At 36.4% G+C, this 72,089-nt stretch overlaps 3 protein-coding genes across 6 annotated transcripts in view; all 3 read left to right on the forward strand.

Moving 5' to 3' along the window:
* Positions 1-236: 236 nt before the first annotated feature.
* LOC100375863 (ATP-binding cassette sub-family C member 9-like) lies at positions 237-13,267 on the forward strand. Of its 2 annotated transcripts, XM_085496782.1 has the most exons (30): positions 237-855; positions 1,471-1,707; positions 2,695-2,889; positions 3,022-3,174; positions 3,335-3,490; positions 3,720-3,854; positions 3,998-4,160; positions 4,309-4,349; positions 4,465-4,731; positions 4,817-5,008; positions 5,415-5,493; positions 5,701-5,806; positions 6,017-6,115; positions 6,249-6,414; positions 6,535-6,672; positions 6,754-6,958; positions 7,157-7,365; positions 7,855-8,094; positions 8,865-9,022; positions 9,334-9,426; positions 9,954-10,056; positions 10,665-10,778; positions 10,886-10,997; positions 11,297-11,427; positions 11,802-11,880; positions 11,963-12,071; positions 12,322-12,425; positions 12,537-12,670; positions 12,768-12,830; positions 12,951-13,267. In XM_085496782.1, exons 1-30 carry the CDS (start codon positions 268-270, stop codon positions 13,092-13,094), a joined length of 4,713 nt encoding a protein of 1,570 aa, XP_085352908.1. In that variant the 5' UTR covers positions 237-267; the 3' UTR covers positions 13,095-13,267. The 2 variants fall into 2 exon arrangements, with proteins under 2 accessions (XP_085352908.1, XP_085352909.1); XM_085496783.1 differs by lacking the exons at positions 11,802-11,880; positions 12,322-12,425; positions 12,537-12,670; positions 12,768-12,830; positions 12,951-13,267 and having other exon boundaries at positions 11,963-12,048.
* Positions 13,268-14,474: 1,207 nt separating this feature from the next.
* LOC102805606 (ATP-binding cassette sub-family C member 9-like) lies at positions 14,475-28,983 on the forward strand. The gene is made up of 30 exons (XM_085497298.1): positions 14,475-15,074; positions 15,517-15,753; positions 15,858-16,052; positions 16,211-16,363; positions 16,615-16,770; positions 16,957-17,091; positions 17,213-17,375; positions 18,036-18,076; positions 18,226-18,504; positions 18,680-18,847; positions 19,217-19,295; positions 20,674-20,779; positions 21,110-21,211; positions 21,359-21,524; positions 21,628-21,765; positions 22,230-22,446; positions 22,572-22,780; positions 23,080-23,319; positions 23,409-23,566; positions 23,674-23,766; positions 23,891-23,993; positions 24,505-24,618; positions 25,077-25,188; positions 25,610-25,740; positions 25,970-26,048; positions 26,688-26,796; positions 27,099-27,202; positions 27,468-27,601; positions 28,006-28,068; positions 28,783-28,983. Exons 1-30 carry the CDS (start codon positions 14,475-14,477, stop codon positions 28,918-28,920), a joined length of 4,722 nt encoding a protein of 1,573 aa, XP_085353424.1. The 3' UTR covers positions 28,921-28,983.
* A 15,298-nt stretch (positions 28,984-44,281) lies between these two features.
* LOC102800650 (helicase ARIP4-like) overlaps positions 44,282-72,089 on the forward strand; it is a 30,978-nt gene continuing 3,170 nt past the window's right edge. Inside the window, exons 1-19 of one of the 3 annotated variants that reach the window (XM_085496781.1) lie at positions 44,282-44,568; positions 49,509-50,065; positions 52,102-52,355; positions 56,260-56,457; positions 56,696-56,919; positions 57,570-57,936; positions 59,217-59,384; positions 61,939-62,053; positions 62,408-62,570; positions 63,755-63,997; positions 64,725-64,982; positions 65,328-65,446; positions 66,675-66,793; positions 67,415-67,514; positions 67,720-67,925; positions 68,564-68,739; positions 68,964-69,169; positions 69,772-69,950; positions 70,573-72,089. The exon at positions 70,573-72,089 is cut by the window's right edge and continues 3,170 nt beyond it. In XM_085496781.1, the coding sequence (XP_085352907.1) occupies positions 49,566-50,065; positions 52,102-52,355; positions 56,260-56,457; positions 56,696-56,919; positions 57,570-57,936; positions 59,217-59,384; positions 61,939-62,053; positions 62,408-62,570; positions 63,755-63,997; positions 64,725-64,982; positions 65,328-65,446; positions 66,675-66,793; positions 67,415-67,514; positions 67,720-67,925; positions 68,564-68,739; positions 68,964-69,169; positions 69,772-69,950; positions 70,573-71,912 (4,935 nt within the window). In that variant the 5' untranslated portion in view covers positions 44,282-44,568; positions 49,509-49,565 and the 3' untranslated portion in view covers positions 71,913-72,089. Of the gene's footprint in view, positions 44,569-45,776; positions 45,906-49,508; positions 50,066-52,101; positions 52,356-56,259; positions 56,458-56,695; positions 56,920-57,569; positions 57,937-59,216; positions 59,385-61,938; positions 62,054-62,407; positions 62,571-63,754; positions 63,998-64,724; positions 64,983-65,327; positions 65,447-66,674; positions 66,794-67,414; positions 67,515-67,719; positions 67,926-68,563; positions 68,740-68,963; positions 69,170-69,771; positions 69,951-70,572 lie in introns of those variants that run through there. The other 2 variants (XM_085496779.1, XM_085496780.1) reach the window with 2 other exon arrangements.

The raw sequence follows: 72,089 nt of genomic DNA on the forward strand, positions 1-72,089 counted from the left end.
ACTGTTTGGATAATAAAAAGCAAAAAAAAAATCACTCCCAAGTGCCCACGAACCTGCATCATGCCGGATAAATAAGGCGCCCTCTGTAGTCAGAAAGCATCATAATTTAGGTCAAGGACACTGTAAAAAAAAGCAGGTGAACCTACCATGACCCCTGTTATAATACGTTCTCTGTTAACAAGTACTTCATATGTCAAAGTTGAAAGGTAGATCCTTAGCTAGCTGTGTAAGCTGAGTACTTAATTTGGGGAGGCGTTGTTTTTAACTATGGTCGAAAACAGTTCCTTTATTCTCCCGTGGTTTTGTGGTGCGGAATATTCTGAAACATTGGGACATGTACGTAACCATTGCTACGTTCACTTCATAAACTCGTGTGTACATTTGACTTCCGGTGTATTCTTTACATTTTTTCTGGTAATCCTTGGACGTTTTACAAGTCTGCGGCTGTACTACTCACGGGCGTTGATTCCATACCCAGGTCACACGGTAAAATGGTTATTGGTGGCGATTCTTTTTATAATTCTACTCTTTGCCGTCGGTGAGGGGATCCTAACGGACATTACCAGACATGACACGAGGCAACCACAGCTCTATATACCTCAGATACTGGCATGTATAAGTACCATTCTCAGCTTAGTGTATTATCATCATATGGAATACTGGAATCAACCACGATTAGCTTGGCTATTATTGACTTACTGGATATTCACCATAGTTGGAGAAAGTATCCACCTTGTTAGACTCACTCACGACTTGGAATTTGATGTCACAATATTACGACTTGACATGTCGATTATAATCTTAGTTATACACTGTTGTTGTGCCTGTGTTGAAATAAATCTAATCAGATCAAAGGTAAGTTGAATGTGTGTTTCAGATTGTAATCAACACAGTTGTGGTCAGCAACTTGTAAACCCGACCACGCATATGTATGCTGATCATAGGCAGGCCATTTACAACACAATAAAATATATATAGCAAGACAAAAACGTTTTAGAAATGTAAGATTTATAAATCATCTGCTTTTCCCGACACTGGCTGAACTGTGGTTAATTTACAATCTACTCAACTTCGAATATTTATACGTAGAATGCGGTATGCGATGGGTCGTTATACCCCATATACCTTCAGTGTACAATCCTATCATGTTTATTAGCACGATTTCTACTTTTATAGCAGGGGCGGCGGCACGAAATAATGCATAAGGTGCGACCATACTAGGGGGTGCGGTGGCGTGTTCCCCGAAAAAATGATGAAATCTAAACCCCTGAAACGCTATTTCCTGCATTTTGAGGGGCAAATTTTGCAGACATGTATAGCGGTGGTTTTTAGTGAAAAATACACAAAATATTTCAGCTTGATTTCACCCCACCCCCAATATTTTTAAGGTTAAGAGGAGCGCGTGCCGCCGCTGAATTAGCTGTTTTTTTAGTACATAATTTTACCTCAGTAAACATGTTTTATTATCAGATTTTCGGTTGGAGATACAAAGAAAAACCCTACCCACGCGACTTGAAGAAGAAGAATTTGTATTTTATCTACCCTTACACCAACATAATATCTCGAATGATATACTGGTCTTTGACTTGGATACTTCTTCTGGGATACAAGCAAACGATTGAGTTGTCCGATTTAGGATGCTTACCTGAAAACAGTACATGCAAAATCATACACAGCGATTTTGCAACTGGATATGAGAAAGAAAAAGTAAGTTTTATATATATATAGTTTTAAATATACAGTGAAATAGTTATCTCTCAAAAGCCCATTATGTTTATATGCGAATAATCGGCGCGGTAGGTAACTACACAATTTTGCAAGTCAGCATAAATCTGCTCACCAAATCAGGTATGAAATCGCTGTAAATGGTGAGGAAATTTTCCTTTGAAACAGATAAGGGTCCATGCTTTGAACTAAATGGGAATGGATAGAAAATATTACAGCTACTTTTCAATATTTTGGTAATTTTTAAACTAAAATACATATACTGATATATAGAAAAAATAAAATGTGAACAAAATTGCTAGATACAGGTGTGCGTGAAACGACCCCTCTACCCAGGGGGAGGGGCAATACATAGAACTTGCCTAATGGGGACGTGACCCTGAAATGGGTCTTGTTTTATTGGATTTTAGTTATAAGTATCGGTCTTATTTCTGGTCAAGATTGATATAAATATCGGTAATATTTTTCCGATTTCGTATACTTATGGATCCGTATATGAGCGAATATCTCCACCTCAGATCCCGACCTCAGATCCATGTACCCGGAAAATAAACCCGGAAATTAAACAAAGCAATCAACATTTAAACGGAGATTTACCACAATGCAACTGCTGTGCTCCTATTGGAAATGCTCTTCTAATAGAGCAAATACGGTAACTGTTTTATTTGGAATAAACAGTGATGACAGAAATGGTACTTTGGAATAAATATGGGTATAGATTTTGCCACTATCCAGGTATAAAAAATGGTCACACTTTTGAGCATTCAGGGGCACCTCCTTACCCAGCTATATATCAACTGCCACCCGGGCCCCTCTAATTGTGCTCATCGCTTATCAGACGTCGTAATCAGACACATTTCAGGCGTGACTGCTATAATAGAAAATACCGTTTTGAACCAAAGAACAACACACAATGTAAAGATCGACGATTGCACGTTAACATTTGAATTTGTACTTGATGCTCAACAGGAAAGGGCTTCCAGACTAAAAAGAGCTGCTCCTTCTCTGTGGCGAACTTACGCCCGTGTGTATGGTAGAACGTCAGTAACTGCAACAACGATTAGGACAATAGGCGACACATTCGGTATTATTTCACCTGTTGCAGTGGGGGGCGTGGTTAAATATGCTACAAACTTGTATGACGGCGTAGAACCAGACCCAATCGTAAGTATATGTTATAATGCATTAACCGATTCTAAATTAATAATCACTCAGAAGTGATGAGAATATCAGTGGATCTAAAGTTTTGTAGATGTGTAGACTTGTTGACGCCATATGTTTCTCGTACTTTTACAGACAACATCATACATAACAGTGAGCGAGTTTTTTAGCAATGGATTTGTGCTTATTGGTGTGATCTTTATAGCAGTCGTGCTACGAGGGTTGCTTATACATCACGCCTTCAATATGTGCATCTTACAGTCTATACATATCAGAACAGCATTACAGGTATGTATCCATTTGAAACAAGTTTGAATTTGGTGCAGATTTTCTTTCCATGTTAGATTTGAACATTAGCTGAATTGAATTTATTACCGTTTCATACTGCTATTTTATGATATGAATTCCTGGGATGTGCGACTTATCGTTTCTTATAATCTCTTATTAGAGTTATACCTACGAGAAGACGTTACATCTAACATCATGGGCCCTGTCCATCGGTGAGAAGGTTGTTGGACAGATTATAAATCACATGTCTGTGGATGCAATGGCATTACAGTGGCTTAGTATGTACCAACTATACATCTGGACAATCCCTTATCAGGTTTGGCGATATGTATTTGTTTTAACACTTGGGGGCATGCTGGTTATATCACAAATGTTCCGGCGTGATGTGCACTAACCCGATGTGTACTAACACGAAATGTATCAATACATACAGCCTTGACAGTGCATTTGTGAATTTCATGATATGTGTGTCTCTATTGTTGAAACACGTGTATTTACATTACCGGCTAATTGATTAAACATAAAATATCCACATTCAATTCCAGTTGGTTGTAATTCTGACATTATTATATTTTGAAATGGGCATATCCGCTCTTATTGGCGCTTCTTTATTCCTGGTTGCCGCACCACTACAGTATAAAATTGCTAATATTGTGTCTAGCATACAGCGAACAGTACTGGTAAGTTCGTGTAAAATACTAATTTTTAGTTTTCGCATGTTCGAATTCATTTACATTGATTCCATCAAAATTCGATCCAAATATGCTCGGAGAACACGGTATTACGCAATTGATGAAGTAAAACACGTCGATTTTTTTTTCAGAAATATTCCGACCAACGTTTGAAGAAATCTAATGAGTTATTACAAGGTATTAAGTTATTGAAACTCTACGGATGGGAAGAATTATTTTCCTCTGCTATTGAGACTGTACGTATTAACGAAGTCGGTCATATGTTGAAATCTGGTGTTTTCATGATTTGTACTTGTAAGTATTCGACGCATAGGACGTTAATCAAACAAGATTCACCAGTTTATTAGTTGATCGAATACCCGGACAACGTAATGCAATGTACAAACATGGGCAATTTTCTGTTATAATATTTGTTTAGTTATTGTCAGTATTTGTATTTCAGCATTCTTGTCACAAGCAACGCCTGTTCTTGTCACATTTATAGTAAGTTGAAATATGATTTTTTTTCTTAAGATACAATCTGTCGTGTGTGGACTCGTATGCAAAGTTGTATTTTTATTTCACTAAAACCTTGCCATATTTGAATTTCATTCCATAGTCCTTTGCTGTGTACTCTTATATTAATGAATCACCTTTAACACCTGAGTTGGCATTCTCTTCATTGGCTCTCTTCAATCAGCTAATCATCCCACTTCTAATGCTCCCAAACATTGTTGGTTACTTAGTGCCCGCAATTGCGAGTACAAGAAGACTAGAACACTTTTTCAATGCACCTGAAATGGAAGATTGTGCCAATGGTCGTCCACCCACCTGTAGAGGATTTGCAGGAGACTCCAACGACGAGATAGGAGATAACAATGATCATGTAAGTAAAAAAGGCAGTCATGTTCTTCTTGACAAACGGTTTGATACAAAATGCATACTGTAATCACACTATATTTGTTTCAAAGGGTAACAGTTACACGCAGATTTCAAGAAACGTTATCACATATAAACATAGTACAGAACGAATTGAAAATTTTGAAAAGGATACTGAAAGATTATTAATCAAACATGATTGTTTATATGGCACATTTAATGACAGTTCATCTGACCCGATCTCGACAATACCCACTGATCTTCTTGAGAATATTGACGTACAGGTGAGTGAATTCAAGACAATGTGCGTTTTATGGCGTAATTTGTGTGTATCTATAGTGTTGGAGTTGGACTAAATGTACAACTATTGTCTGATGACTCATGCTTGAAACGACCAATCAATTTCCATTTCATGGCAATACATTTAATGTACTATTGGAGACATTTATGTGTTTTGATTTATTTGTCGCTAAAATAAATGAATTTAAATTGAGTAAATGCAATCGTAAAACCAGATTACGTCTGTTCACATAGCTAGAGTATCATAAGTCTAGATTCTCAACGCCAAATTCATGAAATGATAGCAATACACTTAAGAAAAAATAGACTGACATATCGTCCGCCTATATTTTCCTTAAGTGTGTTGCTAGCAATCTACATTTGTGTTTTAAAATAATACCTCTTTACTAGATTGTAGGCGGTAACTTTTCATGGGACACAGATTCAGATGTACCTCTGTTGCGTGATATAAACCTACGAATACCCACAGGTGAGGTTTTAGTGAATTATCAGACGAATCTTGAATATTTTAGTTAATCACTATATATTTCACTACCATGGGTAGATTGTATTGGCAAGTTCAATCGTATACAACTAAATGAATATCTAACATCATGCGAGTACATACTGGCGACTGGTTCTTTCACATTGCACGTATATCGTGGATAAGCATTGCCATTTGTTTCCTTATTACAAGGTTCTTTAACAATGATAATTGGCATGGTAGGCAGTGGCAAGACAACCTTGATATCTGCGCTACTCACAGAAATGAAAACAATAGCTGGATCCGTTCAGTTCAAAAGGTAACATGGTGTTCTCTTTAGTGTTATACTGTTCTCAGGCTTGCATGCTTCCCTTTCTCCGCCATGGTCTTGTGTCAATATATGTCATTATTTGTGTACCATATATTAATTGGATTCAACTATCATTTGTGAGTTATTTCTATATAGATTTTTTTGTAAATCCTTTATCTATTATTATTATTAATGCTGCTACCATTACTATTATTTCAGAGAAAGAAGTCAACTGTCATACTGTCCCCAAAAGGCGTGGCTGCAGAATGCTTCTCTTCGTGATAATATTCTATTTGGTTGTGATTTCAACACCCAAAGGTAAGTAATATAAATCAAATTGCGGAACGATATCATCTCACCCACTAGAATGGTGAGACGTAAGCGAGACTTTTGAATTAAGCATAATTCATTTTTCTTTTAAATTTATATAATAGTGCCTGTTTCTTTTAAGGTACAAAACTATCCTAGATGTCTGCGCACTCCAACCAGATATAGATATGTTGCCAGCTGGTGATCAGACAGAGATTGGAGAGAAAGGTATAAATCTCAGTGGAGGACAGAAACAGCGAGTCAGTGTCGCAAGAGCCTTGTATAGCCACACAGATATAATCTTATTGGTATGAATGACACATATCCACCATGAACTATACTTTTTATTTGTTTATGATACTATTAAATATTTAATAAGTTGTCAATATGATTGAATTTCCGATTATTTATATTTGTGTTTCTGACAGGATGATCCCTTGTCAGCCTTAGATGTCCACGTCGGCTGTCATCTAATGGAACAAGGGATCCTCGGCTTTCTGAAAAAAGAGAACAGAACTGTCATTCTTGTGACGCACCAAATACAGTATTTAAAACACGCAGATCAGGTAATGTACATTCGTGATATATTAGAACTACATTTTTGCCTGAAATTGAGATTTATTTCTAACTTAGTGTGTGCATTTTAGGTAATTGTTATGGATGGGTGTATGATATCTAAATCAGGTGACTTCAAAGACGTCCGAGAACAAGAACCAGAATGGGAACGAATGCTGGCAATGATTAGCGATTCTGAGAAGGAGAGATCTTCAGATGATGAATATTCTATCGATGAAAGAAAAATGATAAGGCAAAAGATTTATGAAAACGCAATAGAAGAGAACGCAAAGCATGGTGTGATATGTATAGATTGAATATTTATAGATTTGAATTTAACATACATCTTCGCGTCTTTTTATTATTATTATTCAAATGGTTGATTTGTAAGTAATGTTATATTGTAATGATAATTATACTGGTAATTCATTGTTTGATACTTAGTATTAATATCATTTTAACCTCATTTGACCCTTGTTTTTATACATCCTGCAGATGAACGTGGAATATTGATTGAAGAGGAAGAACGTGAGACTGGTTCAATATCTTGGAGGGTATATTTAGCATATGCCAGGGCTGTTAGATACCCACTCGTTTTGTTAACACTGTGTATTGCTCTCGCACAAGGTACTGCGCTTATCTTGAATAACTTTTGGCTAGCAGAGTGGTCAGAAGCGGGTAAAAATATCAATAACAAAACACAGGTAATATTACTTTACCAATTATTCACGTCCTGGTTAAAGTCGTATATGTTAACGTGCATAGGATTTAGAAAGTGCTTTTGCCGACTCGGCATGCTCCATGTGTGACTTGATTGCAATATTGTACCCGAATGTCAGTAAACTACGGTAAGCAGTACGATTTTATCAAAAGAGTGTCGCTTTATTACTTGAATGCTGCAATGCTGTTTTTGTGGTTCTGCAGTCTGTAATCACGCACCTCATCTGACTATAGCGGATCGGAAGCAAATGTGGCATTTTACTACTATATTATGATAACCAATGACTAATATATAGTCATGGTGTATGTATGCCAACATTAAGTAACTGAAATCGTGATAAACAGCAACTGCAATGATTTATATATTCTTATTGCAAGAAGCAACTTTCATACAATATGCATGTTCTGATAAAAAAAATGAGTAGTTCAGTGTTCTGTCCTAAACTGTTGGTACGTTTCATTCTGTAATCCAGGATGAACTAGACGACGAGCTGCAATACTACATCCGGGGATATGCTATATTTTCATTTACATATATAGGATTGGCACTTTTAGCGACGTCTTGTCTTGTCATATTTTCATTGCTTGGAGCCAAGCGATTACACATAAAGCTGCTTCGAACTATTGTCCATGCTCCAATGAGATTCTTCGATACAACACCAGTTGGACGAATACTTAATCGGTTTTCTGATGACACAAATATAATAGATCAGGTAATTCAGAATAACTATTCCTAATTTGTATCATATCACCTGCAGAGGCATTTCCTGTTATTAATAATCTTAATTTACTAGTATGTTTTAGTTTTATGTCATTGTTATTGAAAATTGGTTGTTCTTGTTGTTGTTATTATTATTATATGGCACTATCATATTATACCATTGATATATAGTCTGTGGTATACCAACAAATAAATAATACATTCAGTTGGTATTTTCGGGACATTGTGATTTGTGTTGAAATACTTTGTACCTACCATATATTGCATTTATTATGGTAACGAAAATAGAAAGGAACTATTAAAATTACATGTGCTGGTCCACTGATAACCATTCTTGAAAACAGTGGATATAATTAATAAATTAAACTTGGACCACCCGGTATTATTGTATCATAGAGCGGGTGGTGTCCCGATTAAATACTATCTGAAATTAACATGTTGTCCTACTGCCTACAATACTACTTATGTAAATTGCGTATCTGTGGTTCTATAAATAATATAAGACTATTACGTGTTAATTGTTGTAGCATGCACAGGCAAGTATAAATATTTCATCATACAACAACCTAATTTTGTTATGTTTAAAATGTGGTTATTCTCTGGAGACGAGATAGCATATATACCTGTGTCTCAGTCAATAAAATCTCTTTCAGACCATGCATGGTTTTATTGTGACTTATTTATGAAACCAGTTTAATGTAATGTATCATACTTTCGAACAAACAAATAATCTATTTCCTTTAATTGTATTCATTGTTATAGAGATTGTGGGTTACAATATATGGAATGGTGATCAGCGCGTTATTTTGCTTGTCTGCTATTATCGTCAACGCTGTTGTTACTCCAATATTCCTTGCTTTCGTGACGCCATTAATAGTTGTATATTTTCTAATACAATGGTACTACATCACAACTGCGAGGTATGTATTACCTACAGTTTGTCTGTATGTGTTGATATACTGGCCACAGACATCGTAGTTATGTCAATGGTAGACTAGACAAGCCATTTTATGACAGTTAGTTGTAGCTCTTATGTGATTAGATTCTAGCTTCGTTTGTCGTGATATGAACGTATATTGTTGTGTATACTTAATTTACGAGTTGCAATACGATGCCTTAAATGTTAAATGAATATTCTTCAAGTATTTTTTTCTTCAGTGTAGTAATTGATCTTTTAGAACACGGAAATATGACTATTCAGTACATTTTGTTTTGTATTTATTATTTGAAGACAACTACAACGGATTATGAGCATAACAAGATCACCTGTGTATGCACATTTCTCAGAAACAATAGGAGGTCTGTCCACGATACGTGCATACAGGTAATTATTGACATTTTTTGCTGGGATTCGTCCAATATACAAGTCACTACTACAAGTTAGAATGTCAGTAATGAAACACCAAGTTAAAATTTGTGTGTCGCACATTTGATTTGTATGGTGCAACGTTTCGGGGTTCCAAACAACCCAACCAATGAAACTGGAACTGCAGTTATTAGTAGTCGATCATTCTTTATGTTGAAGATTGGCTTAGTTGAATTTGATGCGATACTGTGTGTCATCGGGTATTATATATGCTAGTGTCTGGGAAGCATGTTTATACACTGCGTGTTTACTAGTAATTGTATAAAACCATTAACGCTTGGTAATACAGTAACTAACTGTTATATTTCTGTAATATTTCGTATTACGAGCAGGAAGTCGCAAACTTACGTTCTTAATCAAATGACCTTAATGGCTTGACTTACTGGTATTGAATATATGTAGTAGGTCGTAAATACCTCCAGGTGTTTTTGTTGTTGTTATCATAAACTAAGTAGCTTTTCATAAAATCTCTCGTTATAAAATAGACATGAACAACGTTTCCGAAGGCGATTATTGGAAAGAATAGATGTCAATAATATAGCACAGGTATACCTGGCGACAACTGGGCGATGGATGAGTGTTAGATTGGTAAGAATGATGATAACTTTGAATGGAACCACTTGTTCGTTATTTTTTTATTGATGGGTGTAATGTTTTTGAAATAACTTGAATCCAGTTTCTGGTAAATATATTTTCGAGATATGATTAGGTTGAAAGGCGTAAATCTCCCAATCACGTGAGTTAGATTTGTGTGTAAACGACAATGTTAAACACGACACCGCGTGACGAATGGGACACTTACACATGCAGTATTTTTGGCCTTCGTGTTCCCGCATGCGCGCTCACTCAAAGGACGGTGGCCGTCGAGCCTGGTCCTGTTAGTTATAGGACTCATAACGACGTGTACAACGCATGTAAAATACGAAGCTTGTTTACATGAAAATCGAACACGCGGAAGTGAAGATGACCCACTGAAACCTTGTACATACAGTGCGATGTACTGGCGGATCCAGTAATTTGATAAGGCGAGGTACGGGCCGAGCAATTCGCATGCCATGCAAAACATTACCATGTTTGAAACGTGTTCAGTGAATTATGTGATATAAATATGTTGGTTGTGACGTGTACACGGCATCAAATATTCAATGGTAAATAGGATATTTGATGCTGTGTACACGTTTGATAATTATTCACAGGAACTTATTGGTGCAATCATTATTTTCATATCGGGCTTGTCTGGACTACTATCCAGTGTATTGTTTGGTCTTGAAGCAAGTTTGGTAGGATTATCGCTTACATATGCCCTAACAGTAAGTGGTACTAAGCCATGGCTATATAATCTACCATTTGAAATCGATTTTGAGATTTTGTTTGCGTGAAATGTGTTTAGTTGAAATTCCAATTTATATATCTTCAGATATCAGGTCATCTTACATACTTAGTGCGCATGTCAGCAGATTGTGAAATGCAGATGAATTCAGTTGAACGTGTTGAGCATTATACAAAGATAGAACCTGAACTGTATCAAGGTAATTCACATTGAATAGATGATGTGCCATATACTCATTCTACTCACTCACTCAAACAAACAAAACATTAATGGTTGCTCCCTGACAACATTCAGTAGAGGCTACACATGTAATCGGTTCATGAAATCTGACCTCCCCATTGATTGTATTAACATTAACACATTTTCAATGACTATCAACAGTGACTAGTTTTTATTGTTGCAAATATAGAATAGTGTCAAAATAGTCAAGATCTGTGAATATCAATGACACTTGTTTGTCATCAGGTACATGTAATGTTTCCCTTCATTCGTTTAAAGGAATATTCAACCCTCCGCGTGATTGGCCAGAGACTGGCACAGTAAAGCTGCAAAATATGTCTGTGCGTTATGCTGATGGCTTACCTCCTGTATTAGAGGACGTAAACATCCATTTCAAAGCTGGTCAAAAGGTAGATTGATTTTCATTATTTAATTCCTATGGAATACATTTGTACCTTGAAATGATAATGCGTCTTGATTGCATGTGTGCATACCCTTACATGTACATATGTGTTGTGTTACTGATACAAACTGGTGATAGGTACGGATCTCGATTAAATACAACTATTCATACCCAGTCGTCGTGTACAAGATATAATTTAGGTTTTTATGACCTTATAATATAATAATGTATATCAATGATGGATGCTGATGTTTATGTGTACATGCAGATATGTACCATATTCTATGGCGCAATAAAGATGACATTTTATGGTAGTTTAAAATCTATGTTAAATCGCATAAGATTTCATTAATTGTAAACGTTTATTGTCATGTGTTGTAGATCGGCATTTGTGGACGTACAGGAAGTGGTAAATCATCTCTGGCATTATCAATATTTAGAATAATTGACACCTTCCAAGGTAGATTACTTCTTCGATATTTATTTAACACTTGTCAATTTGCGTACTACACGTGTATTACGTACTGCTGTGTTATTTTCAGGACGAATAGTAATTGATGGCGTTGATATATCAACCGTACCATTGTTGACACTTCGTAATCGACTAGCAATTATTCCACAAGATCCAGTGTTATTCCAAGGAACAATTAGGTAATATATGTAATTTTACACAACGTTTATTACATGCACATCGCGTTGGATATATTTTTAAACGTTTTATTTAGTTAATTATAAAGTGTTATATTGTATACATCATTGGTTATACATACTTCATCATGTACTTTGCCAAGCAAACTTAATTGTAGTCAAAATGTGAAAAATAGATGTTTCTGCAAAAATGTGATATATTTCGTTTCACTCGACTAATTCATATTTGTTTTACTATTATGTTGAAACAAAGATTTAATTTGGATCCAGTTTGTAAAAGAACTGATGAAGAATTATGGGAAGCCCTGGGAATTGCTCAGTTGAAGGGAGTTGTGTCAGAGTTGGACATGCAGTTGGGTAAGTCTATGAGACATGTAGTATCATTGTCTCAGAACACAAATACATTGTAATACATGTGAAACATTTGTACGTCTGCTGAATTAGCTCCATGTGCTCTCATGCTTACAGACTCGAACGTTTCTGAAGATGGAGAAAACTTCAGTGTTGGACAGAGACAGCTGATATGCCTTGCCAGAGCATTCTTGAGAAAGGCTCACATCCTTGTTATGGATGAAGCAACAGCGTCGATAGATTTGAAAACGGTTCGTGAGATTTTTGCATTAACACTAATAGTATGCATTTGTTTTTCGTTGTCCTTGATGCTATTATCATTAACTGATGTATTTACATGTTTCCTAGGATGATATCTTGAAGAATGTAGTGGCCACTGCTTTTGCGGATAGAACCGTTCTCACAATAGCTGTAAGTTCACTCTATATGTTTATATTTGTTCATTCTGTATATAATGCTTGCCACAAGCTAACTTCATTTTTATCAAATAGACGTGATTAAACAGTAGTGTCCTGTTTTTTTCGTCTTCAGCATCGTATATCTACAATTCTTGACTCTGACGTTGTACTTGTGTTGAGTGATGGCAAGGTTATAGAATATGATACACCACAGAATCTACTCAAGAAAGAAGATAGTATGTTTGCCTCATTGGTGAAAGGGTCATCTGATCATTAACGTAGTTGTACTACGTGTTTAAACCGCATGTTTTTCGTATTTCGTGAGCAATACCATGTTGGACATTTAATCCTGTCATTTGTAAAATGTAACAAGTGTTCGAATTTACACAAATATTCATTATATTTACACATTAAATTAAATTGTACACAATTAAAATATATACAAAAGTAGAGGCATGCAAAGCATTGTTTTTTGCTGGGACTGGGGAATTCCACATTGTTGGAACTGTGGTTATATGCATTGCAATATATATTATACAAATTTATAATCAATTTGGGAACCCGAGTAAGGTGTTTCGAGAACTTGGTGATATCTTCATACCTTCTTTTACAAAAACACTAAGTTTGTTTACAGTATTTACAAGAATTGGGTTTTTAGAGTAGCCGATCAGTGACAGACAGTGTCACAGATGGTGATTACTTGCAGTGATACACGCTATGGTGTTATTGGCCATAAGCAGCTGACCCGGAAGTTCTATCGTTGAGAGTTAAAACAAGTGTGGTCTATGCTATCTAGTAGTTGTAACTAGATTATTATTTGTTGATTATGTTAACCTTGTTTCGGCCAACGTCCCCGGCACCCTGCTGTCCCATGATGCTACCTGTCCACAGCTCTTACAACATAAATATAAGCGATATTTCCGTTCAAACCTACCCTAATATACGTGTCCATTAATCTTGCTACGCGTATAAATAATTTTACGATAAGTCAAGCAATTTTAATTTGTTTTTTGTTTGTGCATTTTTCAATTAACGCAGTTACATAAACCTCATAGAAGACTGTGGAATATCAACTTAGAGATATGGATACATTTCGTTTACTGGCTTGTGAATGGCTGACTAAAATATTCCCAGTCTACATTGAAGTCAGGAAGTCCATGTTACCAATTCGACGTTCCTGGTTACGGTGTAGATCTTTGAGTTTTGCACAAACAATATAGTTTTGGTGATCACCAGTAAGGACATGCCACAATTTAACATAACTAGCTTCGCTGTACTCTAGAAACGCACAGTCGTATTAGCGTTATAAAAATCGTGATTGCTATTCTGTGTGACACTGACATTCGTCGTGAGTAGAAAATGTTACAGTTGTTCGACGTGTACACAAATTGGAGATCATCCTTAAAGAGTGCACGGACAAACTTCAAAGAAAAGCAGCTAGCCATTTTAGATCAATCATAACGTCTGCGCATGCGTAGAATATGATATGACGACGTCTGCAGAATATTGAACGCCAAATAAGCAAATCTGATCACCTTGAAGGGTTATTATAGGTTATAATAATATATTATATTTGTTTAGGTTAAAGTCCATATAAATATATGGCGTTTTAGATAAAGAGTGCCCTTTTCACCTTGGAGGCAATTACCCGTGCTATATGATCGCTAATGGAGGTGGAGTTATGAAGGTTTTCTGTGGTGTGAATGTTTTAGAATACGACCATGATGACGCGTACAGTTTACGAGATGAATGTATGTTACATTTATTTAAAACATGCACACATGGATTGTTCGCGATTCTCGCTCTGTCGGTGCTCGTCATCCTTGGGGTGTTCACCGATTTACGCCAGTACTCATCAAAGGCGTTGTTGCCATATGCGGGCCATGTCTTCAGATGGGTGTGTGTAACATGTATATGCATCATATGTGCCTTTGCAGTGGGAGAAGGTGTTTTGATGGACACCACCAGGTACGATGTAACACAACCACACCTGTACCTCCCATCTGCAACAGCTTTAGTGTCAGGTGTGGTTTCCTTAATATTTAACCATCACATGGAATACTGGAACCGACCAACTCTGTCCTGGTTATCATTAGTGTACTGGGCCTTATCTGTGATCTGTGAAATACTCGAGGTTGTCGGCCTATCACACCGCTACGATGTTGGTTTCAATATATTGAGATATGATACCTCATTGGTTAACGCTTTGCTTTATATGTGTTGCCTCGCTGTTGAACTCAATCTCATCAGGTCAAAGGTGAGTCTGAGTTGATACAAGTCCAATGCTACATGTGTGGGTAAACAGAAATGATAAGTAAAAATTGTGGCAAACCGATAACGATACGATTGTAACTACACTATAATAATTGATTGTAGCGTGTCATTACTTATAAACAAGCGTCTACCCACGAGCCTTTGCGTTTTTTTTTTGCGTGTGTTATCGTCGGTTGGGACTCAATTCCCGCGTGTGCGCAGATGACGACCCCCGCTTTAATACTTGCAAATCGACATTTGTAGACTAAGCACGTGTGTCCTTCGAGGCATTAGGGGTGTTGATGAATTTGACATACTCTATGACTAATTAAAAAAATATTACATAATTTCCGGAGTATTTTGACTAAGTCTCTCAATTTTCAGTAACTTGTATTTATAACGTAGGAGTCCGCCATTACAGCAATGAAAATATTCATTTTTCTTAGGTCCTTGGATTGTGGTACAATGAAGATGCTTATCCTAATAACCTAAGGAAAAAGAGGATGTTCTACGTAAACAACTACAATAACCTCCTATCACGCATGATGTTTTGGTCTTTAAACTGGGTGTTTTCACTTGGCAGTAAAAAGCCGTTGGAAATCGACGATTTGGGTTGTCTGCCAGACGAATTCGAGTCTGAATTTCTGCATCAAAAGTTCCAAAAAGCATATACCGCAGAACAGGCAAGTTGCAAAGCACGCCTACATTTCGCTGTATCTCACACATAACGTACTGTCCCACGAAATCAATATTCGGGCATGTTCTCTGTTTTGGTTTGCTTTTACAGAAACGATCGGCCAGTAACAACAATGCGGCTCCCTCACTCTGGAGAACCTACTTCAGGGCTTATGGAATGGAAACTTTGAAATTTACAATGTTGAAGTGCGTTGCCGAATCATTGGCCTTTATACCACCAGTTACCGTAGGTGGCGTTGTGCTCTACGCCTCCGATTGGTATTACGGAAACAACCCACATACATACGTAAGTTGTGGAAATATTGTCAATTGAATATTAAACATAAACTATGTACTGATACAGGTAAATGATAGCACATTAAGGTTGTTTCAATAATGGGCAGCGTTATATGTTGATATATGTAATGTTGAGAATATAAGAATGTCCCACTTGATACCTTGCAGACGACGCACTATGTGACAGTAAACGAATTTTTCAGCAATGGGTTTGTCTTGATGGCAGTAATATTGGTGGCATTGGTATTGAAAGGTCTCATAGTACATTGGTCTTATAATATCAGCATTCTAATGTCTCTCTGGATAAGAACGAGCTTGCAGGTAAATATACGTCATTATGCATACAACCAATCATTGCGTCGTTACTAGATAATTTCTTTCTTTTGATCGTTATCTAAGATTAATGTTGTTTACTTTGTGATAATTCAATCATTAAATTAGTATGATGTTTACTTGTTGATATTATGTATGTAGACAGTCGCGTGTAATATATATGTAGTCTAAAAAATATAATTTCTGCCTTTCCGTTCACTGCATTTTTTACTATCATTGTCTTCATTTGTTACCCACAGACTTCCGTTTATGAGAAATCATTACGTCTATCATCATGGGTTATGTCGAGTGGTGACAGAACTATCGGACAGATAACAAATCACATGGCTGTGGACGCTGTCAACGTGCAGTGGTTTGCTTTCTATCAAATCTTCCTGTACTCAGCACCGTATCAGGTTTGTGTAACATGGGAACACAATTCATATGCAATATATTAGGTTATGTAATTGTGTTACTAAGTTGTATGTATGCGCATTTATGTTGTTGCGCCAGATGGTGGCCGTATGACCGTATTTTCGAGCAATGCTGTATGTTATTCCGGGATATTCATCTTTCGATATTGTTAATCTATGTTTTCCTAGTTAGTTATTTGTCTAATACTACTCTACCGAGAATTGGGTGTAGCTGCATTAGTGGGGTCCTCCGTTTTCCTCATAGCGACGCCACTTCAATATGCTATCGCCGCCAAGATGTCTAAAATACAAACAGTTGTATTGGTAAGTAAATTTATTTATTCCACACCGTTCAATATCTGAATACTGTTTTAGGCTTAGTAGTCATTCCTCTAATGCATGATAATATTCTATTACGTTTCATTTTATTGTTAAATCTCTCAAGAAATATTCCGACCAACGCTTACGGAAATCTAATGAGTTATTGCAAGGAATCAAGTTACTGAAACTCTACGGATGGGAAGAATTGTTTTCATCTGCTATTGAGACTGTGCGTACAAGTGAAGTCAGCCAAATGTTGAAATATGGCGTCTTCATGATTTTCACGTGTAGGTATTAATAATAATACAATAAATAAATTCAGAGAAGTTAAAACCTGGAACCTTACGTTCTACCTATATTCATGTAAAGCATGTTTATGTGCATTTCATAATTTGCATAATGTCACATTATTTACAAATTCGTTCGTCACATGGCATGTTACGGTGACTATCACGCTTGATTTCACTTCTTTGTGAACTGTAGTTTAATTATAGTGTCCGGAGTATTACTTGTTGGTTCCATACATCAACATACAATTGGATTATTGTGTTATGCGGATTTCCTTCTTTATTCAATTTTTGAACATTGATTCGAATCCCAAAGTTTGTTAAATAGTGTTTCCATCAAGTTCAAAATGAAGCAAGTATTTTTCGTTGGTGAAAATCTGCGTTTCAGTGAAAGCCTAATCAAGGGTGATCAAGTAGTACATTCAATCCTTAGTACATTTAGTCTTGTATACGAAAATATGACTGACAGCTGAAGAGGAAAAACGCCTAATTTCACCTCTGACTACAATATGTATATCCTTGTTATGAACGAACGTCCAGGGTGTTTCAAAAAAAATCAGATGGAATTATTTCTCTATTATTCTAGCTTTTGTCATTTTTCATTGATTGTATTGCTTTATTGAATGTGTAATTTAACATATTGTTATCTTTATTTTGCAGCAATCCAAGCGCAAGCTCTCCCAGTTCTCATCACATTCATTGTGAGTATGTTTTCAAAAGTTAAAACGGTGTATGTTTGTTATTCGTGGATTTAAAAGATAATATTTAAGAGATAATATTTTTTTATGTTCAGATGTAATTACATAAACACAAATATTAATGCATGTATTGCGTAATTTATTTATTTCAGTCACTTGTTGTTTACTCGTCACTTAGTCCTACTCCATTGACGCCAGACATCGCGTTTTCCTCACTTGCTCTCTTTAATCTGCTGGTTATACCGATGAATGTATTGCCCACGACAATCCTCTATCTGGTAGCAGCCATAGCGAGCACAAAAAGACTCCGGATATTCTTGACTGCTCCTGAAATCATGGAAGTAGACAATGGAAGATCCCCAGAAGCAAACACAGATGATGAAGACAGTGCATTTCTAAATAGCACTGCGGCATATAATGAAGAATTTGAGGTAGATTCAGTTTGATAATAGTCACCTAGATAAATATGCTCCATCAGTGTTGTATTCCGATAGCCTTTGGAGATTCAAATTATTGTTGATAATATTAACATCTTCACATCCTCTGTTGTTTATATATACGGCCATAGTGCATACGACTCATTTACAGGCAATTCGTCATTTTCAGAGTACAGAACACAATAGCACTGCAAATGAAATTATCATTCGACGCAGTAATAAACTTCCGGGTGTGGATAAAAGGTTGATCGAAGACCACGAGGGTGTATCTTATGGGACTTTTGGAAAAACGATCACACCATTTACAGTGCCTGTGGTAAATGACATAGCTTTCAAGGTATTCAAGCATTTTTTTGTAAACTTACATGACGGTTTTGCACAAATGCATACTGTAGTATTGCATTGGGTATACGAATAGAGATACACAAAGTGTTAATTGAAGAGATAACCCTAACCATATTGGTTATATATTATACAATCGAATTTTCCGTTCTATAAAAAGGTCCCACGCAATACAACAGCCTATCTTTTGAAAAACAATTATCAAAGCTTGTCTAGTTTACGCCAGATGCATTGGTAATCCTTTATGATTATTAGAATTTAAAATAAGTGATTACATTTATTAACGTACATTTTAGTTTAGTTTATGGAGAACCAACAAATGTACATAATACACAATTTTATTGATACTTGATATTGTTTTAAGATACATGATGGTAATTTTTCTTGGGACATGGATTCTTCGACACCAGTGTTGTGTAACATCAACATAGAAATCCCAACAGGTATGTATTGGACAATAGTTAATAGGAATAACATTTTGCTCATCGCAATATATATGATACCTAGTTCTATGTCAAATACTGAATAGCACATTCCTTGAAGATTTTGTATCCAGATATATGTAACGTTATATAGTTTGATTGAGTTACTGAAACCTACCATCTAATAACTGTTCGCTGACGATACAAAGCTGTTTAAATTCATGAAAAGCCAGACTGTTGACCTCGACATAATAAATGAAGACTTCAACAAGGTTGTGAAATGGTGCAAGGCCAACAAACTTACAATTAATGTGAAAAAAACAAATTATATGATTTTGAAAAAAAAACCGCCATATTAATGTGGAAGGAAAAATAGATATAGATGGTACATGGGTAGAGGGTGCTTCGGTTACAACATATTTAGGTGTAACCATCGACCAATCCCTGACATGGAAATCTCATATTGAGAAAATGAGTAAAATAATCAGTTCAAAAGTGGGTTAATATCACGTAATTATCACGTATTCGACGTATCACGTATTCGACATTATGTTCCAAAATTTATCCTTTTCTTATACAATAGTTTAATAATTCTCCCGCACCTAACTTATTGTATTGAAATTTAGGGACATACTTACCCCACTTTACTTGAACCAATTCTGCGTTTACAAACAAAGCTTGTACGACTTATCACTTTCTCCGATTTATATACGCACTCTGCACCTCTCTTTCGACAGCTTGGCACCCTTGACATTAACAAACTCTGCAAACTTCACACTTGTTTGTTCATATTTGACCTTAAGAATAATCGCTTTGCCCATAATATCAGTCATTATATTGATCAGCATTTCCATCGTTACCCAGCAATAGCCTTTTCCAGCAAAATCTTGCTCTTATCACAGTGAGCATCCTGTCGTCCAAATGATGCATACCACTTACTGCTATTTTGTTTTAACTTGGATATTTAATTTACTCATGTATTTTTCAGATTAAGTACTAACTCATTTATGTCACCATACCACTTTCTTTTCATACTAGTTATTTATTTTAAGTGATACGGCCATGAACTAGACTAGTTCTGCAGAACTATTTTCATGGTCCACACCAGAATTATTCAAATTGTGTACATATTACCTTGTATATTAATTTTCCCCTTTATATATCTCAATTATTGTATACATAATTTTTCTGGTGAAATAAATAAATAAATAAATAAATCAAACCAACAAGGCAAAAGATAAACGTATTGTTTCTTTGCAAGAAATAAGCAGTGAACTATGACAGGATTATTTCACTGGGTATAATGATTGAATAATTCTATGTCATCGCGTTCAAACCATGTTTAAGAAGGTGTTTGGTATAAATGAACACTGTTATTATTGGCATCCACTGTTCTCAGGTTCGTTAACAATGGTTGTTGGTATGGTGGGTAGTGGAAAGTCGTCACTTTTGTATGCGATTTTGGGCGAGATGACAACTGTATCTGGGACTGTGAAGTTTAACAGGTAATCGCACGACTTGATGACATAATAATAATTGTATCCGTAATTATCAACCCATGAAATATTAATAAATGTCAAGTTATTATATTTTCTATATAAAGTTTAATGTTTTCCATTATGTATGTGTTAGATGGGTCGTATTTTGTTATCATATCGATGAAAGAAATGTATTCAATCTGTTTTAAGAGTAACTGTGTTTCTCCGGCTTCAAGGTCAATAATTTATATCTACGAAAATCGCTATGTGATCTACATTCTCTGCAATATCTAGATAGACAGATGTAGAAAGTTATAATTAACACACATGTAATCTACTCAATATGACATATTGCAGATCGTCTGGCAATAGGATTTCCTACTGTCCACAGAGAGCTTGGCTACAAAACGCAACCCTCCGGGACAATATATTATTTGGCGAACAACTTGATATTGAAAGGTAAATATATCCCGGTATATATTACATTTCTATAAGCAAATTAATGTGGTATGTACAGCATTATACATTGAATATGTTCTTTGCAATCGCGGATAATAATATGTATAACAGTCTCATTTGTATTATTCATTGTTATTGTTTGCATAGATATAACAAAGTGTTAGACGTTTGTGCATTAAGACCCGATATCGATATACTACCAGCTGGCGATGTGACTGAAATCGGTGAAAGGGGCATAAACCTGAGCGGGGGACAAAAACAACGAGTCAGTGTAGCCAGAGCATTTTATAGTAAAACAGATATTGTCATATTGGTAGGTAATGCATGTGGTTTGGTAAACGAACTGTTGATTTAATAAATACGAATGGTGATGATTAGAATACCTGTCTTCTCTTAATGAAGTATATTATTTTCAGGACGACCCAATGTCGGCTCTGGATATCCACGTCGGGTCACATCTGATGAGTGAAGGCATACTTAATTTCTTGAAAGAAGAAAAAAGAACAGTCGTTCTTGTCACACATCATCTACATCACTTAAACCATGCAGACATGGTAGGTCGAATAATTACAGGAGTTATTGCACTTTGTTATATTACAAAGACAATGTTTATTAAAACTGTGATCCGAGTTGTACAATATGTTTCATGTAATATTTCAGGTTTTATACATGGTTCACGATGGCACCATTATGCCTGATGCTCTCTCAAACCTCCGTTACAGCTGCAAATCTCCTTGAAATGACCCTATTGGGAAATGGGCAGCGGTAAAAATTCCTTCTAAAACTTCTTGTTTCCATTGCAATCTAATCAGATCTCTTCCAAAATCTAATAGATCGGTCTTTGTCTCACGGACAGTTTCTAAATAAATAATAAATAATATCAACTACTGCCCATTTCGTAGTCTTTATTATATTACAATACATGATAAAGGGCCACTGTTCAAAACGCCTGATTATATTGAATACATACCAAAGATGATGTTTACCATATACAAGGTACTTTGTTCAATCTTTTAAGGTCATTGCTATGGACAACTGCACAATATCCAGACAAGGTAACCTAAAAGAAATACAAGATGGAAATCCACAGTTGTACACAGAATGGCAAAGAACAATAACGCTGATAAGCGAGTCAGAGAATGAGAGCGAAAACGAAGAGAAAGATTCTGAATTGGAACAAAGAAAACTACTGGTACAAATTGACAGGAAAGCAAAAGAGCGTAAAATAGAAGATGGTGGGTTTGCATATCGGTAGTTAAACCGACAAAGTGCTTTATATCTAAACAAATAAATTCACTAAATGAGTACATGATTAATGTGTCAATGTGCTAAACTTGTTGTATTTTACTTTCACTTTAAGGCGACACTGGTACTTTGATTGAAAAAGAAGAACGTGAAACAGGTTCGGTGTCGTGGAGAATATATTTAGCATATATCAAAGCGATAAAATACCCTCTGTTTGTGTTGACTATTGTGATGTACACATTGCAGGGAGTTGCCCTCATTTTAAATAACTTCTGGTTATCCGATTGGTCCGAGTCGGGATCAAATACCGGTAACAAAACCCAGGTAATGAATAGTTTTATAATTTAACTTTTTCGGAATGATGCTATATACTGTAAAACATGTTGAAAAAGCAACATGCAATTTTAGCGAATTGTGGTAAAATGACGTAATAGAGAAATGTTGATTTAGCGAATCTCTCTTGTTAATGTTGATTTCTTTTTTGGCGGCCATTTTGAATTGATAATAAAGTCTTGAATTGACATCTTGAATTAGCGAATCAATTCTCTCGCTAAATTCGCGAAAAAGACATGTTTTACAGTATTCATAAAGTAGTTACGTGGCCGTATGTGTATTGGTTTTAGAACGAACTAGATGCTGAGCTGGACTACTATCTCAAGGGATACGCTGCCTTCTCCTTCACATACTTGGGACTTGCGGCTGCAGCTACAACTTTTCATATTATGTTCGCACTTCTAGGCGCCAAACGTTTGCATATCAAGTTATTACGTAACATCGTACACGCTCCGATGCGGCTCTTCGATACGACTCCCATCGGTAGAATTATGAATCGATTATCCGATGACACACAGACAGTAGATCAGGTAGATCGTTGCTCATTTCATTGATTTTACATTGTTTTTTTTGGTAAATTTATTACAATTAATTAAATTTAAATGTGATTTCCTTTTAGAGAATATGGATAACTTTATATGGGATACTAACGGCAGCGTCCATCTCAGTCTCTACCATTGTTGTCAATACAGTCGTTTCACCAATTTTCCTCGTTGCTGCTGTGCCATTAGTTGTCACGTACGTTCTAATCATGCGACATTTCCTGACTAGCGCCAGGTATGATACCGATAAACATATTGACAAAAAATAATTTCAACACACAGGTCTTTGTCGTGTTATTTCATATTTGTTTTTTGTCTTGTTTTATTTTGTTTTCACAACAGAGAATTACAGCGCCTAGCCAGCATATCACGATCGCCAGTGTTTGCTCACTTCTCTGAAACGCTCGGGGGTATAACAACAATTAGAGCATACAGGTGAGGCTAACTACTCGTTACTTTATAATAACTCACATCATCTGCTTCTAACCTATGTTGATAGGGCAAGGAAAGTTTGTATATTGCGGTTACATTTCAGTTACATGATGTATGTGTCTTCTAGCATTCAGCGACGGTTTTGGAAGCGACTGTGTAGCACTGTGGATAACAACAATGTGGCGCTGTTGTATATGAATACAGCTAATCGATGGGTTGGAACTCGTCTGGTATGCTATTATTTATGTTTTACATTATTCATAATTATCCGAGTTTGTATTATTGTATTCATGTCGCTTTTAATAAAACAAGCCGTCAAGGGGATGGGTGGGCATTAATTATTGTTATGTGTGTTGCACATTAACAGAACATTTTGTAATGAAATGTGCACATTAAAATCACGTCGAATTCTATGAAACGTCACCTCTTGGTATCAACATGCAAATTATATGGAAAATTAGTTGTATTTTACACTTGGTTGATGTTGTTGTTTTGCAGCTATAATTTATGATTATTATTCCCACCTACCTGATAGTTATAATTACTATATAATTATTATTTGAAATGTGTAACACCATTTGACAATAACATGAATATCCGATTCAGCAAGTAATATGGTATATTCTGTTTAAGTAGTTTGTGGTCATATGCTTTTGTCTCATTCGAGTGTTGATCGTCTGATACAAATGTGTGAATAAATGTATCTTAACCCCTAATATATTTGTAACAATGTCTTCACAGGAAAGCATCGGTGCGCTTATTGTATTTGCGGCTGGTTTGTCTGCACTTTTAACATGCATACTTGGAGAACTAGAACCAAGTTTGGTGGGACTGTCGTTGGCATACGCGATTTCTGTGAGTACACTATTTATGTGTTTTTTTTCCTCTTTTTTTCATTAATGTAAGCTGTCCATACAGTCTGTGTATACTTTATTTATAAATGCGTGTACGTGTACAAATCTTCCGCAATCTTCAGACATAATCTGACCGTAATGCTATGACCTTGTGAAGTCGTTAAATTTTAACTGATATATTCAATTATATAGTTTTAAACGTGTAAACCAGCCATAGTCTCGTGGTGCAAATATGAAATATCATTCAAGATTTAATATAATGTCATACAATTGATCATACATGTACATTGTAGATGTAGAATATCATTGTCTGAAAAAAGTGTTCCCCTATCAAGGGTTAACTGGAAAATCTGTATGTTGAATGCAAAAGATTTGCGCATGCTCAGTTGTCTACGTCACTTGTTCTGATATGCTTGCACATCCAGTAACATCCAAGCTAATGTCTCCTACAATTCACAGCTATCTGGACACAGTTCAATGCTGATACGCCTTATGGCGGATTGTGAGATGCAAATGAATGCCGTGGAAAGAATAGAACATTACACACAATTAGAATCGGAACAATATCAAGGTAAAATGTAAATGAGTTGATGACATCTATGTCATCTTAATTATAACGCTGAAGTGTTATTTTTGAGAGATGAATGGTTTTTTGGACCAGTAAAAATCGGAAACAGATGATCTCAGAAGGCGTTGATGTCGCTAGTCTGATGTAAACCATTACATATGTGCCCATTGTTGGCTATATGTCTTCACGTATATATCTTACTCATATATAATATTGTGGCGTATGTATGTGTTATCTGCGTTTATAGGTGTATATACTGATAGTGTAGACCGATCTACTAAACAGTGCCATTGTGATGGTCATCAGAACACGGATGTCTCACAGCTAGATACGCAACCACGACATAATTGAAATCTGTATAGAAACGCACACAGCAAAAAATAAATAAATAAAAGATTAACATATAGTTGTGTTTGTTTGACAGGTGTATGTATCCCACATAGCAATTGGCCAAATAAAGGCGATATCATCTTTGACAATATATCGGTCCAATACGCGGCTGGACTAGATCCCGTTTTAAGTGACGTCAACGTTCACTTCAAATCCGGACAGAAAGTAAGTAATAATGCTGGAATAATAATGTAACCTTCCTTGTCATCTGGTGGGATTACACGTGAATCTGGTGCAGGTAACTCGGCAAAACAAGATACTAACTACTGGTAGTTACTACTTAAAATATATTAGCTTTCCCATCAAAATGTTGTTAAAGATGAAATTGTCACCATGTAAACTTATTAAACTATTAATCGAAAGTTATATCTCCTTTTTATCAATTTATTTTCAGATCGGTATATGTGGTCGTACGGGGAGTGGCAAATCGTCGCTGGCATTATCATTATTCAGGATTGTTGAGATCTGTTGTGGTTCGTGAGCATTTTACTTAAAGTATTGTCTGTGTCGAGATGTCTGTTTGTTTGTAGTTCGTTTCGAAGGTCCGTCATGCTGTGCGTTGAGAGTCTATTGCAGATTGTAACAATGTCACAAGCATAATACTCGTAAATACATTTGGAATTGCGATTTCATTGAACAGTTTCAGATACACTTACGTATGTATGTGCATACGCGCATTGGAAAAACTTGATTTTTTAATATGCCTTACCAAAACCGCTTTTTACGGAGAACAACACATTTTTTATGTTTGTCTCATTTTTGTAATACACTCTTAACTTTATCACAGCCAGTTCCATCTTTTTATCACACATTCACAATATAGTCCTGTTTAAAGTCTACACTTTTCTTCAGCAGATTGGGACAAAAATCGCGAATTTGTTTGAGTAAAAACTGAAAATTGATTCAAATTTTATCAGTTGGCACCAAAATTAGGGTTCATATCCAGGAATATTGAAGAATATAAGAGAACAAATACAGAACAATTTGGGCGAGAAAGTTTCGTTGTGAAATGGTTAATACGGGTACATGTAACTCACCAAACATTCCATCATACGCAGCTAATACTACTTCCATTGTTTGTTTTCATTTTCATCTTTTCTTCGCAATCCTAGGGCGGATTCTGATAGACGGCGTTGATATAATGACATTGCCGTTATTGTCACTTCGTGGAAAGTTGGCGATTATTCCTCAGGACCCTGTGTTATTTCAAGGAACTATACGGTATGTAAATCACGGTGAACATAGAAAATGTGTGAATATACTCTCACAAATACCTTATATATTAGATTCAATGTTATTCGTGAGAATGTGGTCATTTGTAAATCAGAGTGCATGGGAACCCATATATTGTGATAAAGTAAAGCGCCACATCAGTCGTTTAGCGTGTGTTCGAATTTCGTGTATATGTCGCATGATGGGACCCACATGCTATGCGGCGCGATGGCAACGGCGCTTTAGTTGCAATATCGTGATGAGTATATCAATGTTTCGTGGTGATCAGTTTCTATATATTTATTTTTCAGGTTTAATCTTGATCCAGATAAGAAACAAAGTGATGGTGAATTGTGGGAAGCATTGGAGATTGCACAGTTGAAGTCGATTGTTTCAGAGCTTGATAGGAATCTCGGTATGACGTCATTATCATATATTTTTATATTATTTTAGTGTCATAGATGTTTACCGTTTAACATAGATATATATTTTAGGATCTCCGAAATAATTATTTTTAAGATCCCAATTTGTCGAGATACTGCGCTCGGTAGTATTCATGGAAACGTGCAACGGAGGACAACTGTGTTCTTTTGCATATTCTACAATGCTGATACCAAAATATATACCCAGATATGTGTAGTACATATACAATTTAGTATTATTATTTGTTCACATTTAAGACGCACAAATATCCGAAGACGGTGAAAACTTCAGCGTTGGACTAAGACAGTTATTTTGTTTAGCCAGGGCCTTTCTTAAAAAATCTCAAATTCTCGTGATGGATGAAGCTACAGCGTCAATTGACTATCAAACGGTAAGTTTGAGTCCGAGTCCGATGCGTGTATTTGCATATCTGGACTATTGGTTTAATAGGAGGGATTGTGGTCCAATCTGAGTGCAGTGCGACCACCACGTGACCTGAAGCTCGTATCCCTATTGGACTCACAATCGAGATATGTAAATACAATTGTAATTGACATAACTGTAGTATAGATTATGTATTGAGCGTTTTTTTGGTGGAGCAACTCACAATTAATGTCAACATAATAACATCGAATGTTAGGCAACTCTTGATAATCTTTCCGAAATAAACTACAGCTACTGGGACTTGCAACTTGAACAATTAAATGCCTTCGCAAATAGTACATGAACCCTGTGACAACGGCACAGTAATTGTGAAATAGGTTATATAAACAAGTTACGATTGATATTTTTCAGGACAAAATATTGCAAGACGTGATATCTACAGTGTTTGCTGACAGGACCGTCATCACCATTGCTGTGAGTATTTGATACAAATATATCGACTCCGACTAAACCCTTATTTCCCAGAGTGCAATGATAACTCGGTCAGATGACACTATTTACATACTCCATATGTTTGGAACAATAAACTAAATCACAAATCTTATGAATTCCCGTTCAATCGTCGCTATTATGTTGATTGTATAGTTCTTAAAATACCAAACACAACAAATGAACTTTTTGCTAGGCGGGACAATTCTCTGATAATAATAATGGACGCATAATAATACAGTTGTTGATTTAATGATAGATTTATTGTCTCGTATACAAGGACACATGGCCTTGACTCAGCAAGTAACAGCTTCCTAACGCAAATATTGATATCCAGCCACGCGGTATCAGTCACTGTGTCATTCATGTTTTGGCACATGTTTACATACGTCGACGTGTGGTTTATGTGGTCTACGTCCTGTCACGTCGATGACCTGCATCTACCAAAACAATGCCTGATACGAAACTGCGCGAACAAGTTTTGACTTCGTACTAACATTAATTTACTTAGACACTTGTATTCGTTTCGCTGAGAGTAATGCATATACCGGTATTTTCGTATGTCCATATTTATTATGAAATCCCTTCGACTACTGTGTCATTACTATCATCATTTATGATTTAGACATGGCTAGGTATATTTTAATTAATATTGCATTATCCAATTATTGTTAATTAATATGTGATGATTTTTTGCAGCATCGTATATCTACAATTCTCGACTCTGACGTTGTACTTGTGTTGAGTGATGGCAAGGTTATAGAATATGATACACCACAGAATCTACTCAAGAAGGAAGATAGTATGTTTGCCTCATTAGTGAAAGGGAACAAATAGACAAATCAGAGATTAAGAACTTAACACATTAAATTATAAAAATGTTGTGAAAGATATTGACGAGATAAAGTGGGAGAAAAAAAAAGATAAACAAATAATGCCCGAAACTCTACATAATATTCAAAACAAGGAAAAAGAAACCTAAATGTTATCTAAACTTCTTGAACAACGTAGCACGGACCATATAGAACTTTGTAGAAAATGGCACTTTTACTGAGTTTTTGTAATTTTTAACTACAATATTCGATCATATTAAATTCCTATACTCGAATATAATTGTCTGTTTTCTCGATAAGACCCCGAGGGGGTTAATTATGATAGTTGATTACGTAGTTTGCGTTTAAAAATGGGTGATGATTCTGCAGAAACCAACGCAAATCATAATGTACTATAGACTGAGTGTAAGTGTTTTACTCTGAAACACGGCAAAGCTCACGTACTCAAATTTCGTTTCACTAAAAATTCAAAAAAGTAACTTTTATCGAGTCTAGTTGAGTTGTGAGGATTTGCTTCATCAAATTGTCGAATAATTTGCTTTCTGTACTTATACTACTTTTGGTTTCTGCACCAATCACAAGTCCAAAACCGAGCTACCGCTGCACTTTTACGTTGTATCAATGTATTAGCGTAACACTACGTGAACGATAAATGTTACGGGTCCGCCAAATGTATGACATGAGCCCGGGCAGGCACTGGCCTTTCAGTCTGGTAGGGTTGTGTGGCCGGGAAGTAAAACCCTAGACGTTATCATAGACCATTTTCACCTCAAATACCATACCCCATTATAGACCAAATAGTGATTTTGTTGAATCTATACTCATTACCCGGAATAAAAGTACTAAAACTATACTATAACATGGAAATTTAAAAAAACAGACCCCATTCCCGGACCCATCCTAGTCAGGCAAACCTGATATTGGACCTAAAGGCAAGCAAATCTATACCCCATTCTAGACGAAACAGCTAAAAATTACACCCCCCCCCCACACACACACACAAAGGGCGACAGGTCCCCATAATGTGATTTGCATTAAGTGACCCCCGGGGATAAGTGTCGAGCGCAGATAAATACTCTTAGGGTAGCGGTCACTTAAAATTAAAACACACAAGTCAGAATCGAATTTACTACTATTCCGGTTTGAGTGTCCCGTTTACCGCAAGTAAGCAATTAGTGATAAACGATACCCGGCGACCAGTGTGTTTTTGTTTATGTCATTACTAGTAAAAGTATCAACATTGTGAAAGGCGCGCGCCGGCGAGTCAAAACAAAAAAAAAACATTTCTACTCACTGTAAACGTGACAAGACATTGAAATAAACTAGACGGGAACTGGGAACACAACACACTATGATTCAATTATTTCAATTTTTATTTTTCCTGGTAATTGCATGCTCAGTGAATACTAATGATATCTCAATGGCGGAGGCATACAGTGAAGTATATTCACATATCTGTATTATAGATTTGCCTAAATTCATAGACAAAATTTCAGTTCACCAGTGTCCATAACACATGCAGACTTCCAATGCGATGTAAAATTTGGTACAATCATTGCTTTGTGTGACATAACACAGTGTTATCGTGTTAAATTCACATCTGAAAAAGTCCAACGTGATTATAAAAACCGTGGCATTCGGCTGTGCCAATGGTCAACTTCTTACAACAACTTTTAAATTGCATCGGAGCATGTCTCTGTAATATGGGGCCTTTTGTCGAGTTTTCGAAACATTGAACAGGCACTAGTTTAGAAATATGGCGCTATCAAAACCAGCTTGTGATGACGAACTTGAACTCATTATTCATTAATCTTACTATGGTGAGGAGAGATGTAGACCAATCGACGTGAATGCCGTGGACTTGATAGGGATGGGTTGCTGTGGCCTCTAAGCGCGGCTACGACAGGTAATAAGGTACATGGTCGCATGGAATGTATTCGACACTTATCGCAATGTCGATGAACTGTGGATTGATGTTACCAAATTCAGTGTTGCTCACCGTACATCTACGTCTGATGTGACAACAATTCATTTTCGTGTAGTAGATGGAACGTCACCGTTTACAATAAAAATGGAGCCGTCTCATACTAGTAAGAGTGATCAAATGTCTACGCGACGTGGCTGAATGTTTCCTGGAAGTGAAAGTCAATTATTATCGTCGAAATATTCATCTATTGCCAGTCCTTGCAAAAAAATCTAGAGATCAGTACCAGGACTATGGAACGCTACCCAAAGATCAGTACCACGACTATGGAACGCTACCCAAAGATTAGACTGGCGCAGTCGGGGCGATTAATTTGTTAAACAAATTAATCGCCTCGACTGCGCCAGTCTACCCAAAGATCAGTACCAGGAATATGCAACGCTACCCAAAGATCAGTACCAGGACTATGCAACGCTACCCAAAGATCAGTACCAGGACTATGGAACGCTACCCAAAGATCAGTACCAGGACTATGCAACGCTACCCAAAGATCAATACCAGGACTATGGAACGCTACCCAAAGATCAGTGTCAGGACTATGGAACACTACCCAAAGATCAGTACCAGGACTATGGAACGCTACCCAAAGATCAGTACCAGGACTATGCAACGCTACCCAAAGATCAGTACCAGGACTATGCAACGCTACCCAAAGATCAGTACCAGGACTATGGAACGCTACCCAAAGATCAGTACCAGGACTATGGAATGCTACCCAAAGATCAGTACCAGGACTATGGAACGCTACCCAAAGATCAGTACCAGGACTATGCAACGCTACCCAAAGATCAGTACCAGGACTATGCAACGCTACCCAAAGATCAGTACCAGGACTATGGAACGCTACCCAAAGATCAGTACCAGGACTATGCAACGCTACTCAAAGATCAGTACCGGGACTCTGGAACGCTACCCAAAGATCAGTACCAGGACTATGCAACGCTACCCAAAGATTAGACTGGCGCAGTCGGGGCGATTAATTTGTTTTTGTAGTTTAAATAAAATTAAATAAATTGCGAAATGGAGGTGTTAGCGCAAAATCCCTTGTAACTGCGGGGTGATTTCGCGCTAACACCTCCATTTCGCGATTTTTTTTTGATTTTATTTAAACTACAAAAATAAATTAATCGCCCCGACTGCGCATTCGCGCTAACACCTCCATTTCGCGATTTTTTTTTGATTTTATTTAAACTACAAAAACAAATTAATCGCCCCGACTGCGCATTCGCGCTAACACCTCCATTTCGCGATTTTTTTTTATTTAATTTAAACTACAAAAACAAATTAATCGCCTCACTGCGCCAGTCTACCCAAAGATCAGTACCAGGAATATGCAACGCTACCCAAAGATCAGTACCAGGACTATGCAACGCTACCCAAAGATCAGTACCAGGACTATGGAACGCTACCCAAAGATCAGTACCAGGACTATGCAACGCTACCCAAAGATCAGTACCAGGACTATGGAACGCTACCCAAAGATCAGTACCAGGACTATGGAACGCTACCCAAAGATCAGTACCAGGACTATGGAACGCTACCCAAAGATCAGTACCAGGAATATGCAACGCTACCCAAAGATCAGTACCAGGACTATGCAACGCTACCCAAAGATCAGTACCAGGACTATGGAACGCTACCCAAAGATCAGTACCAGGACTATGCAACGCTACCCAAAGATCAATACCAGGACTATGGAACGCTACCCAAAGATCAGTGTCAGGACTATGGAACACTACCCAAAGATCAGTACCAGGACTATGGAACGCTACCCAAAGATCAGTACCAGGACTATGCAACGCTACCCAAAGATCAGTACCAGGACTATGCAACGCTACCCAAAGATCAGTACCAGGACTATGGAACGCTACCCAAAGATCAGTGTCAGGACTATGGAACTCTACCCAAAGATCAGTGTCAGGACTATGGAACGCTACCCAAAGATCAGTACCAGGACTATGCAACGCTACCCAAAGATCAGTACCAGGACTATGCAACGCTACCCAAAGATCAGTACCAGGACTATGGAACGCTACCCAAAGATCAGTACCAGGACTATGCAACGCTACTCAAAGATCAGTACCGGGACTCTGGAACGCTACCCAAAGATCAGTACCAGGACTATGCAACGCTACCCAAAGATTAGACTGGCGCAGTCGGGGCGATTAATTTGTTTTTGTAGTTTAAATAAAATTAAATAAATTGCGAAATGGAGGTGTTAGCGCAAAATCCCTTGTAACTGCGGGGTGATTTCGCGCTAACACCTCCATTTCGCGATTTTTTTTTTATTTTATTTAAACTACAAAAATAAATTAATCGCCCCGACTGCGCATTCGCGCTAACACCTCCATTTCGCGATTTTTTTTTTATTTTATTTAAACTACAAAAACAAATTAATCGCCCCGACTGCGCATTCGCGCTAACACCTCCATTTCGCGATTTTTTTTTATTTAATTTAAACTACAAAAACAAATTAATCGCCTCACTGCGCCAGTCTACCCAAAGATCAGTACCAGGAATATGCAACGCTACCCAAAGATCAGTACCAGGACTATGCAACGCTACCCAAAGATCAGTACCAGGACTATGGAACGCTACCCAAAGATCAGTACCAGGACTATGCAACGCTACCCAAAGATCAGTACCAGGACTATGGAACGCTACCCAAAGATCAGTACCAGGACTATGGAACGCTACCCAAAGATCAGTACCAGGACTATGGAACGCTACCCAAAGATCAGTACCAGGACTATGCAACGCTACCCAAAGATCAGTACCAGGACTATGCAACGCTACCCAAAGATCAGTACCAGGACTATGCAACGCTACCCAAAGATCAGTACCAGGACTATGCAACGCTACCCAAAGATCAGTACCAGGACTATGGAACACTACCCAAAGATCAGTACCAGGACTATGAAACGCTACCCAAAGATCAGTACCAGGACTATGGAACGCTACCCAAAGATCAGTACCAGGACTATGGAACGCTACCCAAAGATCAGTGTCAGGACTATGGAACGCTACCCAAAGATCAGTACCAAGACTATGGAACGCTACCCAAAGATCAGTGTCAGGACTATGGAACTCTACCCAAAGATCAGTGTCAGGACTATGGAACACTACCCAAAGATCAGTACCAGGACTATGGAACGCTACCCAAAGATCAGTGTCATGACTATGGAACGCTATCCAAAGATCAGTACCAGGACTATGCAACGCTACCCAAAGATCAGTACCAGGACTATGGAACGCTACCCAAAGATCAGTGTCAGGACTATGGAACACTACCCAAAGATCAGTACCAGGACTATGGAACGCTACCCAAAGATCAGTACCAAGACTATGGAATGCTACCCAAAGATCAGTACCAGGACTATGCAACGCTACCCAAAGATCAGTACCAGGACTATGCAACGCTACCCAAAGATCAGTACCAGGACTATGGAATGCTACCAAAAGATCAGTACCTGGACTATGGAACGCTACCCAAAGATCAGTACCTGGACTATGGAACGCTACCCAAAGATCAGTACCAGGACTATGGAACGCTACCCAAAGATCAGTACCAGGACTATGCAACGCTACCCAAAGATCAGTACCAGGACTATGGAACGCTACCCAAAGATCAGTACCAGGACTATGCAACGCTACTCAAAGATCAGTACAGGGACTATGGAACGCTACCCAAAGATCAGTACCGGGACTATGCAACGCTACCCAAAGATCAGTACCAGGACTATGCAACGCTACCCAAAGATCAGTACCAGGACTATGCAACGCTACCCAAAGATCAGTACCGGGACTATGGAACGCTACCCAAAGATCAGTACCAGGACTATGCAACGCTACCCAAAGATCAGTACCAGGACTATGCAACGCTACCCAAAGATCAATACCAGGACTATGCAACGCTACCCAAAGATCAGTACCAGGACTATGCAACGCTACCCAAAGATCAGTACGGGGACTATGCAATGCTACCCAAAGATCAGTACCAGGACTATGCAACGCTACCCAAAGATCAGTACCAGGACTATGGAACGCTACCCAAAGATCAGTACCAGGACTATGCAACGCTACCCAAAGATCAGTACCAGGACTATGCAACGCTACCCAAAGATCAGTACCGGGACTATGGAACGCTACCCAAAGATCAGTACCAGGACTATGCAACGCTACCCAAAGACGTAAGACAAAAGTACGTCTACCGATTGTCAAAGGAAATATACATAGATATGAAAACGAAAGAGTTATGATGAATAAAATGAGTACAAGGAAATATATGATAGTCTACAGGAATGTTATTCCTCAGCTCCTGAGAGCGAGGTTATTTGTAGATATGCTGGTGATCGCCTCTGTGTTTCCGGAAGTACTATGGGGGATTGCATGGTGGGAGTGGAAAGTCTTTTGACTCCTCAGCTCCTGAGAGCGAGGTTATTTGTAGATATGTTGGCGATCGCCGCTGTGTCTGCGGGAGTACTATGGGAGCTTGCATGATGGGAATGAAAAGTCTTTTGATCAGTAAAGTAATTTTAAAAAAGTGAAAACTAAAGTGACTGTGAAATAAAGGTGGCTTTTAAATATTAAATATCATGACATTTGGATGTAATAATGAAAGGAAATTGAACTAGTATAAAAAGGCAGTACATGTAGCCGGAACGCAAGGTCAGAATCCGGGGTCAAAATACGTCACAATACATCCATCAAGGCGGTTGCAAAGTGTCAACAACTATGGATGAGGTAAAAGACTTGGAAATACATTAACCATGGTCAATAATCATACACACAAAAATACAATAACACGAAATACAGATATAAAACTAACAACTATAAGGTAAAATTATGTTGATAAACTTTCCTAGACTGTTGGCAATGAATCTTTTATTCCCATAATATGCTCAAACATATCTTCTTTTGGTAATTTTAAAATATTATCATTGTACTATGATAGAGTATTCCAAAAGTTGCTAAGTGCCTTTACAATTTCATCCAGTTTGCAGTCAAAAAGAGCATGCGTTTCATCACCAACAGACTGATCAGAACACAGTGTGCAAAATCTTTGCTCTGAGGGTATTTTTTGGTATCTTAATTTTTCAATTGGTAATATATATATTTAGTTTATATACTGATCGCGTCAATCATAAATTGTCTTATATTGTTTACGTCATTTCTTATTGTTCTGAGTAATCAGATGAGTAATATAAGACGGGAGCGTGTAAAGAGAGCGTGTACATTTCTGAAATGAACATATAACCGATAATAAATAGCAAGCTACTTGGCGCTTGACTCTGATTTCTCAGCTCCTGCGAGCGATGTTATTTGTAGATATGTTGGGAGATTGCATGATGGGAGTGAAAAGTCTTTTGATCAGTAAAAGAATTTTAGAAAAGTGAAAACTAAGTGACTGTGAAATAAAGGTTAGTTTTAAATATTAAATATCATGACATTTGGATGTAATAATGAAAGGAAATTAAACTGGTATGAAAGGGCAGTACATGTAGCCGGAACGCAAGGTCAGAATCCGGGGTCAAAATACGTCACAATACATCCGTCAAGGCGGTTGCAAAGTGTCAACAACTATGGACGAGGTAAAAGACTTCGTTTGCAGTTTTCGTGAATGGCCGGGAAAGAAATTCATGCAAATTCTGTGCTTCAGTAACAGTATTTGTTTCTTCTTTTTTTTTGTGCAATGGAAATTAATACAAGAAATGCTGCCAATAAACATGTCATTCTAGTACGCAAAACAACCCTGGGACGTTTATCTTGAGAAAATGGGAAGACGAAAATCCCCTGGGACAGTCCTTGTGAAACAATAGACATGCTTCGCCAGGGTATCAAGTTTATTTTGATTATTTGAAGATGGAAACTGCTGCTTTATGGAAGTGCAAAGTTCAATGTCATTGGCACAGTAATGACGTTTTTAGAGGGGTGACTCGCTAGAGAGTATTCGCCGTGACTCCAGACTTCTCATTTGGGTTCTGTCACCAAACTGTACGTTTTGACGTCTCGTATGCACTTCTGGGACTTGTAATAATTTTCTGGAAACTGCATAGCAAATCACATATTTTCCTTATTAACTGTTCATAGTTTTTATTTTCAGTTTTATCGTTCATAATTATTTACAGTGATAACATATTTTTCCGATTGCGTGCATGACAGCTTTGCCCACACACAATAAGACAGGATGATATGTACAGATATGTGTGAGTATGTTTCATGGATTAATAGGTCACTCCTTTGCTTCAATTCCAACTACATCTCTGGAAATATCACTTGCTGTTTATCATCCATATTTTGATATCTCACAATTGTGATTGCGTATCTGGAAATTCTAACTACTATTTCGCAGAATTTGACCAGCCTTGCTTTTACCAGTCATTTAAGTCAACTCCCATATTGTCCTTCACAGTGAAGGTTAATGCAGATATATTGTAAATTACACAGAGGTAACACTACAATACATTTCCCTTCACATTCCCATGTATTACATAACAATCTTTGAGCTGAGGCAGTTATGGTTCTACAACCATCACCAGTTCTCTTGTGTAAAATGAAATCATAGGAAATAGTGAACAACAGTTTCAGATAGAGTCACATCTTATTGATTCTAATCCCACTAAGTACATGGTCGATGCAACCGGCAGATGACTTTATAATTTACAATTGCAGACTGACATCGGAATTCTGAATAAATACTACAAAGGGAAACTACCAGCTAACTTAGAAATTGCGTACAAGTCGTTCAAGACCATAATTGGCAATGGAACTCATTTAACTGAAGTAGCCGATGTAGTGGCGTTGACTAAAACATAGAAAAAGTACACCCGTTGAAATGTTAATAGCAAAAAATCCAGCCAAATACAGACTGCAGTCGCCGTCCCCTGCTGGTGTAAATACAGACCAATGAAGTACGTCGATGTCTCCCGATGTTTCCTTGTCGTCGCCACCAGCCATGCAATATTACCCACAATCGATCCTGTACCCATACTACCCCTATCAATATGGATAGAACTCGCCTACACCATTACATCAACCGAGAATGCAAGCTCCTACTAGTACAGCCGTACTACCTCTTTCTACGGATCACCAAGCTCCACCTCCAGAGAAACCACAACCACCACTATCACCACCACCACCACCACGGCCACTATAAATAACACCATACTTGGGTCCAGTTCTTTGTTACCTCTTCTCATGAAGTTATAACGTAATATAACATTTTAAATTATTTATATTGTGTTAAAATGTTGTGCTGTACACATTTTTCATGTACTTTCAAAGTTCATTGTTTCAAAAAGTTAAAAAATGAGTATGGCGAAATATACATGTTTCACATTGTATCAGTGTTACATTATATCAGTCACGTACCCAGTGAGTTGATGTGTCTTTGTTTTGACTCGCTGGCGCGCGGCTTTCTTTGTTGCCCTGATTTTTGATACTTTTGGTGTCTTGTTTATACACGGCTGGGCTCTGTGCGTTGTTTATCACCAAGTGGGTACTTATAGTAAACGGGACACTCAAACCGGAATAGTAGTAACAAATCTGATACATTACCTGTAACGGAAACTTCACTCATACCAAACGATTGGAGAGTTGACGTATTCAGTCTTATTTCCGACTAATCACAAATCCACGGCTTGTGTCGCACGACCTTCAGTATAACGGAAGCCATTCAATGTATCACAGTAGAGTCGTACAAAACCGCCGGCAGAGGGAAATACAGGTTGGATCACTTGCCGGACTTTGGCAGTCATCACAATGACATTCTTATTCTCTTTCGTCTCTGTACCCAAATATTGGCGTTATAACAGATTTCTGTGAATAGCTGAACCGATTGAAAATAATCATTAAGCTGGGCGTAAAATGCAATAATAATGTAATAAAATGTTACACAAACATAAATTCCAACAACAAAAATAGAACTTTTTTTAATTACAATAACGACACCATAGGAGCTTTTATATAGACATGCAGACACAGTTTAATTAGCATACTCAAAGCATGCATGCCACGATGACGAGCGTACCGCGTTGCGAAAGATGTGTTGAAATGGACCTTAAAAGATATATGAAAAGGCCTTAGCTATTTGCTCGCGAATAGCCAACAAAGGCTTCTAAAATTGATATCATTGAAATAAAGACTAGCTATTGGCAATTAAGCCATTTTTGACTATAGTTACGTGACGTTTTTATTAAAAACTATAGATAAACATTAGTCACTGTTACATTCACATTTCGATGTCATGAAAGTATGCGAGTGGGAATAATAATAAGAGTAATTAAACAGGACAGGGGCCGTCAGATTCTAGACACAACAATCGGCCGAAATATCCGCGGGTGTCACCATGTGGGGCAAGCGTAAACACAGGATTAAGAATTGCTACCGATATACCGCCAATGCATATATTAATTTCAACTGATTCGTATGTTTAAAATCAGCATGCCTGAAAAACCATAGTTGCAAATAATAAATCAGTCAAGGACAGTGAGCCCCAGTCTTTCTTGGAAAACGTATAGTCACATTCATATGAATAGTGAAAGAGATATTGTGACTATAGCAATCAGATACAGCATAGACCCTCTTTTAGAGGGTCTATGGATACAGTAATACATAATACATAAGATCTATGACGTTATTCATGAAATAAACGATTTACTTATATGTAAATGACGAACGACTGATATTAAAGAGATAAAGGAGGATTTAGGACTCCCGACTGTTGGTTGTACAGGTGTAATAGTGATTTTTTTATAAGGGGAGAATTTGGGGGATATAAGAGGTTTACCCAAGTACTGTATTTAGTCATAGATCTTAGAAAACAGGGACATGCAACTTCTGTCTAAGACAAAAGAAAATCCAGTTTCCTGTGTGCAACGTGGGTTATAATCCCCTGTATAGATAATCCCATTAATACATATACCTATACATCTGAAACAGTTTTAGTTCTTACCTTTCTACGCTTTTCTATATGTTTGATAAGTTATGCTGTACCAATATTCACATTTGTCAGTGTATAACGAGTGCACTATGCTATATCTGTTCTAAATATGATGAAAAATCTACTTGTTATAATGACACAAATGTTGACAGGTCATTGTTTATGTTTAGGCAGTTTTGTTTTCTTGTAGAGAAAACTTACCATTTTTATTTCCCTTTTCTGTTTTCATAGTGGAATAAAAACTGTTAACTTTGCAATTTTTAGTTTCACTCGTATCAATAGAATGAGCTTGGCTATTCAGTTTTAATCAAATGTAATTTTTCTGATTATATTCTAACCACAAAGTTGGCTCATTTTGTGTAGCTACTCCGTGGCAGCCATGTTTGGCTTATGTAACAGGAGAGGATGTAACAGTGGTGTTGACATAGCTTTATTGTCAGTTTCACTAAGGTATTAAGGTAGAGATGCAGTTTATTTGTGAATTTCAATCAAAAATAGTTTTTTTCGTTTTTTATATAGATTTTTATCTAAAGAACATTCTGTGAAAATTTGACCAATTAATTCTTATTGGAACACCGTTAAAATTGCTGTTTATTTTCTGGTTAAAAATAAAAAACACTCACAGGTGGCAATGTTTATGTCTAATTGCCTAATTTGCATGAGTAACCAAATAACAGGACCTTTGATTGACAATATGCAAATCGAGATTGTACGGGTAATAGTTCATTCAATTCACGCGCATGTGCAATTATTCTCAAATCAGTTCTCGCTCGCTAGCAAACCAAACATTATATTTCCTCAGCGTGTTTTTCCTAATTTTTATCATTACATTATGCGTGGTGTGAAAAGAAAGAGAGGTAGAAAGAAGATTCAGATGATTTCTATGTCGGAAGAGGCAAAAGCTACACTGAAGGCATCAGCCCACCCACAGTCCCTCAACAGTTGAGGGACTGTGGCCCACCGAACGAAAAACAACATCGATGTGAGCGTCCAAACATGGCTTTCCCTGAAGGCATGAATCCGAGTTTCTGATCGACTGAGAGATTTTATTTTTAAATAATTGTTCTCAAAAATAAGCTGAGCATGTGAAGAATAATTTAACATTGTTTACAGTGATAACTGCTCATTGTCGAAACGAAGCTTACCCGTTCACGCTAGTCACAATAAACATCATACTCTTGAATAGGCGTCAATGACGACGGTAAAACTTAGACTCTATTTTAGGCATCAGGAATGATTGAAATGTCCGAAAATGACGCCAAAATACACCTTAAAAGTCCCATTTTATTTTTTTTCTAAATCCCATCCCGAATTTACGGTAGAATCTGGTCCCTCAAATAAGGGATACGTGAGCTTTGATTCTAACCGGATATATTGCACTAGGTCGGGAGATACAAACTTTTGTGTATCTTTTGTCCAATGGGTACCTGTACTTCGATCATTCGCAAGTTTTGCTAGGTGGTGCGAGACAGCTTTGTTTGCAACCGGACGAACTCCGTTTAATTCAATGAAGCAAACAACTGACAATGCTAAAATAAATTGCAGAGGTACGCTAAAAGTAATTGAAAACAACCAAATAATTTCAATGAAAAATAAATCACAGAGAGAGGTAACTTGATACATTACGGCACAGTCCTGGTGTTGAGGGACTGTGATTACGGTAACAACTCTTTTGACGCGCTGACCGCTTCTCCGCGTCTGATGTTTTTTTTCCTTGTCATAATACTTACTGATTGATGATTTTGTTTTGATTTTTGAGTTTTTTAGCCTGCAACTCGGCCACGACCTTTGCTTTTTCCGTGAAAAATAGGTAAATTTACGTCAATTTGACGGACATTCCATTTTTTTAAACTAACGAAGCACACTGTTTAGCACTCCTATTTTTTTCATTTGCCGATTTCTATTCAGAAAAATTCGACCGCTCGAAAATGCACCTTAATTTTGCACTCTTAAAACATGTCAGATTTCCAACACTAATTATTTAAAACCGGTCGAAATTTTAAAACTTTTACGTTAGGAGCTGGAGCTCTCTTCTTGCAGGCGACCGTCGCCGGTAGTGCAACAGCATGTTTTGTACGTACATCCGTGCGCTGATTGTCTGAGACTGTCTTAGAAAATCCCTGAATTAGGCGTTGCCAAAATCGGAAAAAATAAAAAAATGCCTCCTTAAAAAACGAACAGAATTCAAATATTTCTTGCAACAAATATGTTGCATTGGGAAAAATGGGATTGGAAACGATGAACAAAACTTCTGTGCCTTGTGTTTCGATTTTAGTATTACGCGATTATTCATTATTGTGCGTTCGCTTCCTGGAGTTGGTTCTCAATACTACATAAAAATCATCAAGGATAAATAATTTAATATTCCACTTTGTACTCTTCACGGTAAACCATAGGCTCTGAAATACTCGTAGATTTGTTATTGAAAATACATCGAAGAGAAGCCATGATGTTTTGATCGTGATAAAAGGCCACCTTCCTAGGACCGCCCCCTGTTTAATAATTCATGAGATGACGTCATATTTACTGGGCATTGCCACGTGTTTTTACCGACCCCATCAAACACTGGTATGAATGACGTGTTTCTGATTTATAAATTCAAGAGCAGTTGTTCTGGTCCAACGATTTTACATAAAATGTCTATGTCTATACGTTAACTTTCAATTTCAATAGTCTAGAAAGTATGACAAAGCAGTAATTCCCGGTTTAACGCGCAAATATGCAAATTAGTCTTTTTCTCGTCTTCTATTTTTGGTGAGTGGAACAAAAATAAAAAGTCCGCAATTAACATGGATATATAAATTATGCAAAAATAGAAAAGAGTGAACTTTGAGGTCATGCTGTGCGGCTTTGAAAACCGTTAGAGAGATGAGTGGACGCATTTGAATTAGTAGTATACCAAGGTATCCAGTGATGTAATTTTACCCACAAACGGACTTGAAGTTTTTAAGCTAATTTTTTTAAAACCACTTTTGTCCAAAAAAAGCATATTTTTGACCCAAAATCAAAAACGCATTCTGGATATTTAAAATAAAGACAAGTTTTACAAAGTTTGTATAATAATAATTACTCAATTAAAAAGCAAGCCAAATAAACTGCATCACTTTATTGACAGATAGGGCAAACTAGTCGGGAGACCACCAGGACAGCAGCAGTAGAGGATTATAACTAAGAGGGGAGGCAAGGGGGTAGCTGGTACGGTTTTACGGGAAATAAAAAGGGCTTTTCACAATTTACGAAGAAAAAAAGGACGTTTTTACAGTTTACAGTGTTAACAAATGGAACATTGAATGGTCCGAAGAGCCCTCCAACTCAAATTCTCCACCGTTGCTGCGCCGTGTGAAGAGACGCATGCGCATATTACTCTCGTAATGCTCTTCATTCGGTTAGAGGGCCTTTTACGTCTTGACATTCAATTTTGTTGTGAATTCTGTCATCTAGTCGTTTTACAGTTTCTAAAATGTAATTTCCCTGGATTATTCTTTACGATTTTTTTATTTGGATGTGAATTTGTGTACGTACGAGAAAAATGACACATTTTTACAGTGTACGAAAAAAATATTTGATTGATTACGTTGTACGTCTAGCCTGTGATTACAGAATTACGGAATTTATTTTTTCTATTTACGTTGTACGAACAAAAAAATATTGCAATTACGTTGAACGAAAATAACCCTTGCCCCCCCCCCCTCAACTAAGGTTACATGAAAGGGATACCTACAGTAGCTTGTCCCAGTTTTCTAAGGTCTATGATTTAGTGTGTCGATGTTTGGAGCGTTACTGATACCAGTTAATCATTATGAGTGCATTCTGTGTGGGTATTACACGGATATCAAATAGGATGTAAATGTCTGGGAGACGCACTCCTGTTTAAAATGTAAACACTGCTAAAAAAATTGAGATGTGTACTATTTATGTTGCCAAAATGCGAGATTTGACATTTCATTGATGTATACAAGGATATACCAGGGTAAGTATGAGCTCTCGACGTATTACAGGTGAGGTAGCGAACTTGAAGAACATAGTGAATTATGGTCCAACCTACGCATTAGGTAGGGCGATTAATAGCTCAGTAAAACCTGGCGGTGAAGATACGTGTAATTGACATATTTTTTTCAGCCCTCTAGCGGAGTTTCTGTAAGAATTTCAGTTCAGCAGTTATTATTCATGCGTCGTTAAAGTTTGTGTCAGAAGAATTATACGACCCACCCACAGTCCCTCTATAGACTATAGAGGGACTGTAGCCCACCCTAAGTTTTCAATTACCTGTCTCTACTAGTACTAGTCTGACACCACCGGGATCTGGCTCAATAAATCTGAAAACGTGTCGATATATACCACGGAGACTAATATGTTTTGTGTCCTTCTCCGTGTCTTTGTGTACCATTTCCCGGTAAAAACCAGTTTGCTTCCGATCCGGGGTATTTCTTTTTTGTTTGCGTGGGTGCGCAATATGGCAGCGGTGTGACACTCGTAAAACTCGTATATACATATATATCAGCTTTGTGTTAATGATTTAGCGCGGGTTAATAGTAATTCGTATGTTTCAGGAAACACCGTGACGCTTCTAGGTAAATTCTGTAAGTATGTACACAAACTCTTAATTCTGTGAACTGTGACTGACTATTAATGAATTCCTGGAAATTGATATGAGATTATCAAGTATTTACAAAACGATAAATGAAAGAACAGGTCGAACATATTCATAATAATAACCTCCAACTAGGGTAAGTATACTCACTCTAATAGTATCTCGTTTTCTCCACTAGTGTGCAGAGACTATCTGACGTCTCGACTGTTACCTTTTTTTTTATTACTGATCCGGGTACTTATATACGCATCATGCGTGAGTGGGCACGCAGTCGAGTATGGCGTTTAAACATTGTCGTTTTGCTCGCAATTTCAATGTATTTACACTGAAAATAAGATTGCATCATATTATACACTGAGTGCAATGTTAAAATATGTACTCGTAGAAAGAGCGACTGTCATGTGACAGTTGGGCATACCAACACAACGCTCTGCCTACGTTCTGTTTTGTTTCCGCAGTCTAAACAATTTATGGTGTAGTCTCTACGTTAACTTATTTGGCATAGTAAAATTATGAATGGTATTGCTCTTTTATTTTACCCTGCCAATAAATCTAAAATAATATGAATAATTAATGCATTTGCAGTATACGGTTAGTAGGGCGAAATATTTACATGGTCAACGTATGTAGACATACAGCTGGGGTACTATATTACATGGACATAATGTAAGTTTAATCGAATTCGGGATGTAATAGGAAACATCTTACTAGTATATCAATATCGCCTAGTATTTCACGGTTATTTTGCGTGAGTATACTAAAAAATACCGTTTGTGAATAAAACATAAATAAAAATGTTGATGAATAAAAGGTTTTCACAAAGTTCCCCCCATTGAAAACTAAAAATATAATAACAGTTGAAATACATTTTTATTCAAAACATTGTCCAGGCAAATATGTGTTATACATAATCCAAGCAATGACCAAAATGTCATTGACCTTTTCAATCCGTTTCTTGCCCATTCACCACAGAACTTCCGTTGTTTATCATCGCTGTTAGCGACACCATGTAGATAGCGGAAATATTACGTGCTTGTAGCTCAGACGACTGTGTCATTTATAAATATATGTTGTTGGCAATGTAATAATAAAATAATGTAATAAGTCACGTGATCGTTCTTCTGGTTTGAATTAAAGGAATACAAAATTTGGCAACAATAGGGGAGTGATATTATACAGTTAACAAAAACATGCATTCCAACAGCATGCATATAAACTAGTCGGCGTAATAATGTTTCTTTTTTAAATGATTTAATTAAAAATATGGCAGAGAACATTGTAATAAAGTATTAAGCCGCCAGGTTCTGGGTAAATGACCTAAACCGGCGTTACCCACAATTCCCGGTTAATGTAATGGAAGCTGTGAAACAGGAAGTTGACCTTTCTTTTATGATCAGAAATTGTCTATATTAAAACGTAAAATGATTGCTGAGCGAACAAAGGGGACATGAAATAGCAAGGCAAGAAGGTAAGGTAAGCTTAAAATTTGCGTATGTTTCGAAGAAAACGTTCTTCCTGGCTGTTTAACGCCATTTAATTAGCAAGACATCGACTCGTCGCATAGTCACTTTACGATCAATGGTTTTGACTCATTCGAGTCATTGATTCACACGCGATGGCCATAGTAAAAAACGCACTGAACACTGAATTCAAGCGTACATGTATATGTTCCATAAACACACGCAGTCTTGTTATGTCACAACCTTTACGTTCTTCCCGATATCATTCTAGTAGTTTCGATGTCATTGTAAACAATGACTAATAATAATGAATTGCCAATAATGTTAGTAATTGTCACATGACATTGACTACCGGGTTTGACTAGGTACAGTGTACATTAAGCTGACACGTCGGGAAAACGCGTAGTACGCTAATGTCATACTTTACCGTTTTCTGGATTAGTACCCATGTCATTTTGTTAAAATAGTGTTCTATCGGGTACCCGTGACTGTGTTCCCCGTGATCACGATATTACGGTACAGTGTCAAGGTCAACGTCAAAGGAAACGAAAAATATTGCCTTTGTTAAATACAGGTACATGTATCTATTTTTCATTGTCACGGCCAATGTCGTTTGTCTGATTTAGCTCGTATTTATCACTGACCCTCCTCATTAATTATTGATATGGTCATTATTCTCAGCGATCCAATTCCTTCTGTACAGTGTATGATTAGGGCTGTTCATTGACAACTGCATTTACTAATAATTAAATAGTACCTGTATTTCCTGTTCGATTTTTTCATACAGATAAAATTTATGTCTTCTTTGTTTGGGTTACCTAGAGCTATTTCTGTCTTTGAACCTGTTTGTTACTTCAACTACATGCAAAATGCCAAAGCTTCCATCATAGAGCTAAAAATAGTGTTTAAGCACTATTTCCTGGAAATTACTGTTGAAACCATTTATTTTCACTGACATTTATTTATTTTACTATTTTGATGTTTTGAGCAATTTATATGGTTTTGAGTACACAAACTTAAAACAAACTTGCTTCCTCTCTCTTCCTCCTCCTCTTGTGATACATTGAAAATACATTCCAAATACATTCCAAATACATTCCAAATACATTCCATACCTGACAAATTTTTTTTTTTTTCAACTTGAAATAAAACTACCAGTACTCACTGTAAAGCACGAGGCATGTTAACACTTATCCAGTCATCCATAGTATCCTAACTGATCTTATAAATGCTTCTCAGTAAACTAAGCCCAAACATGGTTAACTAAATATCTTTATACATGTACATGTAGTAATTGTGGCCCAAATAAGCTCTGTTTTATTGTCAGTGTCTAACATCATAATTTATATGTTAATGGACTTTTATTTAGTTAATTTGTGTGCTTCAAATTAATTATTTAAAATTTGTGAAGGGCGAAGGTTACAGTCAAAGGCATAGGTTTGAGGATGTTATAATCGTTTTTGTAAATATACATCTCTGTAAATCAAAGATGACTGGAAGAATTCAAATTGACGAATTCAGATATGGCGACATCATTTTGAGTTCTAATTTATATTATTGAGTTAATTCAATCATTCAATCAACAAGGCTCTTCATTTTGAATATCTGGGCAGTCACAGTTGCCAATTCACCTGAAGGTTTCTGCTTGCAATACGGATATAGGCAATGTGGAGCTCTTGAGCTGATCATTATTGAATGTTTGAATGAAAGCTGATGATCGATATTTACAAATTGCTAGCAGGGAAATTAATTTACAGTAATGAGTATTGTACATGTACATTACATGTACATGTAAATGTACTATGATGTAGGTTGATGTAAATGGTGCCATTACAGATCAGAACTACTGTATGGTAGCATTTTGATGCAAATAGAAGAGCATGGATCGGTTCATTGCATGCACTTTTTGTGTTAATAGTGGTATACAATGTATAAGTGTATATCCAATTCTGTGAAGATTAATTGTAAACTATTGAACAAGTGATCGTCATGTGAAAGTGAAGTGAGGTGGTGATCGGAACTGACGCACATTGAAAGTTTGCGATTGTTCATGCAATATGAGCAATTGAATATTATTAGTCTAATTAGTAGCATTAGATCCATCACTGAGCTTAATTAAATTTGCTTTGGGTCACCTGGGATTTGTCTCCACAAACTGTATTTTTCATGGAATTTACTGTGGATAAAATGTCTGACTATCATCTTGTGGAAATTGAATGGAAAATTATATATTGTGTTGTAAGAATGAGAGAAATGCATGCAATGAATGAAGCATTTGAGTCCTTACCATGGTACCCCTGACTAAAGATTTTGAAATACTGAAACAATACTATTAATTGTTTGAGGTTTCCTTTGATTTGTTACTGTAATTGCCTTCTTGACAGTTGTAACTGAATATCATTGAGAAGGGTCTGTGGTGTGATATTAACATTTGTACAGACATTTGCAATAAAATGCTTTTGTAGTTACAGCAACACTTTTATGACCATTGATAATCAATGCTAATTTATTGGACCATAAGATCCTTATTGGGAATGCTTACTATACATCATATGCATAACTGTCATGAGTTCATCAAGTCAAGCCAAAACTGTCAATCAAACAAAGAACTACAACGAGTCAACTATTGTTCCAAAAAGCACTAGGTTCTTAATTTAATACAGGACACCATAGCAACTTTTGGACAATTTTTGGCTATAACCATTTCACTGGTTCCTATGTTTTTAGTTAGTAAAAAAATAAAAATTGAATACTGAATTATCTTTGAGGAAAATTGAAAAAAAGATAATAGCCATGCCCCCTTCCTGCTTGCAATTGCTTGCAACATACTGTAAAATTACTAATTTTCACTGGTTTCGCTGATCTACCATTCCAGACATATTCAGTGGGTTTTAAATTCATGGTTTTATCGTTTAGATATTGTGTTCTATGCTAAATTTTACATATTCACTGGGTTTTAATTTAGCGCATTTTCCAATCAGCGAAATAAGAAAAATTAAAACCCAGTGAATAATTAACCCCTTTACAGTATCCTAATTTGTCAAGAGTGTGATATCATGTAAATGATATGAAAGATGGTAGTAATTAGTCATATCATCATGACATTTTGGTCGGTATGCTCTCATTCTTTCTAGTGATGCAAAACCTTGTTGTAGATTTACAAGGTACATGCTTAGTTAATGTACGTACTGTTAGTGCAAGTGTTCTCCTCAGGCATCTTTGAGCATAGCAGTTCAAAATCTTTAGAAAACAATAGAAGTTATTTTCTTGTTAGTATGTCTGTGATTCTTTGATCGAGAGCTGGTTCATTTTCATGACAAGTGAAGCTTCCAATTCTTGAAACGTTTAATTTCTCAACAGTAGTTTTCATCATAGATTATCATAATGAAAGGAGACCTACTTTTGTAGCCCAGTTGAAATTTGCTATACATGTAATTGTACCAGTATATGCAGTGTCTGACTGAAGTCTGCAAGCAGCTATTTCTGATGATTGTAATTTTGGGCAATGCTCCAGGCTAATGTGCTGAAAGAGACACCTTAGTGGCTTACAATAATTTCAAAGACAAAATGCATATATTTATATTTATGTACTAATTTTGAATTTCATTCATTGCAGCAAACCTGACCAGAAATATTGTAAAATCTAATTACAATTAATTCCTGAAAAGTTGCGATGGAGTTTGAAGGGCCAATGTTTACTGATTCTGAAGATGATGAAGAATTTTTGCCAGCTGGATTACAGAGTGATGTCTCGTCAATATCACTTGCTTCTTCAAGATCGCCATCACCTGTTGATGTGCCGGCAGGATCCAGTCCTGTTGCTTGTACATCATTTGATCTCCACGATGCAGATGTTTCAGAGGCTGCCTCTGCTGTCTTGGAAACTGAGATTGCCAAGGCAACAACTTCTTCAATGAGTCAAAATAATGAACCAGACTGCATGACGTCAGCTTTCCTTAGTGTGCCGGAGGAACTATTGCAACAGGAAGAAAAAAAGCCCCCCAAAAAATTAAAAGCAAGAAAAAAGAGGAAATCTGGAAGCGAACAGCAGGATGGGGAAACTAAAAAGAAAAAGAGGAAAAAGAAAGAACCTGGTGAGAAGAAAAAGAAAAAAGAGCCCAGGGAGAAGAAAAAGAAAAGTTCAAAGCCAGCAAATAAAAGGAAAAACATAAAGTAAGTATTACACATGCACCTCTGGCCTCAAAAACAGATTTACATGCACAATACACCTTGTCATCACATGTGTCGGTTTGAAACCTGCATTTCAGTATTCACTGAAAGCATTTTAGGGTAGCGGTTTACTACTCTCTGATTTACACCAATAATCGGATGGCTTCCAACAACTTTGACATTTTGCCTTGACTTATATAATATTTCATACTATTTCTGGACAAAACAAAACAAAAAATAGAAGCACTGACGCTTTGTAGCTGACTAAAAGGAAATGTAAAGCTTGGTTTGTGTTGAGTTGAAAGCAGGGTAACAAATAAATGTGATTTAGATTGCTGGTAAATCACTGAAGTCAAGATTGGCCAACTGAGACTGCTTGAAGGCAATTGCAAAACTAAGAAGTAATTCTGTATCAATAAATCTATCATTACTTTTGATAATATATGTACATGTAGTACTGCTAGAAAGCATTGATGGGGAGGTCAGACGACAGCGACATCAATGACTGACATCCATCATTGACCATTAGTGTCTAGACACAATGTAGTTTATCGTCAAATCAAAACCAGAGTGACATTTTCATATTCAGCTGTTTATTTACTTATCGATCATCAAGACAGAGATACAGTTGAAAAGTTTAGCAAGTGCAATTAACCTGTGTTGAAAGCAGGAAAATAAATCACAAACAGCCTCCAACTGATATAGATACATGTAGCTCCTTACGGCTGCCATGTTTTTTGAAATGTGGTATGCAATTTACCAGCACATGCCAAAGCTGTTGCGGAGGCAGTAAAACAAAGAATTGTTTGAGGAGGAGGGTCAAAATTGTACCGGATTCAGCTGATACTCTGTATATAAATTGTATCCTAATTATAAATATCAATCAATATATTAATAGTAATATATCCTATTTCAATAAATTAATATAATGTACAAAAAACATGTAGGTGTCACTGTGTAAAGTTAATCAAATTTCTATCAAAAAACATAACTGTACATTATGTTAAATAGTATGCAACTCAATTTGTAAAAAAATAGCCACAACCATGAAACAATTTTAAATGTTGCTGTATTGAATTAATATCTCAATCATATAAGTTGTTAAAAACTACACCACCACATCTTTTTTAAATTACCCTGGATTGAGAAACATATGTACTGTAAAATCTGTATTAGAAGCCGCGACTTCTATTACAATGGTAGAATGCAACAGAGAGGATGCGGCTTCTATTAGAGCATCTACACTTATGAGAAATAATGAATTTTTGATTCTCAATTATTCAAAAAGATTGGGTGCGACTTCTATTAGAGATGCGGCTTCTAATACAGATTTTACGGTAGTAGTAAATAATATTGACAGACACATAATGTATCACCACAGTTGAAGATTGATTGCAAGTATAGAAGCAGCTGAACTTGATCAAAACAATGTACCTAGATGAGAATATTGCAAAGTTTGAATGAAGGCAGCACAGTGCCCAGATTGACTGACATTAATAACAACATAGTTAGTGTAACTTCAATTTTTTTTTTTTCCACTGAAAGGATTAATTAATCAGTGAAAATAAAAACCAGTTAAAAAAAGTTTTTCTCTATATTTTACATTCAACTCAACTCAAAAATCAATGAAAATAAACTTTATACAAACAACCAAAATGTCTTTTCAGCAAAAATAAATTCAATCTAAAAAATAATGTATTTTACATTAATATGCACCTTTTTCCGTTTGTAATTTATTTAATATCCCTAAATGCCTTAATAAGCTGATTTTACATCACTTGTGCCCTTGTGCCACCAAGCGATGGTGCATACATTTGCATACAGTGGAGTAATTTTCTTTCTTTTACGGGAGTAAATCCTGCGTTGTAACTGCGCTTATTGTACATGAAGGAAATTGTTCAAATGTAATGTGGATGTGATGGAAATTGAAATAAGTACAAATACATTTTGAATGAATAAAATACTGTTATTTACAAAACGCTCAACTCTATATTGTTTACAATTACCATTACGTAAATGTTGTTTTGTTTTTGTTTCAGAAAATTTATGACAGAGAAAGAATTGGCGACTGACACCTTAGAGGCTCAACTAGAAGAGGAAAACAGAAAAAAGAGATTGTTGGAATTACAAAAACAGCAGGCTGAACTCCAAAAACAGCAATCTGAATTACAGAAAACCATGGAAACCAAAGCTGCATCACCACCACCATTAAAACCATTGCCACCACCACCGTTTCTAATGCCAATACAATCTAGTACTAGTAACGGCTCTTTTCATCTCAGTGCACTGTTAGGTAAGTTATCAAAATTAATCCTTTCACTTTCAGTTTCCACTTATTTTTGAAGAAGAGATGAAATTAAAAATTAGAGTCATGCACCTGTTCATTGGACAGGTTTGTGATTATCAGTGTTCTGTTCTATTTCTTGATGCACCTGTCACTATCAAGATAAATTACAATATTACTGTATTTGCCCTTTTATATTCTAATAGAAGCATATTAAGTTCTTGAATACTGAACCATTCAAATATATGTATTTTGATTATAGAAACACCTGTATCTTTTATCTATAGTAAGTGTTGCGCTACTAACAGAGCTAATACGTGTAATGAAGTTTATTTGTGGTTCATCACATTTATATCTTGGATACAGTTAGGGTTTTAAAAAAAATCATAAACATTGTGCCGATGATCAGTACAGTACTATATAGGGATAATTGAGTAGTTTTATGGGCTTGATGAATTTTTGTTAGGAATAACATTTTTATTTTTATTGGACACTGAAATTTTGATGGTATCCAGTATGCAACAATGTATGCAGATGTGAAAACGTATATTTCACTATTCAGTGTGTGGCTTGGGTCTCCAGATTTGCATTAGTAAATTAGATCAATACAATGTACCTACATGAGAATATCGCAAATTTTGCATGAAGGCAGCACAGTGCCCCATTGACTGACATTAATAACAACATAGTTACTGTAAAGTAACTTTAATTTTTTTTTTCCACTGAAAGGATTAATTAATCAGTTAAAATAAAAACCAGTTAAAAAAAAGTGCTTTAGTGTTTTCGAAGCACACGTAAGTAAAAACAAATTACTGAATTTTAATTACTGACACTATTGTAATAAGTGATGAAATTAGCATAAAAAATCATAAAAAAGTTAAGACTTTTTAAATATGTCCATTTTTGAAGCATTTATTAAAAGGTCTTGGAAGTATTTGAGCTGCTTACTTTGTACAACTGACAACAAAACCATTGTGTTCACCTAATGCTCTTTTGAAAGATAAAGAAAATATTGTTAGAGTCCATTGAGGTAAAATAATTGCTTTACATTTCAACTAAATAGAAAGAAAAAATAATTAAATTATTGATTATTTTAAAAAAAATGACATCATTGGTAATTAAATATTGATAACAGACACAAATTCTGTTGATACAATCTGAATTGTACTGGTTAATTATTGTTCAAAACACATAAATTCCTTGTCATGGCTCGTTATGTGTTATTAATAATGTGTGCATTAGTTCTGATGACCTGTTTCTATTTTTATTATACTTGATACTGTGGCCTTTGCAACCGATTTATGGTTAGGTTTTAGTTATCTGTACAAAGTATCACCATTGTTTTATTGTGTAATATCCTGTATAATATAAAATTGAATAAATTGGATTATGACCAGGTGAGCTCAATCATATATCCATGTGCTGATTAATGAGTTGAACCATCTAATCGTATTGATTGATGTAGATGACCCGGCCTAGTTGTCTCATGTGGCAAAGTGTGTCTTGTCTTAGTAATAAAATATGTATATGTTTTATCTACAGTTGTTTCAATAAGAATAACTATAAATTATAGCCAGAAAATTGAAGTAAATCTTACTGGCAACTTGTTTTTGAAAATCAATATGTATTTTGGTTTTTATTTTAAAATTGTTATAAATCATGACTTTTTCATAAATTTTTATTTTAAAATTCAGACATGTCCTTCGCCCCAAAAACAAAATAAAATATGACATGTACATTTTTACATTTTGAAATTTGAATATTTTTTTAATATAATTATTTTTTTACACTACAGTTCAGGCCACTAATAACATACTAATAAATTTAACCAGTCATAGAATTAATACATGTAATAGTGATTACAATAGTAATAATAATATGAATAATATGAATAATAATAATATGTATAGTAATGTGCTACATGTATGTAATAATTGCATTACGTCTGTCAAATGTGAAATGATGTTGGTGTGGATTTTGTAGTAGCTTAACAAAGTGTTGATTGACGGCTGATTAAAACACTGATGGGGAATGTACTTATTGTGCAGATTGTTGTTAAGTTGTCATTCAGGGAGAAAGTGGAACTCGTCAGAAACTTGGATTACATTGGCAATTTCTTAGAAACTACTGTACTATTAATATACTACAAGTATGTGACATTTCTTATAAATTAATGTTTTTGCTAATAGGCCATTTTCCGTTTACTGTGAGATCTTGCGTCATGCGTGAAATCAAACGTAAAACCAGGACATTACAAACAAAAGTCATAGCGTCGTAGTGGTCTCAAACATCACGTGAGATTCGATAAATGCAAAAGTATTTTGGGGGATATTTCCATGCTTAATAACATGCTGTACACATTGGACAATTGTAAATTTTGATGAAGTAAGGGTATTCAAGTGTGATATTCCCCTGTCAAAAATAAAGAAATTTAAGTTCAAAATCAAATTGTTCGTTTTTTGCGGCAGACGTTCGGCACACATCTCTCACGCAACTCACAAGATCTCGCAGTTGAACCATAGACTATGGTTGAACAGAAAATCACCTATTTAAGATGAAGGAAACCAACACCTTTCTAATATAATGTCAGTTTATCATTCAAATTCTTGCATTTATATTTTGGTGGTCTAATTCAAAAGGAAAACCTATATGTACGAACGAATTAATATGCATGCTTGCATTGTTCCACATGGTTTCATGATTCGTATTGTCTGTTAAATCTTGATAGAATTCATGATGTGAAATGTCAATTTACGCTAACTTCATTAACATTTAACAAAGGTCTTGAAATGCTATTTAAGGAATTTCAATGGACTTCCTGTATTACTCATCATGTTTATTATTAGAATAATTATTGATCATTGCACAAAAAGTAGTAGTGTTGACGTGTATGAAATTCATTTACCTAATTTCATTATCTTTGCCTAATACTCGCAACTTAAGTTATAAAATTTATTACTATTAACCATATAATTTTTACTACTGGGAATTTGGCGAATTTGATAGTTTAATATAAATGGTGAAAGTCGCTGTATTTTTATGACACTGATTTTTTTCTGCTACAAAATTATATGTTTTTCATTGATTCATGATAACATGGAAATTAAAATAGTTAGTGTTCTTGCCATGATCTTAAAAATGTAAAAAATTACCATTTAAAAAAAAACATAAAATCTTTGAAGATATGTGCCATTATTTTACAGTCACAATGAGTTTTGTTTTATTTTTATGTCTATTCAATTTCTCTGACACACAGGTTTCAATTTGATAGACAACATAGTGGTTACCGTACAATCTATGTGTGGCAGTTTCTATTTGGTTTTTGACTCTCTTTTTTTTTTTTTTCCTTTCCTTTTGTTGTCTCCTCAATTGCTGAATACATGCATTGTACAAGGGACTATTCCATGTAAAAAAAATTGTGTCTTTGGTAATTTAAATATTATCCTGAAACGACTTAATTTTTGTTTAGCAGGGCTTAAAATTAACATTTTTAGGAAGTCTGCTGGGTTATCAAATTCAAAAGCTAGTAGTAATTGCGTGATAAAATTGTGTAATTCATCACATTTAGTACATGTACTTAAGCCATCCGAACAATTGTAAATGCGAGAAAATACATATCAATGTAAAGCTTAATTAATATTTTGGAAATTTTTAGTGAACCAGTTGTGCTACTAAGTTAAGAAAATTGTAATCCTAGATCAATATTTGGTAGTCTGTGTGCGTGATCTACATGTACTAGTAATGTTGAACTCTGTTCAATATTTTCGCAGCTAATAAAAATGGCGGGGTGGTATTGCAATGAAATTATATACATTACATATCACTCTTTGATTATGATAAATATTTATAAAATACACTTACATGTACATGTGTGTAAATCTTTTAACAGTTTCACTTGTTTTCTTGATTACAGATAAACCCCAATCAGCTGCACCTATTATGCCGAGTTTATCATATCAAAAAATTGACGTAGCTCGGCAGATTCCAATGCCCAATCTAAAAACTGAATTTGAGAAGCTGTTAAAAGTGGATGAACCAGAATGCATTGTATTGGATAGCAGTAGTAGTGGAGAAGAAGACTCCAAAAGGCAACAAGAACAACAGAAAGAAGGTGAGAGAGAATGCAGTTCTAGTTTTAAAACTAGCGTCCTGCCAATTATCATTAATGTTTTCGTTCTTTTATATATTAGAAGTGCATCACCCTTCATGTAAATCTCGGTTTCCAAGTAATTAATTGGCCTGGATTGCAACTAGTACAAACAAATGTATTATTATAGATTATTAAAAATCAGTTTGTTGAAACCTTATTACTGTTGCTGTATAAGCCAAACTTGATTTCTGTTGCATAGACTGTGATGTCATTGAAATTTCAAGTTCGGACGAGGACGTCATGGTGGATACAGATGACAGCGATGGAGCTGATGATGATTTGGAAAATAGCGGGACACACGTCAATGATCAGTTCAACCAGCCAGACCATCTGGGTAGAGTGTTAGTGAATGTCAGTCACCCTCCTGATGAACCCGATATTTTCCTGGCTCCACAACTTGCGAAAGCAGTCAAGCCACACCAGGTAAGTTGATGTGTGTGTGTCAGGTTAAATATGGGGGTTTAGTATTTGCTCTGTCATTGTCAACTTTACATTTAACTTCTTCTTGAAAACGGAAAGTCTGATTGCTTTGATACTTGGTATAAATTCCTTATGTGAACCTTTCTTAGATTTGTTCATTTCATTAGAATATATATAAATCTCTAATTTTGATGAATATATTTGTCATTTTTGGTAAAAAGTGTTATTTTCGACTTGAAAACAGCTAGCCCGATTGCTTCAATATTTTATATGTTGACACCTTAAGTGGACTATATCAGGCTACGTGTTATATACATGTTACATTAAATGTCATTTTTGGTTTATGTGTGCTTTTATTGTAGATGTTTTTCTAATTGTGCAAATCATACGTTTCCCAAGTTGTTCAAAAGATTGTGTAAAGTTCTTGTCGTATCTCGTCAGGCATTCGCCAGAATTTTGAGATTTCACTGAAAGTAGAACCATGGAGGTATGTTTACACCTCCATGGTAGAACTAACTGCAGAAAGTTGTTCAACATGTGACACAGATTAAATGCTGATATATAGTAAACCCCAAAGAAGTATACTTCCTGAATAATTATGTCTAGTCAAATAATGTTGATTTTTTGACATCTGAACTCATTTTTTTTTCTAGATTGGTGGCATCCGTTTCTTGTACGACAACATGGTGGAGTCACTACAGCGATTCAAAAGTAGCTCTGGATTTGGGTGCATTCTAGCTCACAGTATGGGTCTAGGAAAGACGCTACAAGTCATTTCCTTCATAGACGTTATCTTTCGTAACACAACTGCCAAAAGCATACTTTGCATTGTTCCCATTAACACCATCCAGAACTGGATGGCTGAATTTGATATGTGGCTGCCAATGAAAAAAAACACTGATCCCTCAACGTCTTCACAAGAGGAATGTCAGAACACTGAGGAGATATACCATAGAACATTTAATGTTTTTCTCTTAAATGATAGTTATAAAACCACTGTGGGACGTGCCAAGGTTATCGGTAAGTTGTCTTTGATGTGTATTCAGTGTTCTCCCCAGGCCTTTCAAGCACTGCGGGCCCGCGTCGCTTAGACAAACATCCGCGTCGCTTTAGTTTCGCCCACGATCCTTGAAATCCTGCCCGCGATGCTTATTCACGTTGTATTGTTTACAAGTGTCAGCCTCGTCTAGCACATCTTTAAAACAATAACATGTATTGATCGAAAGGTAATCCCGCCTTTGTACATAGTTAGCCTTACAAAAACAGTGATAAAAACGGAAGTCTACAAGAAGTTACCAAGTCTATCAAGGGTGCGGAGCTGGCAAACCCAAAATACTAGGGTAGTAATAATTTGCCCATTGCGTCGGGATGGTCTATCCCGAGTTGCTGCACTGCGGTTAATTGCGTTTTTACTACTTCATCGCCAGTGACACTAATTACCAAGAATTAAAAAAACAAGTGAAATTAAGTCGCATTGGAAAAAAAAACTGTCAATAAATCGAAGTAAAAATTATTCAACTGCAGATGAGACGGACGAGGAAAAAACGAACCCTGACCTCTAGAAATACCTCATTCATAGTGTGTCATTACCGAGGAACGCCACCCTAAGGCGACGCATGTAGTGACATCACAACCGATGCATGCTGGTTTACAATGGAGATTTTGATTGAGGTAACAAAGATGGTGGCGCAGAGTGCATGAACCATTTAGGTTTTATGATCTGATTCAAGATGGTCAAATGGTAGCCACTTCATGCATGTACATATTCAGTTCAAACTTTATACATAAACTGAACATAACGGAACCTTGATGCTCATCATTTTATTTTTCGAGAGAAGTTCAAAATGGCCGACTAGCAGCCATTTTGTTTCAAATAGTATGTGTTGTGTCCATATATCTGCTTCACACATGCATACTACCGTACATCATACGAACAAATGCACTCACCTATTTGTCCCATCAAATGCAATATGACTAGCTGTCATCACAAATGCAGCTCCACAGAGCCAAATTTCATACATGCTTGGAAGTTTAAACTTCACAAATACATCACGTATCAAGTGATACATACATACATACATCCTTTCACTCTTCTCATTCTCTAGCACTGTGAAATGCTATTAATAATATTTCTATAAAGCGTGTTTATGTCAAAAATTTTGTGAAAGCTTCTGTACCAGTTTCTCTCTGTCTTAAAGACATCAGTAAAGTTCTTTCAAATATTAGAAACAGTGTACTAAGTAGTGTAACTGAAAGACACATCTTGCATGCATTTCAATGAACTCGTGTTCTCTTTTCAGCTGATTGGCACGATAAAGGAGGAGTCTTGTTGATGGGTTATGAAATGTACAGGTTGTTGACCTTACGAAAGTTCACCCTTTCACGCCGAAAGAAAAAGAATAAAGCTGGTAGTAAAGAAATTGTAATTGACCTTGAAGAGGAAGACAAGAAAAATGAGATGGCTGCAGGTAGACATGTTTATAACATTATTTTGTTTTTTTATTTAATATAAGTGAAAACAATTTCTGCATAGACTATATTATTAATGTGTAGGAGGCTACTCAAATTAAAGTCCATGCTGGATATAACACTATGTTTGTCAGTGTGTTCATTTCTGGGTGGTTTATCTGTACTCTATGCTGGATATGACGCTATGGTTTTCAGTGTGTTCATTTCTGTGTGGTTTATCTGTACTCTATGCTGGATATGACACTATGGTTTTCAGTGTGTTCATTTCTGGGTGGTTAATCTATACTCTATGCTGGATATGACACTATGGTTTTCAGTGTGTTCATTTCTGGGTGGTTCATCTGTACTCTATGCTGGATATGACACTGATTGTCAGTGTGTTCATTTCTGGGTGGTTAATCTGTACTCTATGCTGGATATGACACTATGGTTTTCAGTGTGTTCATTTCTGGGTGGTTTATCTGTACTCTATGCTGGATATGACTATGGTTTTCAGTGTGTTCATTTCTGGGTGGTTCATCTGTACTCTATGCTGGATATGACACTGATTGTCAGTGTGTTCATTTCTGGGTGGTTAATCTGTACTCTATGCTGGATATGACACTACTGTTTTCAGTGTGTTCATTTCTGGGTTGTTTATCTGTACTCTATGCTGGATATGACACTATGGTTTTCATTGTGTTCATTTCTGGGTGGTTAATCTGTACTCTATGCTGGATATGACACTGGTTTTCAGTGTGTTCATTTCTGGGTGGTTAATCTGTACTCTATGCTGGATATGGCACTATGGTTTTCAGTGTGTTCATTTCTGGGTGGTTAATCTGTACTCTATGCTGGATATGACACTATGGTTTTCAGTGTGTTCATTTCTGGGTGGTTAATCTGTACTCTATGCTGGATATGACACTATGGTTTTCAGTGTGTTCATTTCTGGGTGGTTAATCTGTACTCTATGCTGGATATGACACTACGGTTTTCAGTGTGTTCATTTCTGTGTGGTTTATCTGTACTCTATGCTGGATATGACACTATGGTTTTCAGTGTGTTCATTTCTGGGTGGTTGATCTGTACTCTATGCTGGATATGATACTATGGTTTTCAGTGTGTTCATTTCTGTGTGGTTCATCTGTACTCTATGCTGGATATGACACTATGGTTTTCAGTGTGTTCATTTCTGGGTGGTTTATCTGTACTCTATGCTGGATATGACACTGGTTTTCAGTGTGTTCATTTCTGTGTGGTTCATCTGTACTCTATGCTGGATATGACACTATGGTTTTCAGTGTGTTCATTTCTGTGTGGTTCATCTGTACTCTATGCTGGATATGACACTATGGTTTTCAGTGTGTTCATTTCTGGGTGGTTCATCTGTACTCTATGCTGGATATGACACTATGGTTTTCAGTGTGTTCATTTCTGGGTGGTTAATCTGTACTCTATGCTGGATATGACACTATGGTTTTCAGTGTGTTCATTTCTGTGTGGTTAATCTGTATTCTATGCTGGATATGGTGCTAGGGTTTTCAGTGTGTTCATTTCTGTGTGGTTAATCTGTATTCTATGCTGGATATGGTGCTAGGGTTTTCAGTGTGTTCATTTCTGGGTGGTTTATCTGTACTCTATGCTGGATATGACACTATGGTTTTCAGTGTGTTCATTTCTGTGTGGTTCATCTGTACTCTATGCTGGATATGACACTATGGTTTTCAGTGTGTTCATTTCTGTGTGGTTCATCTGTACTCTATGCTGGATATGACACTATGGTTTTCAGTGTGTTCATTTCTGGGTGGTTCATCTGTACTCTATGCTGGATATGACACTATGGTTTTCAGTGTGTTCATTTCTGGGTGGTTAATCTGTACTCTATGCTGGATATGACACTATGGTTTTCAGTGTGTTCATTTCTGTGTGGTTAATCTGTATTCTATGCTGGATATGGTGCTAGGGTTTTCAGTGTGTTCATTTCTGTGTGGTTAATCTGTATTCTATGCTGGATATGGTGCTAGGGTTTTCAGTGTGTTCATTTCTGGGTGGTTTATCTGTACTCTATGCTGGATATGACACTGGTTTTCAGTGTGTTCATTTCTGTGTGGTTCATCTGTACTCTATGCTGGATATGACACTATGGTTTTCAGTGTGTTCATTTCTGTGTGGTTCATCTGTACTCTATGCTGGATATGACACTATGGTTTTCAGTGTGTTCATTTCTGTGTGGTTCATCTGTACTCTATGCTGGATATGACACTATGGTTTTCAGTGTGTTCATTTCTGGGTGGTTCATCTGTACTCTATGCTGGATATGACACTGGTTTTCTGTACTGTTTTCTGGGTGGTTAATCTGTACTCTATGCTGGATATGACACTATGGTTTTCAGTGTGTTCATTTCTGGGTGGTTAATCTGTATTCTATGCTGGATATGGTGCCAGGGTTTTCAGTGTGTTCATTTCTGTGTGGTTAATCTGTATTCTATGCTGGATATGGTGCTAGGGTTTTCAGTGTGTTCATTTCTGGTTCATTCATTTTATAAATCTTTCACTGTTTCTTTTTTGCAGCCATTCAAAAAGCTTTAATCAGACCAGGTCCTGACTTGGTTGTGTGCGATGAGGGGCACAGAATAAAAAATAATCAAGCTAGTATCTCACAGACTTTAAAAAACATCCGGACAAGGTATGTGCAGACCAATCTTCTTCACTACACCCAAATAATAATCAGTGGATGCTATTTATGTTCATCCCAAGAGACTGCATGTTAGACCTGCCTAATATTGGATACATTTTATATTAACACATTTGCCTGCTGAAATCCTGCATAGATAGTAAAAATGGATGAAAAAAACAGAGTCGGCAACCAATGTGTTGAAGGTCTAACCATGGCATTGTTAGCCAAAGTCAAGCAACAAAAATATCCACAAATTACTATTATTTATGACTTTTACAGCAGAAAACAGACTCTAGTCATATATAATGAATTCACCATTACAACTTACTAAACAGTTGTTTTTTTTTTGTAATCTCTCCACAGACGTAGGGTGGTTTTGACCGGTTACCCACTGCAAAATAACTTGTCAGAGTACTGGTGTATGGTGGATTTTGTCAGACCAAACTTTCTGGGTACTAAAGCTGAGTTTTCAAATTTATTTGAACGTCCCATTATGAACGGACAATGTGTGGACAGTACATATAAGGTAATTTTATTATTTAATTTTCATATTTAAATGTATCTATCAATAAATCTAATCCTTACTCAAGGTTTGGAGTTTTACGGTATTTAATGGAAATGCACATAATTCAAAATACAATTAATTTATTTTGTCATTTAGATATGCACATACACAGTACTACTAAAAAAAAAATAGGGTAACTTAATCATACTTATAAATATGATTTATGAATGAAATTATATTCATTTACTGAATAGCAATATATTTATTGCAGGTTTTGTCGAAAAAATGCACCCAATTGTAAGTGCTGAACATTCATTAAAACACTAACCTAATACTGTCATTCACTTTAATTTCATGAGGGACAAAAGGCGGTGAACGTGAGGAATCTCGGCGAACTTTTGACGAACGTCATGAACTTTTGGTGAACGTCAGGAAATTTTGACGAATGTCAGGAACTTTTGGCGAACGTCAGATACTTTTGGCGAATGTCAGGAACTTTTGGCGAACGTTAGGAACTTTTGGCAAATGTCAGGAACTGTTGGCGAACGTCAGGAACTTTTGACGAACGTCAGGAACTTTTGACGAACGTCAGGAACTTTTGGCGAACGTCAGGAACTTTTGGCGAACGTCAGGAACTTTTGGGCAAATGTCAGGAACTTTTGGCGAACGTTGGGAATTTTTGGCAAATGTCAGGAACTTTTGGCGAACATCAGGAACTTTTGGCGAACGTCAGGAACTTTTGGCGAACGTCAGGAACTTTTGGCGAACGTCTGGAACTTTTGGCGAACGTCTGGAACTTTTGGCGAACGTCAGGAACTTTTGACGAGCGTCAGGAACTTTTGACGAGCGTCAGGAACTTTTGGCGAGCGTCAGGAACTTTTGGCGAGCGTCTGGAACTTTTGGCGAACGTCAGGAACTTTTTGCAAACGTCAGGAACTTTTGGCGAACGTCTGGAACTTTTGTAGCAGTTAATATGTCACTATAGTTCTAAACTCAACAGCAAATTTTGCAACATTTTTTCCCCGACGAAAACCATTAAATCATCAAATTTGTTTACAGTAAATGTGTTCATCTTTGCTCAGTGGAGAGCAGCGTCATGTAGTTTCCCATTCAAACTATTTTTCCTTTTAAAGAAAAAAACACTTGAGCTTGATACATAGTATTTATTTGGGGATTTTAACAGCACTTCTTCTCTTATCTTGCAGGATATTAAAATGATGCAATATCGTGCCCATGTTCTCTATAATTTGCTCTTGGGTTTCGTACAAAGGCGAAGTCATTCAGTATTGCAAAGGACGCTGCCATCTAAAGAGGAGCATGTGCTACTTGTAAGATTGACCCCTATACAGGATCAGCTTTACCATAAATTTATGGTATATTTCAAAGAAAATGCTGCTGCGGGATGGTGTTCGACCAATCCCATCAAAGCGTTCTCTATGTGTTGTAAGGTAAGCCACTGTGGTCACTCTCCTTTAAATATAAACACTATAACTGCTACAATGAAGATCTGAAAATAATGATTGCTTCTCAATTTACTTTTTAACACAATCATACACTGAGGACATCAGTGGGATCAGTGTCAGTATCAAATTTTGCATTCGGCAATGTGTGAGAGTGTGCAATGTGTGAGAGTGTGCATTGTGTGAGAGTGTGCAATGTGTGAGAGTGTACAATGTGTGAGAGTGTGCAATGTGTGAGAGTGTGCAATGTGTGAGAGTGTACAATGTGTGAGAGTGTACAATGTGTGAGAGTGTACAATGTGTGAGAGTGTGCAATGTGTGAGAGTGTGCAATGTGTGAGAGTGTACAATGTGTGAGAGTGTACAATGTGTGAGAGTGTGCAATGTGTGAGAGTGTGCAATGTGTGAGAGTGTGCAATGTGTGAGAGTGTGCAATGTGTGAGAGTGTGCAATGTGTGAGAGTGTACAATGTGTGAGAGTGTGCAATGTGTGAGAGTGTGCAATGTGTGAGAGTGTGCAATGTGTGAGAGTGTGCAATGTGTGAGAGTGTGCAATGTGTGAGAGTGTGCAATGTGGACTATTCATACACTATTTTCCTTAAATTATATCCTTGTGCAATATATACCCTCATTTTGGGAAGAATACAGTGATAATTTTGTATGTGTTTGTAAGAACTCTGTTTTCACTGAATATATCATTTTTTTTCGTTGATGTAGATCTGGAATCATCCTGATGTGTTGTATGAAGCAATACAACGTAGGAACGAGGCAGAAGCTGCCGAAGTTGACACTGACCTTGACATTCCTGATGGTACGTTAGCATCATCTACGGGCACAATCAGTCGTAATTCGTCAACGACAAGTTTGAAGTCATTATCCTCTGAAAGTTCAGGGCGTAGGTCAAGGAGTGATGTGACGAGTGGTGGAGGTCTACCATACATGGAGAAGATCAATCAGATGTTGTCATTTGATTGGGTAAGTTTTAAGGGATTCTGAAAATAGTCCACTTTGTTATTTAACTGAAACTTGACGAGACATATTGACTAAGATTCCAGACTAATATCACATATTTGAATTTCTAACAAAATATTCTATAAAAATGGTATAATGCAACAGAGGGGATGCGAATTCTATACATCTACACATATGAGAAATGATGGTTTTTTTTGGTTCTCAATTGTTCAAAACAAATGGGCGAAGCTTCAGTTAGGGATGTGACTTCCAATACAGATTTCACTCTGCATAAACCTAATTTTGAATAGGAAGTAGAGCGACAAATATGCAAATTTAAATAATAACGTTGGTGTTAAATTTTAACAGGCGTCTGATATAATGAAGAATTATAAACCTGGTGTCCTGAAGAACAGTAGTAAAATGGTATTGCTCTTCAATCTTTTGGATGAATCTGTCAAAAGAAGAGAAAAGGTACTTGTGTTCAGGTAAGATAGAAAGTGTAGCTGAATTCTAGTGGATTTTAATTTTGTAACTGCCTATTTGATTTTTTGTTTGAATTTGTTTTAATATTTTAGAATTATGTTCTCAGATGTTTGGATTCACTCAGGTTTGCAGGACATTAAATACACCTCATGCCAGAGCACCAGTGAAGTTAAAGTGCCATCTTGGGTAGAAAATGTGAAATGTCTTCCAGGCATATCTTCTATTTCCTTGCATCTAGTACTTGCTTTTGATATTTTTGAACAATTAACTTTCATGGAAACCCACCGGTTCACCAGACAAATATTTTATTCACTCTATCAGAGAGAGAGAGGGGGAGGGGGAAAGATTTTTACATTTTACTGATAATAGGTCGGTGTGATGCCCAAACAAATAGAAAACTGTTTGTTTGGTGGAAAAACTTTGTTTCAATATTTTCTCACTTTAAATATTGTTTTGTGTAAAATATTTGTGTGCAAGATGGTGTCTCGCATGACTTTGTGAGCATATTTTGCGTCAGGAACTGAAATTCCAGGTTTGGAAACAAGCTTGGTTGAACACAATCACCTGTGGATTTTAACCAAGGCTCTCCCAAAGTCGCATACATTAGTGAATGAATCTCTTCTTCAAGTCTTTAGCATAGCTACTCAAGAGTAGTGGTTGAACTCATCCTTACTAATCATGCTGCAACAACCACTGTTCAGCCATCGTATGAGTGATTGTCCGTCGTCGTCGTCCGTGTCAATGTTTTACTTTTTCGACTTCTTCTTGAAAACTACAAGCCTGAATGCTTTGATACTTGGTGTATATGTACCTTGGGTAGACCTCTCTCAGGTTTGTTCATTTCATGATGATATCTTTAATTCTCCAATTTTGGTGAATATTTTTGTCATTTTTGGTAAAAAGTGATATTTTCGACTTCTTGTTAAAAACAGCAAGTGCAATTGCTTCGATATTACATGTAAAGGTACTACATGTGGACCTCTCTCAGATTTGTTCATTTTGTAATGATATCTTTAATTCTCTAATTTTGATGATTATTTTTGGTGAAAAGTGATATTTTTGAATTCTTGTTGAAAACAGCAAGTCCCATTGCTCTGATACTATACATATTATTCATTTTCTAATGATATCTTTATTTGAAATGTGCATTGCTAACAGCGGAGCTATCTCAGCCTACAGGCTGCTTGTTTAATTTTGTTGTCTAACATAATATTTTGTTTTTCATTTCAGCCAAAGTTTGTTCACGTTGACCCTGATAGAGAATTTTTTATCAAAGCATCCAATCCCAGAAGTGGAGAATGCGCCTCCTGATATGCCCACTGAATGGGTAAAAAATAAATCATACTTTCGTAAGTACATCTACAGTATTTTATTTCACTAAAAAATCTGCTTCCTACTGTTACAGTAGAATCACTTGAATTCTCACTGAGAAGGTAAAAAATGACATGTGGTGTCTGATGGTTACATCCATGAAGTGTCAGAGACTATGAAACGGAGAAATTGATTGTCTCTACAGTATTTATCTAGCATCTAGGGCAATTTAGTGAAACATATCTTATTGACCTTTTACCCTTGGAATGCCAAAATCACTTTTCACATATTGCTTTCAAAATTGTTGTTGAAAAATTAGAATTTGAAAAAATTAATATATTGATTCAAAATTAACGAAAAAATGTTACAGAAATGTTAGTAAAATGTGCAAAATGCTGAAACCAAACTTTCGGCGGAAAAAAAGTGGCAATCACAGAGTTGCATTACATATGTTAACCCCCTCCCCTCGTGGTTTCCCAGCATGCAGTGTGTTTTCTCGTTAAATTCATTTGTGCACTAACTAAGAAAAATTATTGTAAATCATTTGTGAATACAGTTTACAATTTTTTTTTGTCTAACGTAACGTGTATGGAATCACAATACCTGCGAGTTAATATTTTCCATAGATGAAATGAAGAACACTGGTTTTTTTATTCCAGGACTTGATGGTAGCAGCGCTGCCTCTGAAAGGGAAAAGATGATCTCTCGTTTCAATTCTTCAGCAAATACTAAAGTCTGGTTATTTTTGCTGTCGACGAGGTAAGAATCACAAACATTATCTGACCTAAAGCAAAAGGACATACCTATCAAAGGTCGCCTGAAGAGGGTGCTGTTCTGAGGCTATTCATCAGAATCTACAAAGTAATGTCACTTTTAAATTAAAGCGAACAAAAATTGTATTTATTGTCTTTTTCAAATTTATTCACATGTAATGAAACTGGACTTCAAAATAATTGTTTTTCAGGGCTGGTTGTCTTGGTGTGAATCTGGTGGGTGCAAACAACGTGGTCATTTTTGATGCGTCATGGAATCCATGTCATGATGCGCAGGCTGTGTGTCGTGTCTACCGATATGGACAATACAGGAAATGTAACGTTTATAGATTTGTATCTGATAACACATTAGAAAAGAAAATCTTTGATCGACAAATTTCAAAACAGGGAATGTCAGGTGAGAATAATACCATATTTTTAGCATGTGTGCATAATTGAAATGGGTTCGCATATAGGCAAAATACCACATCTGCCTTCTTAGTTACACACACGCTATTGGAAATGATAGAGGTATGTTTATGGTCAAAAAAAGTCCTGTATATAATAAAATGCAATTTATTAAAAATGAGGAAATGCACTTCTAATAAAGCAAATGCTGTATATGTCTATCTTTTCTCCTCAAAGATTTCACTGTTAAATTATGTTTATTTTATACTGTATTCAGGAGTACAAAGTTCCATCACAAATGTTATATTCCATTAACTAATTGGTAACTTTCAGCTCTACAGCCGTAATGATATCAGTGGAATGTTCATTTGCAATTGTTACAGTAGGTTATTCAGAAATACAGAAAACACATGGCTTTTTTACTGACCGATTTCAATTTTCGCTTATATTCAAACTGAATTACACTAAATTGAATCCACATCAGAATGTGAAATTAAAATAGAATTCATAGTTTTGCTGGCTAATCTATGAATTTATAAACACATTGAGTACAACAAAATATTATAATAAGGGGATTTTATCAATTTCAGTGCTACATTACATTTTGTGGTATGTAACAAGGAATTCTGTTTTTATTTTCTCCCATAGATCGAGTAATTGATGAGCTTAATCCCAACGTGAATTTAACCAAGAAAGAAGTTGAGTCGTTGCTAGAATATGACGAGAATGACATGCCATATGAAGATTTCAGTCACCATGTTGATAAATATGAAGACAGGGCACTGAAAGATATCTGTAAGAATCACAGTCGACTCTTATCAAAGGTACCCAATGCTATATTCATATTCAATGGTTTAAATGTATTGTCCCTGGGAAGTGGATCATTTTTGTGCAGTTTATGTGCAATTTATTTTTGCACAGGCTTGGTTTTCTTTTTTCTCCTCTTTTTCAGTACATTGTTTTTGTTACTGACAAGGTTTAAACTTAAATGCTTTGTGATTTCCCAGGATTCCATACACTGACCTCTGACCGTTCCAACCTCTTTCAGGAGCCATTTGCACATGAGTCACTTTTGATAGATAGAAAAGAAATGAAACTGACACGAGCCGAAAAGAAAGCTGCCAAGAAAAGTTACGAGGATGAGAAGAAAATGAGTATTAGTTATTCACGGCCGTCCTATTCATCCTACTATCCTCGATCATTGCCCTCTTCACAATCAGTTCCTGTTCCATTAGCAGCTCCAACATTCTCAAAGTAAGTAAATACAGGGTTGTCAATGAGTCAATACAAAGCACTGTAAACCCACATTTTCGTCTGAGAGGAATTTTTGAAAATTGTTGAAATTCTCAAAATTTTATAGTCATTTGGTCACAGCAATTTCCTCTAATTTGTGGAATTTGGTGAATTTAATGGTATACAGTTACTTAGTAACTGCTTATTTCCAATGAAATGAAGATTTTGACCAAACAATCTTAATACTATTTAATTCAATTTTTTTAATCACTATAAATTCTCAACTCTGTTTAATCACAAATTAACCTTGATATAAGAGAAAACCATTGAAATTTTAAATAAAGATGAATTGATAAAACATTTTGATTAAAGAAAGAAGAAATAATAACAACAGGGTACAATTATCTCCAATCTGAACTTGCATGATTTTGGGTTGCATGGGGAAAAGGTAAAATAAAAACAACAAATTTAGAAAATGTAATTTGTGCCATATTTCATCATCAACAAAATAATAATAATGCCACTTTTATGATGATTTTCTGCCTTTTAACAGTCTCTCTCACATAATACAAGAAGTTTGAGTGTATAAAAAGCAATAATAAATTTATATTTGTATTCTCCAGATTTCCTATTACACATATGCCATCTGGGAACCGCCCAGTAGCCAGTGTAAGACCCATGCAGTCAACGCCCATACCTATGCAACCATCTAGCAAACCGCCAGTTAGTGATCATGTCAGACAGAGGTTGTTGAACCTCAAACAAGCTGGCGTCACAGTGCAGAAGATTGTAACTACAACAGGTACGTCATTGCTTTGTTTTCAGAAAGGAATTAGACTATAGTACTGCTACATTAGACAATTGTCAGCCTTCTGTTGCATTTAATATTCTGTTTTAATGATTGGCAACTTGTGGCTGTGTTTAAAGTTGATTCCTATTATCATTAGCTCAAGCATACACAAATTAAAAATGAACTTTTATAAAACTTCAAATTAAACACTCACTTGGCAAGAAATGGTGCTACGAACATCATTGTAGGATGAACAAAATGGTGGATTTGATGACTCCATCAGACCAAAAAATTACGTGATGGAGAACCTGAAAATTGTTCAATATTTCTAAAATTACGCATATTAGACAACTAACTAATTTAGGTCTTGCACTCGTATGACTGCACAGTGACTGGTTGGGAAAAAATTCAGAATCTGTTGAATGGTGTTGCCTGTGTCCCAGTTAATAAAACTGATTTTGAGTAATGTTGTCACAAGAGATCGCATGATTAGTGCTGATCTGTGCGTGACATTTTTTGTCAAAATGGGTTTCATTGATCAAATAGTTTCAAGTTGTACATTTGTCTTTTTGCCTGTGATGCATTACTAGCTAAACCATGCCTGTATTAATATTACTATATTTTTTATCATTAGCAATTTACCTCCCTGGCTGCAACACCATGACCTCAACGACGACACCAATGATCAACGCAGGGGAAACAATTAACATTATACGCACACAGAAAGGCATGTATATTCGTAACCATGAAGGTAAAATATTTGCTGTGCGGCCAGGTGCTTCAGGTAACTCTGCTGAAGATAGCAGTAGTGCATCTATGCCATTCTCTTTAACTGGGGGTAGTAAGGATAGCAGTATACCAATTGATTTGAGTAACCAACAGCAACAGAGTTTGCCTGCTGTGAATCAGCGTCCTAATATCATGGATAAAGGCAAAATCAAAATGCAGGAGGCTTCTAACAGTTCAACAACAAATACTCAACTCAAAACTGATAGTTCTATTGGTGATGGGGATCAGATACTGAAAGCAAACAAGAGTAGTCGGAGGTTTTCTCCGTATATTCTGAACACACAATCTTCGTCTTCTTCTTCTTCAAGTGACTTAGCGAAATCAATCAAGTCATTGAACAGTGACGGTAGAACAAAGACTGAAAGCAGCACGCCTTCATTATCTATTCCTCCACTAGCGACAACTGTTACATGCACTAGTTCAGATACAAGTGCCAATCACAGCAAGAGTACATCATCTGAGCATTCTGATTCTGCACTGCTTAGAACTGCCAGTCAGAGTCTACTTTTCCCAGGGTTTCCTTACCCGTCATCTATGGCATCGCCTTTCTCAATGATGAACTACCCGGGTTTAAATGTTCCATTGCCACCAGCACCACCGTTATCATATTTCCCAGTCAGTAGTCTGTCGGCACTCGCAGCTGGCTCGACCGTTGTTCAGAATCCTGTAAACCCTTTGATTAATTCATCATCAATGCTCATGAACCCACTTCTTCACAACCCAAGTAGCTACTTACCAGGCTTGCCATATCCATCCGTTGTTGATCCTAGCGAGGTACATAGTGGAGTTACGTCATCAAAGAAATGTGCAACAAATACGCCAGTGGAAAGCCCACCCAGCAGTAAGTCATCCGCAGAAACTTCAAAACCAAACATGCCTGCTGTGCCATCGGAATCTACAATAGACAGTCAGCTGCCTGGTCTTGATGATAGCAGTAACCAAGGTTCAAGCAATAGCAGTAGATCAAGCTCTTCAAATCTTAACTTTGATGACATGGGAGATCTCTCCAACTTGATCAATTTCACGCAGTCGAACTGGCTTAGCAACAGCATGCAGTCGGTGGGAGATATTGACAGTTCACCGGGTGATAAAAACGCTGTCAATAGATCCACAGATGATAACAGCCCTACTAGTGAGGAGAAGCATGCGGCCGTTATCAACTTGCCGAGTGACTGGGACATCTAATTGCTAAAATAGCCAAATAAATCACTTTGTTTTTCTTTGTGTTTTTTTTTATGAGAACATGGATAATTGTGCCACAAGAGAACTTTGTAAATACATGTATGTCAAGAAATTTATCTAAATCTAAATTATCAGGAATATTCATGCCTGTTTGAATCTAGGAAATTTGATCAATTTCAT

Source organism: Saccoglossus kowalevskii, chromosome 3 (genome assembly GCF_978046115.1).
Source record: "Saccoglossus kowalevskii chromosome 3, keSacKowa6.1, whole genome shotgun sequence".
NCBI classification, from domain to species: Eukaryota; Metazoa; Hemichordata; class Enteropneusta; family Harrimaniidae; genus Saccoglossus; species Saccoglossus kowalevskii.

Bases quoted from the DNA above. Each gene is read 5' to 3' on its own strand.
- LOC100375863 (XM_085496782.1), top strand. From the start codon at position 268: ATGGTCGAAAACAGTTCCTTTATTCTCCCGTGGTTTTGTGGTGCGGAA. The intron at 2,890-3,021 runs GTAAGTATATGT...GTACTTTTACAG, and splicing joins GCGTAGAACCAGACCCAATC to ACAACATCATACATAACAGT. The intron at 6,959-7,156 runs GTGTGATATGTA...TACATCCTGCAG, and splicing joins AGAAGAGAACGCAAAGCATG to ATGAACGTGGAATATTGATT.
- LOC102805606 (XM_085497298.1), top strand. From the start codon at position 14,475: ATGATCGCTAATGGAGGTGGAGTTATGAAGGTTTTCTGTGGTGTGAAT. The intron at 21,766-22,229 runs GTAGGTCGAATA...CAATCTTTTAAG, and splicing joins ACTTAAACCATGCAGACATG to GTCATTGCTATGGACAACTG. The intron at 22,781-23,079 runs GTAATGAATAGT...TATTGGTTTTAG, and splicing joins ATACCGGTAACAAAACCCAG to AACGAACTAGATGCTGAGCT.